This window comes from Trichosurus vulpecula, chromosome 9 (genome assembly GCF_011100635.1).
Source record: "Trichosurus vulpecula isolate mTriVul1 chromosome 9, mTriVul1.pri, whole genome shotgun sequence".
NCBI classification, from domain to species: Eukaryota; Metazoa; Chordata; class Mammalia; order Diprotodontia; family Phalangeridae; genus Trichosurus; species Trichosurus vulpecula.
The window spans coordinates 56,638,263-56,699,210 of record NC_050581.1 but is presented as its reverse complement, the minus strand read 5'-3'; the positions used below and the strand labels follow the sequence as shown (position 1 = coordinate 56,699,210).

The window sequence follows — 60,948 nt, the reverse complement described above, 5'->3', positions numbered from 1 at the left end:
CACAAGTTGTTCTAAACAAAGTTGAATCATAACTAAATCTGTGGTTTGGAAACTATAAATATGCCAGAAGAACTTCAATCCTAACATGAAAGTGAATTAAAAAGAAATTTAATATGATAAATATGGACTGTCACCAGTTTTGATTTATAATGTCCTAAGATAAAAAGTAACCTAAAATTGTATTTTCTCTCCACTGTTCTGAAATTTGATATTAAGGATGAGATAGTAAGGCCCTCACCTTTGAAATCTGTAAATGTGATTACTTAACAAGCACTTCCCATCTCTGTGATATTAGCCTTCATTCAGTAAGAAAGTAGGAGGCAAAGCAGGTTTTCTTCAGTAGAAAGGGTGCTAGCTCTGAGGTTGGAAGACTGGGGTTCAAATCTCACCTCTGATGTTTACTACTCACCATGACCTGTCATTTGACCTCCAAAGCCCTAGTTTCTTCATCCTAAAATGAAGGGGTTGGACTGAATGACTTCCAATACCCCTTCTAGCTCAAGATCTATGATCCTATGATATAAGTTTGAGGAATGGCAGATGATAGTGGTATTAAAAACTAGAGGTCTTTGTGATCTTTAATTCTGATGTTAAAGTAAGTCTTCTTTCTCCAAATAAGTCACTTGTTTCCATCTTTGTCCAAAAGTCCCAGAACCCATGCCTAACCCAAACCATTGTCTTCTACCTTTAAAAATCACATGAGAAGACTATTACTGAAACAACAAGCTAATAAAAAGTGGGCAGTGAGTACTTTCAACAAAGCTCTAAGTACTTATTGGAGTCAAAAGATTTGGTGAGCTTCCAGGCATCAAACCAGTATGTACCTGGGAAAAACAAAACAAGAACCAAGATCTCTCTTCAGTGGAGCAAAGACAACTTTCTTTAAAAAAAATTGGCAACCATTAAACTACACACCAGCCTCCAAAATTCTTATCCTAAATTGACAGTCTTTTAGGACAATTATAATACCTATTCTGGGTATTATAATTGTCCTAAAAGACTGTCAATTTAGGATAAAAATACAAAAGGGGTGTGTGTGTGTGTGTAATCGTTCTCCACGAATGCGTCCCACAGACGGCTGACACTTCAACTTGGGGGGAGGGGAATAAAACTGCGGTTGCGAGGGATCGTAGGGCTCAGGTCAACAAAACTTTACGGAGGAAATGACCCCTGGGTTGAGCCTCGGAAGAAGAGAAGGAATCTGAAACGCTGCGCAGCTCAAGGAACGTGGCTCAGGCACGTGGGGGGCTGGGGGGAGCGCGCAAAGGCTTAGGCCAAAGCCGGGAGGCCACAGGTGGTCGGGCCTGTCGGCTCTTTTGGGAACGGCTGGTTTGGCTGGCATGAGGTTGGCAGAAGTGATGAGGCGGGTAAGAGCGGCGGGGAAGGCGGTGACTGCACACTTGGGGCCGGACTCCAGTGGCGGCTGAGCTCTCCGGAGATGACCCCGCAGGCCCCGCCCGTCCTTTGGGTGACACGGGCATTTACGCGGAGCTTTCACCGCCTCTGCCTTTCTCTCGCATGCGCTGATTTACGTCTCTCTTGTCTCCCCGGGTACAACGTGAGCTCCTCGAGGACACGGACTGTTTGGGGCTTTTTCCTCTTGTCTCCCAGTGCTTTTAACCCTACGTAAAAACGCTTGCTGACCGACGGACTGGGAGCCTTGTAGACACGTCACCCACGCGCAAACTTGCCAAATCCCATTTACTGACTGACATCTCGCGAGATCTACGAGAGGAAGGCGGGGCGAGCCCGAGGCCCGGCTCCACCCCTCCACACCTGAGGTAGTCTACGAGACGCCGGGCCGGGAGGTGATGTCACGTGGGCTCTCCTCATGTGACCGATGGCCACAGTCCAGCATGGCGGCCTCCTTAGGTCGTCAGCTCCCCTCCCTCCTGGCGCTGCTGGGCTGGCTCCTGGCGGCGCCCCCGAGTCTTGGGCTGAGTTCCGGGTGAGTGCCGTTACCCCGGGGGAAAGGGCGGTGCCGGGGTCTTGATTTACCCCTTGGGGACAAATGAACCCGGGGGCTTCGGCCCCGCTTCCGCGTCTGCCGGCTTCTCTCGAGCTCGGTCCCCTCCCACCCCTGCCTCGGGTGTCCTCTCTTCTCCGAGGAGGCTTTGTCCGCGGGCTTCCCGCCACCTCAGGCTCCTCCTGTGACCTCCCCCGGTCCGGAAGCTTTAGGCTAATACTAGCCTGTCCCCGTAGTTGAACGTAAGGATACCTCCCATGCAAGTTCATTTGACAAGTTTGTGAATGTGATGTCAACTCGGACAGCGGTGCGACAGGACAGAGAGGAGCGGCTGCTTCCGTTCCGTACAACAGGGGATAAGCAGGATCCCGGGAGTGCTGGGAGTCTGGTCACCTAGGAGTTTTGCCGACCTCCATCTCAGAGGTCGGGGAGGGGAGGCTTGGGGAGGAGGGGGGGGGGAGGTGGAGGGGGATCAGGATTTGTCCGTCCTTAACCTCATTAATAGCCAAGACCATAGCTCTTGTGCTGTTTTTTACCCATCAGATAGGTAAGCAGGCAGGAGATCCTGCTGTGCCAAATGGTACTCAGAAGTGCCAGTGCTAGAATGGAGCTGCTTGTGATCCTATTCATGGGACTTGTACCTGCCTTCCAAGGAGATATCTGTGCTGAGGAAGGACTGCAGCCTCAAACCTCTTGAAGAAAGGAGAATTGCCTAGAACCTCAAAGAAGAGAATAAGGAAACTCCAAAAGATACAATGGTGACAGCACCACATGGCCTCTTACTTAAACCTTCTGAGAGACTGCTAAAAATTGGTTTAAAGAAATGAAAAGGGAATGTGGTGACACCTAACTACATTCATTTCTGCCTAGGATTCACTCTCCACCCTCCTCTCTATTTAGCAGTAGTAGAACCCTGGAGTGTTTCTCTTAGCCTTGTTGTTTACTGACTTGGAGAATAAAGGGAGCAGCTTGGGATACTGATGTGAAGAAAGGTGGTTCTCTGTGCTGTGATCTTTACTCTCCTCCTCCCTCTCTTCAGTGTGTCCCTTAGGTTAGTACAGTCCAGGTTGCCAGTATGCTTGCACATGTGAGAGCTCATGTCCCTGTGACCCCAAGACTGGCAACAGCAACCTCACCTCCACTGTACAGGACATCCTCTCCCAAGGTACAGCTTTCTTTAGAGAGTTGGAGGGGGAGGGTAATGATGGAGGGAAAGCTGTTCTCCCCATGCTTCTTAACTTTTCTTTGGGGATAGGGGAATATTTCGCAGTTGGCAAGTGTCTTGCACTATCTGTGGTACCTAAAAGGAATGAAGAACACCCCTACTTCACAAAGTAGGTTGGCTTTTATTTACTTTTTAAGATTGGGTCTCCATATCTTGCCAAGGCTGGAGTTACTCAGAGACCTGGGCCCACTCCCATTGTCACAGGAGCTTTGTCTCTCTCCATTTTCAACTTGAGACTGGTTCAACTCTCCATAAGCAATGTGAGGGCCCCCTAGCCTCAGAGGGTCACCATAGTAATGCCAAACTTAGAGTGGGCACTCCATTGGCTTAGAACTCTGAAGCTCCAGAGCTCTGTCAGCCTCAGCCTTCCTGGTAGCTGGGAATATAAATCTGCACCCCACACCTAGAAAGTGGATTGGCTTGTAGAGGTAGCTATTGTGTAGTGGACAGAGCTGGCTTTCATGTCAGCATGACCTAGTTTCAAGTCTGGCCTCTGATACTTACTGGCTCTGTCCCTCTGGGCAGGGCATTTAATCTCTTAGTGCCCCAGGCAAGATGCTGATCTACATTGGTGGAGGGCATCTTCTTACTGTGAATTCCCTATGTAGATGAAATCACAAGTCTGGTTGAAAAAGAGTTTACTTTTATAGAAGCAGTGGATGAGTGGGCACCTTCTCTGCCAATCTCTTGGCCTGGAAATCCAGGGTAGTTGCAGCTGTGCACCACCAGGGTTTCTGAGGAGGGTGGGGAGGAGGGAAAAGGAAGGTTTCATAGGTTGTATGTTTCCACCCATTGCAGGAAAGTAATGGGGAGCTGCATTCCTTAGAGAAGGAGCAACAAGGAGACCCCACCCTCAGCATTAAGGACTCAGAACAATGAGAAGTGCCCTTGTCCATGCTAGAAATTCAGTTCTGCTTGTGGGTTTTTCCAGGGAGAGCTAGTATGGAGGAAACCTTGCTAAGACAGAAAATGAGAACCAGGCAAAGACAACATACCAGGGTTTCACTTGGAAGCCCAGCCCCAGCCCCAGCCCTGGCCCCTCTCCTTGATCAGAGGAGGTGGGATACCTGTGCCTTAGTCTTCTTGCCTGCCCTTTAAGTGCCATGCTGCACCACAGCCCTCAGCCAGAGGAATAGTACACTTCCAGATAAAGCTCTACCTCTCAGGGCAAGGCCTCTGGCCTTTACCCCCTGCCTGTCTGTGTCTGCTTGTCCAGTGAGATACCCATGTCCTCTGTGGGGATATAGCAGTGCCAAAGGGACTTCAGCTATCCTGGGGAAAAGAGCAGCTGGAGAACTACTCTCATCATGATTTGAATCTTGGTGAAATGAAATATAATCCATTCCTAAAGTCCTATCTGTGGATGGAAAGGACAACCAGCCTTTAAGGGCTAGTGGAAAACTTGCAAATCTCAGCCTTCCTATAATTTATTCATTCTTGAATAGGTCACTTTTATACAGACCACTTTTTTATGCTAATTTAAAGTTCTGACCCCTATGGTAACTTGCTTTTTTGAAGATAAAGAGAATGAAATTGGTATTTTTACATGACAAGTTATTTTGTCCTTCCTTTCATTGATTGAATTAATTGAATTATTAATATTTAATAAATTGAGGAATGAAAGGAGCCAATGGGGATATTTTCTTAGTCCTCAATTGCAGAATCTTCAGTTGTTACACTGATGCCTTCAGACAGTATAGACCTTAAGCAAAGACTGATAGACACTTATACCTGTGATGGGGTAGAGTGGGGAGGAGGTTGACAAATCTTATTAATTCCTGCAAAATCTTACATATAGCCCTCACTTCCTTTACAAACACAGGAGTGTATCTCTGATGTCACAATAATAATAGCTAACGTTTACATAGTGCTTTAAAGTTTACAAAGCTCGTTACAAATACTTCATGTTAGCCTCACAACAGCCATAGGAAGTAGATGCTATTATTCCATTTTACAGATGGAAATAATAGAGGCAGACAGAGGTTAAGTGACTTGCCTAGGGTCACACAACTACTAAATGATGAAGAGTGGATTTGAACTCTGGTCTTCCTGACTCTGTCTTATAGAAGAGTAAGTCATGGGTGTTGGAGTTGTTAATAACCTTGGGAATCATTAGTTCAGTCTTTTCATTTTGGGACAGACCTAAGATGGCAGAGTAGAGGCAGGAAGTCACCTAAACTCTCCCAAGTTCCCTTCTAGACAACTGTAGTGCCTCAAATTGAATGCTGGAGTGGCAAAACCAACAAAAGGTTGAGGAGAAACAATTTTCCAGCCCAAGACAATGTAGGACATTGGCAGAAAAAAAGTCTGTCAAACCGGGTAGTAGGTAAGCTTAGAGCACAGCACAGGGCATACTCTAGCAATGTCAGCAGCAAGCTTTGAATGTGGCTGCATGAGAGGTAGCAACTGCTTTGGAAGCTTTGAGCACACAGATGGTAAGTGGGCCGGACAACTGATCAGAAAAAGATTACAGGGGACTCTTTACTGGTGCTGGATTCAGGACCCTGTTGCATTACGTGTACACGCTTCCAGGTTGTATCCCAGGGTGAAGAAAGCACTAGCACTTACAGCTGTGGGGGAGCAGGTGACCTGGTCACAGTTCCTGGACCAACAAGAGTGCCAGGAATTGTGGCTACAGAGGAACAAGGTCTCTTCCTGGCTAGAGACCAGAACACGGGGCCAGGAGGGCAGTGACCACACCTCTGCTTAGATCATAACATCTTGGAAACACTGAAAACTTTTAGACCCCACCCAGACCCTGCTCTGAAAATAGCAGCTTGAAAAACCTGAAACTTGGAACAGTACCTCCTCCACTCCAAGAACAGACCAACTTTAACATAAATACAAAAGCCTAGAAATAGGCTTTTGAAATGAGCAAACAACAAAATGGAGTAAATGAGCACACAACAAAAAAGAACCTAACCATGACAAGTTATTATGGTGACAGGAAAGATCAAGACACAAACTCAGAAGAATACTGTCAAAACCCTACAAGCAAAGCCTCAAAGAAAAATGTGAAATGGACACAAACGCAATTCCTGCAAAAGTTCAAAAGTGGTTTTAAAGATAAAATAAAAGAGATTGAGGGAAAAAATGGGAAAAGTAATGAGAGTGATGCAAGAAGATTATGGAGAAACTCAAAAGCTTGGTAAAATAGGCACACACAAAAAAATATTGAAGATTAATACCTGGAAAAATAGAATTGCCCAAATGGTAAAGGAAGCACAAAAATCCAGTGAAGAGAAGAACTCTTTAAAAATCAGAACTGGCCAAATAGAAAAAGAAGTACAAGCATTCACTGAAAAAAAAAAAAACTCCTTAAAAAGTAGATTTGGCCAAATGGACAAAGAGGTACAAAAGCTCATTGAAGAAAATAATTCCTTAAAAATTAGAATTGGGCAAGTGGAAGCTAATGACTCTATGAGACATCAAGAAACAATAAAACAAAGTAAAACAAATGAAAAAAATAGAAAATGTGAACTATCTCATTGGAAAAAACAACTGACCTGGAAATAGATCAAGGAGAGATAATTTTTAATATTGTTATTTAAAGTTTAGAGTTCCAAATTCTATCCCTGTCTCCCTTCCTGATACAGTAAGCAAACAGGTAAAGGTTGTATATGTGAAATTATGTAAAACATTTCCATATTATTTTGTATAAGAAGACTGGAATAAAAGAAAAAAATGACAGTGAAAAATAACATGCTTCCATCCATATTCAAACAAAATCAGTTCTTCCTCTGGGGTGGATAGTATGCTTCATCATTAGCCCTTTGGCATTGTCTTGGATAATTGTATTGCTGAGAAAAACTTAAAGCATTCACAGTTCTCCAGTGAGCAATATTACTGAGTACAACATCCTGGTTCTGTTCACTATGCATCAGTTCATATAAGTCCAGGTTTTTCTGAAATCATCCTGCATTGTCATTTCTTACAGCACAATATTCCATTTCTATTACAATTGTATACCACAGCTTGTTTAGCTATTTCCCAGTTGATGGGCCACCCTTTGATTTCCAATTCTTGGCCACCACAAAAAGCTGCTATAAATATTTTTGTACAAATAGGTCCTTTTCCCTTTTTTGGATGTCTTTGGGATATAAACCTAGCAGTGGTATTGCTGGCTCAAAGGGTATACACAGTTTTATGGCCCTTTGGGCATAGAAGTAGAAATAATTTAAGAATTACTGAACTACCTGAAAGCCATGATAAAAAATAGCCTAGATATCATACTTTAAGAAATTATAAAGGAAAACTGCTCCAATATCTTAGATCCAGAAGGTAAAATAGAAATAGAAAACATCCACCATTCGCCTCCTAAAAGACATCCCAAAACAAAAACTCCCAGGAATATTATAGTTAAATTCCAACATTCCCAGGTCAAAGAAAAAAAAGTGCTTCAAGCAGCCAGGAAAAAAACCATTCAAATACTGTGGAGCCACAGTGAGGATCACATAAGGTTTAGTATCTTCCATGTTAAAGGAGTGGAGGGCTTGGAATGATACTCTGGAAGGCAAAGGAGCTAGAATCACAACCAAGAACAGCCTACTTAGCAAAACTGCGTCTAATCCATCAGGTGAAAAAATGGATATTTAATGAAATAGAAGACTTTCAAGCATTCTTGATGAAAAGACCAGAGCTAAATAGGAAATTTGACTTTCAAATACAAGACTCAAGAAGCATGAAAAGGTAAGCAAGAGAAATAGGGTTAAACTGTTTACATTCCTATGTGGGAAGAGGAGAACTGAAACTCCTAAGAACTTTGTCATTATTAGGGCATTTAGAAAGAGTGTATATATAGACAGAGGGCATGAGTGTGAGTTGACTATAATAGCATGATAAAAAAAAATGAAGGGTGAAAAAGATGGATGCATTGGGAGAAGGGGGAAGGAGGGGTAGAATGAGGGAAATTTATCTCACTGAAAACGCACTAAAAGAGGAACTTTTATATTGGAGGTGAAGATGGGGGTGGTGGGCAATGCTCAAAACCTATTAATTGGAATTGACTCAAAGAAGGAATAACATAAACTCAGTAGTGTACAGAAATATCTTACTGAACAGGGAAATAGGAGGGGAAGGGAATAAGAGGAGGGTGGGGGCTGATAAAAGGGAGGGTAGATTAAGGGAGGCAGTGGTCAGAAGCAAAAAAGATTTGAGAAGGGACCATAAAAAGGGAGCAAGAAAGGGATAAAGAAAGGGAAAATAGGATGGAGGAAAATATGCAGTTAGTAATTATAACTGAATGTGAATGGGTTGAACTTATCCATAAAATGGAAGTGGATAACAGAATAGATTAAAAATCAAAATCCAACAATGTGTTGTTTACAAGAAATGCACTTGAAACAGACAGTAAAAATAAGGAGCTAGAACAAAATCTAATAGATTTCAGAGCAAAAGCAAGAATAGTACTGATTTAAAAAAATAAGCAGGGAAACCACATTTTGCTAAACAGTACCATAGACAATGAAGTAATACCAATACTAAACATGCACCACGTGGCATAGCACCCACATTCTTAAAGGAAAAGTTAAATGAGTTACAAGAGGAAATAGTAAAACTAATGAGGGACCTCAACTTTCCCCTCTTAGAATTATATAAATCTAACCATATAATAAACAAGAAAGAAGTTAAGGATATGAAGAATTTTAGGCAAGTTAGATATGGCAGACCTCTGGAGAAAATTGAATGGGAATAGAAAGTAATGCACCCTTTTTTCATCTGTACATGGCACCTTCACAAAAATTGACTGTGTATTAGTGCATAAAAACTTAACAACCAAATGAAAAGCAGAAATTTTAAATACATCCTTTTTAGACCATAATGCAACAAAGGTCATGGTAGCAGATTAAAAATTAATTGGAAATGAAATAATCCTAAAAAATGAGTGGGTCAAAGAACAAATCATAGTAACAATAATTTCACTAGAGAGAATGACAACAATGAGACAACATACCAAAATTTATGAGATGCAGCCAAAATATTACTTAGGGGAAAATTTATATCTCTAACTGCTTCCATCAATAAAACAGAGAAAGAGCAGATCAATAGAGTGGGCATTCAACTAAAAAAAAAATTTAAAAAAAGAGAACAAATTAAAAATCCACAATTAAGCACCAAATTGAAATCCTTAAAATCAAAGGAGAGATTAAGAAAATTGAAAGTGATTAAACCACTGAACTAATAAAACTAAGAACTGGTTTTATGAAAAAAAAAGCCCAATAAAATATATAAACTATTGGTTAATTTGATTAAAAAAAAGAACATTAAATCACCAGAGTAAAAATTGAAAAGGATGAATTCATCATTCATGGAGATGAAATTAAAATAGTTATTGGGAACTATTTGCCTAATTATATGCCAACCAATCTAAGTGAAATGGATGAATATTTTCAAAAATATAAATTGCTCAGATTAACAGAAGAGGAAATAGAATACATAAATAACCCTATTTTAGGAAAAGAAATTCAACAAGCCATAAATCAACTCCCTAAGAAAAAATCACCAGGACCAGATGGACTCATAAGTGTATTCTACTAAAAATTTTTAAAAATTAATTCCAATACTATAAAAACTATCTGGAAAAATAGGTGAAGACACGAATATAGCACTGATACCTAAATCAGGAAAAGTGAAAATAGAGAAAGAAAACTGTATACTAAATTCTCTAATGAATATTGATGCAAAAATTTTAAATGAAATACTGTATTAGCAAGGCAATAATCACAATATAGGTAATTGTCAATATGCCTATGTGATTCTGTATCACAAAATATAAGAGACTCTCCACATAGAAGGTAGAAGAAGTAAACAGTTTATTCAGACACCAGAGAATCAGGAACAAGAACAATAAGTCCAATCCATCCAAGCAGCAAATAAATTCCACAACCAGTAAGTCCATTTTATAATAACAGCAAAGGAATCTAAAACGTGACATCACAGCAGGGAGCCAAGCCATCCCACAACCTTTCTGTCCCCTGCTGGGGCCTTGTCACCAACAATTACAGCACCGCACAGCACATCTGCTCCCTCCCTCAGTTCTAAATTTCTATCACTGCATTTCGTGTGGCACACTTTCCTTTTCCTCTCAGTAAGCTCCTCCCATGACATGACATAGGCTTTCTGTGACATAAGCAGGTCACATGGACCTATTAATGGGTGGGAAAGATTTTCAAATCTAAATTGTTATTACAAATACCATCAAAGAGATTACAGGAATATATCACAAAGATTGAATGCAGGGCTGATTTGATATTAGGAATATTATTAGCATAAGTTAGTAGATCAGTAATAACAACAAAAATCATGTGATTATCTCAATAGGTGCAGAAAAAGCTTTCAACAAAATACCGCACCAATTCCTATGAAAAACACTAGAAAGGAGAAGAATAAATGGAGCTTTCCTTAAAATGATAAGTAGTATTTATCTAAAATGATCAGCAAACATTATCTGTAATGGGGATAGGCTAGATATCTCAATAAGGTCAATGAAAGGTAATATCATAAACAAATTGGGGGAGCATGAAATATTTTAACAGTCAGATCTATGGTTAAGAGAAGAATTTATGACCAAACAAGAGATAGCATTATGGGAGGTAAAATGGATAATTTTGATTATTGTTGTTTAGTCATTTTCAGTTGTGTCTTACTCTTCATCATGGCTTCTGGGGTTTCTAGGCAAAATTGCTGGAGTGGTTTGCCATTTCCTTCTCCAGCTCATTTTACAGATGAGGAAACTGAGGCACATAGCGTTAAGTGACTTGCCCAAGGTCACATTTGAACTCAGATCTTCCTGACTCCAAGGCCAGTATTGTATCCATTGTGCCACCTATCTGCCCCATAATTTTGTTTGTGTTAAAGTAAAAAGTTTTTGCACAAAACCAATACTGGTCAAAGCAGATGAACAGGCAGTTTTGGGGAAGAAGAAATCAAAGCAGTAGTGATATGAAAAAATGCTCTAAATCACTATTGATTAGAGAAATGCAAATTAAAACAACTCTGAGGAACCACTTCACACCTGTCAGATTGGCTACTATGACAGCAAAGGAAAATGACAACTGTTGGAGAGGATGTGGAAAAATGGGGAACACTAATATACCGTCAGTCAAGTTGTGAATTATTCCCAAAGGGCTATAAAACTGTTCATACCCTTTGCCCCAGCAATACCCACTACTAGGTCTGTATCTGAAAGAGATTTTAAAAACCTCCAAAAGGACCTATATGTACAAAGCTATTTATAGCAGCAGTTTTCCCCACTTACAGTATTTTTTCCAATTCCATGTAAAGATAGTTTTCAACATTCATTTTTATAAGATTTTGAGTTTCAAATTTTTCTCCCTCTCTCCTTCCCCTCCCCCCTCACCAAGACAGCAATATAGGCTAATCATGTACAATCATGTTAAACATATTTCCACATTAGTCATGTGGTGATAGAAGAATCAGAACAAAAGGGAAAAACCCCAAGAAATAAAAACCAAAAAAAAAAATGAAAATAGTGTGTTTTGATATGCATCCAGATTGTATAGTTCTTTCTCGGGATGTGGATAGCATTTTACATCATGGGTATTTTGGAATTGTCTTGGATCGTTGTATTGCTGAGACTATCATAGTTGGTTATTGAACAATGTTACTATTACTGTATACAATATTCTCCTGGTTCTGCTCATTTCACTCAGCATCAGATCATGTAAGTCTTTCCAGGTTTTTCTGAAATCTGCCTGCTCATCATTTCTTATAACACAATAGTATTTCATTACATTCCTATACCACAACTTGTTCAGCCATTCCCCAATTGATGGGTATCCCCTCGATTGCCAATTCCTTGCCACCCCAAAAAGAGTATGACAATAATTTTTTGTGCTGGCAAAGAATTGGAAATTGAAATGTCCATCAATTGGAGAATAGCTGAACAAGTTGTGGTATATCATTATGATGGAATACTATTGCGTTATAAGAATGAGCAGGATGTTTTCAGGAAAACAGGGGAACACATATCTATTAATGCAAGATGAAGTGAGCAGAACAAGGAGACCATTGTACACAGTAACAGCAATATCGTACAATGATCTACTTTGAATGACTAAGGTATTTTCAGCAACACAATGATATAAGACAATTTCAAAGGACTCATGATGAAAAATGCCATCCCCCTCCAAAGAAAGAACTGATGGAATTGGAATGCAGATCAAAGCATACTTTAAAAATTTTATTTTTCTTGATTTTTTTTGTCTGTGTTTTCTTTTGCAACATGGCTAGTGTGGAAATATATTTTGTATTACTGCACACCTGTAATCTACATAAAATCACTTGCCTCTTAAAGGCAGGGAAAAGGGCAAAAGATAGGGAATTTGGAACTCAGATTTTTAAAAAATGAATGTTAAAATTTTTTTTACATGTAATTGAGGAAAAATAAGAGAGAGAGAGAGAGAGAGAGAGAGAGAGAGGAGGGAGGGAGGGAGGGAGGGAGGGAGGGAGGGAGAGAGAGAGAGAGAGAGAGAGAGAGAGAGAGAGAGAGAGAGAGAGAGAGAGAAATTGGTATTTGAGTAGGAAGTAACTATAAGGAGACAATTACAACTCCTTGAAGTGGTAAAGTATTGGTTCTCAAAGAACAAGTCAGGTAGGGAGGAAAGATGAAATATTTTTGTTACAAGCAGATAAAATGCCATATCAGCAAAGGAATATGAGGCAAGGGAGAGAAGAGACAGTTGCCCAAGGTCTACATAAGCATATATATGTATGTATGTGTGTGTGTGTATACATACATACATATACACACACACACACATATATATTTCCTACTAATAGAATAAAAGCAATATCTCAAAATAATCTTTTTCAAATGGCAGGGGTGAGGGGAAACAGGGATACTGTGATCCCTTCTCCCACAAATTTTGCCAGTACAATGTGCAGTATTTTTAGACAGTTATTTTTGGCATTCAGATTCAGGGAATGAGGAAGGAGTGTGGGGGAGGATGAAGGAAGAAAGAGCACTGGAGAATTTCAAATCCCTTTACAATACAAATCTGCATTAACTAGAGTTTTCAAGAAGAGTGTACATTTGCATGAGAGCCAATCAATCATCTTTCTGTTCACATGAAATCTCCTTTCTCTCTCCTACTGACCAGATGTAAAATAAGTCCTGAAACAAATTGGTCCAGCAGAAGTTTTTGCTTTATCAAGCTGAAACCTGTCACTTGCATGTAAAATACTTAGACTGTTGCCTTGCTGTGTAGTTATTAGTAGTCTCATAAATATGTTCTGATACATACTATTTGTAAAACCATAGATGTAGAGGTGGAAATGAGTGAATGAATGAATGAATGAAGCATTTATTATGCACTTACATTGTCTTTAAGCCCTAGGGATACAAAATAGAACCCCTGCAGGCTCTCTGCCTTTGCATCAGCTACCGCTATGCTTAGAATGCACTCCCTCCCTCTTTACCTCTGCCTTGTATAATTCCGAGGTCAGTTCAGCTATAACTTCCTAAACATGTCTTGTTCTGATCCTCTCGATTTGTAGTGCCCCATTGAAATTACTTTATATGTATTTTATGTTTACTGATCTACTTAGGTTTTCCCTCCCCTTCAGCTCCCCTCACCCCAGAATATAAGCTCTTTAAGGGCAGGTACTGCTTTGTTTTTGTCTAATTACCCTCCCAGTGCCTGGCATATAGGCACTTAAGAAATTAAGGAGTGACCTTAGACATCTTCTAATCCAATTCCTTACCCAGTGAGCACTGACATCTACCTCCTTCCTTCCAACTTTTGCCATTCATAGCCAAAACTCTAACAGTTGCTGAGGCACAGCTTTACTTAACCTCCACTAATTCTGATAAACTGAAATCTTAGAAAGCTCATGCTTAGTGCAACCACAGAAAGAAGAGCCCCCATAGTAGAGAAATCTTCCCGTAGAATTGCAAAAGATAGGAAAAAACTTTGCTCTCACTCCTGGAGAACACATGGAATTTATCCATGATCAGTGAATACATATTCTTATGGGAGAAATAAACATGAACAACAATCTAGATCCCACCAAGCAGATACAATCAGTTGCCCAAGGGTTACTGGGCTCCTTTTTGGCCCTGTGATCCAAGAAACTGCCCTCTGGCTTGCCTGAGATAGGTCCATTTTTCTTACAATGACCACATTCACAAAATCTTTTTAATTCATGGATGTAGAGCCAGAAAAATCTTAGGGTTTATTTAATCCAGCCCCTCCTCATTTTACAGAAGAGTAAGCTTAGACCCAGTGAGATTAAGTGCTATTCTTGAGGCTACACAGGTACTGGAATTTAAGCCAAGTTCTTCAACACCAAATCTAAGTGATTTGTCATAGAGAAGTAGCTGGCTGGACATCTTTATCTTGTAACATAGTGGGAGGGGAGGAAGGGGAAGGATAAGAATGGGGAAAAAATGGATATAATTTAGAAATCAGTACCTAGAAGGATTGTGGAATCATTTATAGAAAGCAGTAAATATGGGGCTGCTAGGTGGTGCAGTGAATACAACACCGGCCCTGGAGTCAAACCCCTGAGTTCAAATCTAGCCTCAGACACTTGACACTTACTAGCTGTGTGACCTTGGGCAAGTCACTTACCCCCAATTGCCTTGCCTTCCCCACTCCAAAAACAACAACCAAAAAAAAACCCCACCACACAGTAAATTTTCTGGAATGACTCAAATATGAAAATTCCTAAAGGAGATGGGATGTATTAGCTTACCTTGAAAAGTCTCTTCCAGCTGTAACTCTCTGGAATCTAGTTCTTAGACATGTTTAGTATTTGCTCTGCCTGCTGAGTACCATGGACAGCACCTGAGCACCTGTTGTGGCTACTGCAGCTGTGTCCATAAGTGACTGTCTAGATTTGCGAGCTTCATCCACAGAAGTTTAGATCTATTTCTACATATCTGCCTTGAATTAAAAACTAGATGCTCCCTTTAGTAACAGGGTTAATACTTGAGTGTTCCATGTGTCACTGTGGAATCTGTATTGTATAATTAGACTCTGGAACTTTTCCAAAGTTCTGAATTATGTGCTAACTCAATATAATCCATATGTAATTATATAATTCAATATAAGTGTCAATTTATTACGGTAGACAAGAGTTTTTATGAAACTGAATTTCCAGAATGCTATAGCATTGGTAGGGACTGAGCTCTGGAAGACTGTCAAATCATATTTGGGCCACTCTCAAGGAACTGTCTGAAGAACCATATTATTAAGGACCCAGTAAGTCAATTGAAGCAACAGGGCCCTTGTTTGTGAGCATTGTGAATAACCAATTCAAATTAGAAATGAGATCAGTCAATAATCAACAAGCATTTATTAAGCTCTTATTATATTCCAGATATTTAAGAGGTTCTGGCAAAGAAAGACTAAAATTGAAACATTTTCTACTCTTATGGAGTTTATATTCTATTTAGAGAATCAAGGGGACTGTGGGAAGGAAGTATTTCTGGGGGCTTCCTCAGTATGTGCTGTGAAAATATATTCTAATTCTGAGCATTGTGGTATTTTATTCCTAGAAAGTCATATATCTATTTGCCATATCTTCATTTGCTCCTAAACTGAGAATAGATGGAAATAGTGGAGCCTGGGAATACCCACCCTCAAAATTTCCTGGCATTGGATGACTAGAATTTACATTTCCAGGAGTGTTATGTTAGGAGGAGATAGGAAGAGGCACTTTGATTGTAAACTCCATGAGACAAGCACTAACCATTCATTGTTTTACCCCATTTTTTCCCCATCATTGTTTTGCATAGTCGTCTGCACATAGGAGATGCCTAATGTTGAGTAAATTAAAAGAAATTAGTTATTTCTAGGGACCAGTCAGGGATATAGTTTGCTAGATATAGATAATACTGTTACTTTTATCCTTCCACTATCTCCGCTGATCCCAATTTTCAGTCACATTGGTTTTGTCTAGCACATCTGCCTATATTGATCCATTGTTCTCCTTGTGAATTTATGTAATCTTAGGACCTAAGGGGAGGCATTACCAAAAGGGCTATGTTTCATTTTCATCCCTTTGAGTTGCTGCTTGCTTGTTGTGAGGCATTACTGAAGCTTGGTGATGGTTGGTGAATGTTCTGCAGAGTGATAAAGGAAGCCACCCAAGGATGCAATTGCCACAGCTGTAGAGTGGGAAGAACACCCATCTGAGAAGAAAGAATGTTGTTAGGCTGCCCATCATATGTGCTTTTCATTGCTGCTGAGGTTGCCACAGTTCCACCCTGACGTCATCACGTATTTGGTCAGCTTTAGGCATAAACTTTTAGTTCATGTGTTAATCCCTTAAAATGATTTACTGGTGTATTTAAACATCTCAAATGATGTCACCTACAGTGTTTTCCTTCTAATAATACTCCTAGGAAAATGTGAGCAAGCCATGACTGTTTCCTTCTGTTGCAGAAGTAAAGACAAAGGAGCTGACTCATGGACGCAGAATGAAGGTTTCCTTGCTTCTCAATCCCTGTCCTGTGTCCTTTCTTTTGTTGTCATCAACCTAAACGAGAGTCTAGTTTTTAAAGAAGCACAGTCCTGAAAGGTTCTGGATTTGCTTCCGTTTGCTAACCCCTCTAACCTTGAAGAACGGTCCCAGAATCACTAGGCTGCCTTAAGAAAATAGCTGCCTCTCACAACTAAACATCTTCATTTCTCTCCAGCCAGTGGGAAGATTTTGTTCTTAATTGGTCATCACTATCTGGCAGGCACTGGCACTGATAAAGAAAAATCTCAAGGCCTTGTGATGGCTTCCTCCTTGCCTGATAAGACTTGCTAAAACCTATAAAATTGTTTGGGTTTCCTTTCTTATCACCACTTGCAGGAGGAGATGCAGATGAGAAGTTAAATGACCAAAAGAGAGAAGGGGAGAATGGAAGGCTTTGGCTAATCACACCCTCGGTAACTGAGAGTAAAATACACACTGACATGGTAGGAGAATACCCAGAAGAAGAGAGGTTCGATCTTGCTCTCTGCTTGCACCTTAACCTTAGGGAGGAATTCTTAAGAAAAGAAAAATAAATGAACCAAGTTCCTTGTAAAATATGGAAAGTAAGAAACTGCATCAACTGTTTCTATCAACTCTGATATCACAACTGTTCTCTTCTTTGCCGCTAGCCCACTTTTTCATTCTAGATCCCCAAATTAACATTTCCTTTTAGTCTTCTAGACCACATGACATGAATGAAGGAAGCCAGGGCTCTTCCCTGGAAATGGTTTTTTTTTCCTGAAGAATGTAATTAAAATGGACATTTTCAGAAGAGCAAATGCAATTTATGCCTATTAAGTTGTCATGTATTTCTGTTAGGAAAATATAGAGTATCTCTGCATAGTATAATGTGTGTGAGGGGAGAGGTGACTAAGTATAGTACCAGGCTCTTCTCACTTGTCTTCTAGGTGCTGGAAAGACATCCTATTAGCTTTTGATGGCTTTACCTGAAAATCCTTTGTCTCTCCTCTTAACTCTTCTCAATGATTGTTGTTGGTCTTTGCCAGCTCTGGGTAATTGTTTTCTGTTGTCATCTGAGGACAGAAAAAAATAGAGAGGAGAATATCAGGTGAAATTCTTTAACATGAATTTTTACAAATATCTCCTGCCTTCCTCCACCCTCATTTCCAACAACTCCATCCTGTTGTAGGAAACTTCTTGAACCTGAAGGTGCTGTTTGTGGGTATTCTCTCCCCTGTCTATTCCAAGTGCTATATAAATGTGAGTTATCATTATGTTTATTCCATCAATTCTAGAGTTCCTGCTCCTTCTCTCATAAGGCCTCCTCTTCCTTCATATTCTCCTTTATTGCCAACTTCTCTTAGACCCTTCTTTCCAGCCCCCAGATCCTTTTTAGGGCCCTGAAGACAAATGATTTCAACTTAGAAACCACATTGTAAAGCCTTAAGCTTAGTTCCTTGCTTTCCTGCAAATGCTGTGCACCACTCCTCTCTTTTTATATTGTGTCTTCTCTGCCCCTTGGAACAAGACCATGAACACTAAGAGCAGTGATAGTACATTCCTAGCATTCAATAAGAGTTTCCTCCATCAAATATTATCAAATGTTTGGGGAAAATAGTTTTTCATCTTCGATAAATCTCCAGTGAGTTGTTGATGTAGTTTCTTCTGAGGGGACATGGCAGATTGCATTTTTCATCTTCTCTAACTCCTCAACTTCCCTACTCCCAAGGCAGTCAACCTTACTCACGAGGTTTCCTAAAGCATCCCTCCTTAGGTTGCTGCCAGGTAAGAATAGCCTGTAGCCATCTAGGCTTGTAGAAATCTGAGTATCCAGAAAGTCCACAGAACATGACTGAGGAAAAGAAAATGAAATTAATTATCTTCTCAACATGCTGGGTGCCTTTGACAGTCTTACCCACCTTTAGTCCCATTGTTACGCCTGCTATGTCCTCAGGGTTCAGTACAAACCTGAGCAGGGTTGAGTATATTGAGCCACTGGAATTCCTGGCTGATAGGGAAGAGTAAGTTGCTATAGAAACAGGGAGTACAACCTAGTTCAATTCTGAGGTTAACATCACCTCCACCACTAAGAGCTTCAATAAATGTTGGATAAAGTCAGAGGCTTTTGGGGAGATAAAAAAATTTTGATGAGATTTGGGCTTTCAAAGTAAAGAACCTCTACCATTTGAGCTTACTTTATCCCTGACCCAAAGATCAGGGACTGATATCCCCCAGTCACTCAAGAGTTCAGACGCACTGTCTGCATTTTAGGGGAGAGGGGAATTGTTGTGGATAAAAGAAATCAGAACTGTTATCAAGAATGTGATGTGATTCTGTGTGTGCATATGTATGTCTGTGTGATAAAACAGGAGGGTTATATACACTTATCTGGAGAATGGAAAGCAGTTCATACTATTTTCCATGAAGAGATCTTGATTGAGAAATGGGAATTCAAATTCTTCAGTTTTCAAGTTCAATGCCATCATGTTAGCACACAAAATATCCATGTAGTATTTGGACTGGAGGAACAGGCCATCTGAGCATCCTTTCTAGAGACCAGAAAAGCAGGGATCATTGAACTTAGTTTTGGTGGCAGGAAGAAGTAGCAATTGTTAAGAGAAAAATGTGTGATTTTGAAACGGACCTCAGACATTGTCAGCATATGTAAAATGAGGGCTTTTGCCAGGATTCTTTCTGCATGAAGTCTTACAACACGTGTAATTGGGACTTTAACTATAGTTCTTTCTAGGACTTACTCTGTTCGTTGTCTTTTGGAACAGCAGGCTCTGAGAGACCAGTAGTCCAAAGACCCAGATGCCATCTACTCACCTACTCATTTCCATTCTTATCAAGTATAAATATTGAGTCCTTCCTATGCCAAGTGAGTTCCTGAATTCTTAAAAGTGTTTTGAAATATTGAACTGAACTCTTCGAGACAACTGTCCCTACTTCCAATTTTGGATCAGAAGCATCTGACAGAGATACAGCCAAGTAGGGGAAGGAAGGCGACATTTTTGGTACCTCCAGTCACAAAAGTAGTGCAGAGAATCTTTCTGACATGTGAAGATACAAATAATTAGGAATTAGATTACAATTTCAATCTGAAATCTGTAGGTGAGTGAGCACAATGTACCTTGGAGATCAGGGGAAAAAGCCATGGGCAACAGGCTGTGTGCCAAAGAAAAACAACCTATTCTTCATGTCTTTGGTTTTGGCTCCAATAAAACATTGTCATATATATGGTGTTGCTGGATGGCCTCCTGGTCAACACTATCTAAATTTGGTGCTATCTATCCTTCTGAAATAATCTCCTAGCCCACAAAATAGTTACTTACCATTTTGGCAAACAGGAAATAGATGAGCTGGTGTGACAGTGCATAGCCAATGGAGCCAGGTTTAGTCATGAGTTCCCTGCAGAGGTCTGTAACAGTGCAAGGCTGCAAGCCCTCCTTCCTGAGAAGCAAGCAATCCCAGGCTATTATTTGAAGAAAACGATAAACGATGTTCAGGGAAACTCTAGGCTTGGCCATGCTGACACAGGTCTTTATTGCCTTTAGGACAATTGGTCTTGAGCTTCAGAAGCATACAGAAATGGGAGAAGCTTCTGTGAGGAGTGTTTGTATATTATCAGTGAGGCAGATGGTAGCACTTTTTCATCCAGGAAAGAAAGTAAAAGGATAATTAAACTCACTTGGTTCCTAGTAAGAGCGTCATGCATGAATCACTTAATTCTTCTGAAAAAATATCTGAGTCGTCAAAATTGGAGTAGATCATGGAGCTGTTTGTGTGACTCCATGAATGAGGGAGATTCCAAAATCCTGGCTGTAGAGTCTCTTCAAATTCTGTCAGAGGGAAATTGACCAGGGAGAGAAAGCAATTTTACATAAACTCTGATACCAGGTTTCCATCCTACCGATGTCCTGGACATACATAACCCATGCCCAAATTTCTTGTGCCTCACAAATGTATGGCTAGGGTCTTGTGACCTTCACCAGCCACTTGAGAACCACAGTTGAAATCATTCAGAAAAGATGTTCTCATCCACAGGAAGAGGCCCCCACTGTCAGTCAAAGAAATATTTGTTAAGTGCCTACTACTGTGAAGCATTGTGTTAAGGATACAAAGAAAGGCAAAAGACAGTCCTGGACCTGGAGACACTCGCAATAAACCCCAAAGAAGGGCATTACTGGCAGATGATATGTAATTTTCTTTAAAGAACAAACAATAAGTGCTTCTAGTCTAGAAAGTGAGGGAGTCTTATAAGATCTAGCCACAATTAGAGAATCTATACAGGATGACATACATGACGTGTCATTTAAGGCTAAGCTTCCGCTGTTTCTCCAAGTAGAGAAGCCTAGAAATGCCAGATGGAGCTTTTTAGAGTCAGAAGGGACTGTGAAAGGAGAAACTCTGCTAATTCATCTCAGTTGAATTCCTGTGTACTTTGTAAGAAGATTGGATGGCAATTTGTCTATTCAACCCCATAGGTTTGTTAGAATCATTCAAGCAAGGGAGATTAGATTAGTTTCCCTAGCAAATAAACCTTCTGAGTTGCACAATATTTACCTTTTAAGTACTTAGAGTCACTGAGCTTGAGGTAAATTGTGGCTCTGGTGATGAGTGGTGACAACTTCTTCACTATCTTCTCCACCCTCAGGCTCAGGGGCTTCAGAGCAGGCTCCTGGCCCCATTTCTCCAAGACACCATTTAGTTGCACTGTGAAGGAACATGACAGGCTTGGGAATCAGGTCTTGCCCCACTGCTGTGCTTTGGTTCTCCTTATTCAGAGAAATGAGTCTGAATCTCATTCCTCTATAGTATTTAGGCAGAGGTTGCTGCCCCTGAAATCCCACTATCCTCATTCTAGTTCTTTCCACTGACAAGGAGGTACCACTTCCCACCCCTTTTATGGATGGAACTGGGATTGGAAGAACTGGGGGACTGGAAGCAAGGTAACTTCAGTCCTTAATTTTCTCTGCTTTGACCCAAGGTAAATCCCTTTCTGAACTCTACCCATTTTCCTCAAGATTAAGTCCCCTTCGCTCTTCACTGAGGGAATGAATGAAGTCAGGAAAGGGAAACATATGTATGGATTTTTGTAATTTGGGGAGGATTGGATCCTTAGAAAGTTGAAGAATAAAATGGCCATAGCAGAAGAGCTCAGCTAAATTCTGCCTGAGGCTACATTTAAAAAAAAATCAAATTGTCTAGGGCCCTTTCACTGATTCCAAACTTCACACAACAAATCCCCTTAATAAAAGGATTTGTTCTGAAAACTTGGACTCAGTCAAAAGTCTGAAGTCAAGGACCTAGAAGGCCACCAGTAGCCTGGAGGCTGCAGGTTCCCAACCCCTGGTCTAGAATAATAGTTGCTGTGTGTCTGAGATGAGTAGGGAAAATGGTGACAGGTATTTTCCAGGGTAACAATTGTGCTTCTAACTCCTCATAATCATTAACATAGTAAAAAAAAAAACACCTACTATCCTCCTACCATTCTCAGTAAGAACTAGAGATGAACACTTTTCCTTTCCTCCTAGGTCCCAATACTGGGGTCATTTTCTTGGTAATCACTTGGGTTTGGAATAATAGGTGAGAAGAACCTGCTGGGAAAAAAAATCACTTTACCTAGTATGGTCCAAAGTCAGACCACATGGACATAAGTAAAGCTGCTTCAAACCCTAGCAACATCATCTCCTAGGACTTTCTGGAACCACAAATTCCAGTTCCAGGAGGGCTGAGCTGGCAGCCAGCATGGAATAGGATTAAGAAGGGTTCCCATTACCTCCAGGGGGAGGATTACTTTTGTAGGTAGAAGCCTAATGGAAATAACCCCAAACCAAGATCTTGAGGCCGAGGTTGTTTTCTGCCTTAAGGATAGTTATCATTTTTCTAAGGGGTTATGACTGGCCCCATACCAGAGCAGGGTTTTCTCTCTGTTTGATTTGGCTTTTCTCCAGGACATTGTCATCAGAATACTTTCCTCTTCCAAAGCTGAACAAACATTTCCTCCATTTTCCCAGAACCTCTAAATGTCTTTGGATATAATGCAGCATGAGCTGAGGTTAGAGTAGAGAAACATTTTGTCCACAGGTGACTGAGAGAACTAATAGAAATGTTTTTATTTAACTCTCTATTAAACAAGAATATTTCCTCTACCTTGTTTGTACAAGGGAAAAAGAAAATGAGTCATAGAGACTGTTTGCTTTGGTTTGGAAAGCTGGACTATAGCATTCTTTAGGGACCTATGCTTCTAAAATTTTTTCTTCAGTGTTTAACATAACTCTTGTGCAAGGCAAGGAAGGATATTCTCCAGGCAGTCAGAGGCCAAATGAGAAAAAAATAAGTACTCTGCCTAAATTACCGAAACATAAAGTTCAGCTTCAGCTAATCTCCTATGCCTAAGGTTAGCAAAGCAGTTGAAAAGTCTAAAAACAATCTTGGCTGCTAGTCATCCTGTGGAAAAGAGGAAGTCACACCACCTTCTAGCACCCAGAATCCTGATACTCCGTCCAGGTTAAGCTCCCTGAATCTCTTCTCCAGGAATGAGGTGGCTTTCTCCAGAGCAGAAAGGATCATCCTTCCCATGGCCACCTTGCTCTCTGAGAGGTCCTGTTGTTGGAGAGAGAGAGGTGACAACAGCAATGGCAGCAGCAGCAGCAGCCGCCCCATTAGGTACATGTCTTGGTCCCCTTCACTCAGCCAAATGTTCACAGCAGCTCCTGTACTGGGTCCCTCACATATTATGTTTCCCTTCCTCTCTTGCTTCTCTCTGGACAAAAGAAGAGAAAGAGAGTTTTCCTGCCATAAATAAGCAGATAAGTGCGTGCCCACAGAAGTGCCACCTCTGCACTCTAGGACAGCTGATTTGATACTGGTCTGGAGTAGGGGGTAACAGGCTATGCAAAAAGTGTGCTGAATATGGCTTTGGCCAGAGTTTAGGAACCCTGGGGTACTCAGTGTGATTAGTTTAACTGGTAGCTGGGGTTAGTAGCTCAGGAATACATTTCTACCAAACTGTTTGGAAATTCTTAGCCATAACATTTAGAGGAGATGGTAGCTGCCCCACAATACTATGGTAAACAGTATTATAAACATTAATCATTCAGAAAGAACATGGGAATTGTTATGGCTTTAGTTCAATCTTAAGATACTGCCAAGGTACATCCTCTCTGTCCTGCAGTAACCTGTGAGAGGAGTCTAAAATCAGGTGAGCGTAGAAGCACTTGGTGTTCTTGTACTTAAAAGGTTTCTATTTATCCAGGACATAAACAGGCCTATTAAAAATAACTTTTGTTATGCCTAAGTTACCAGTACCTCACCTGTAAAATAAGGGAATTAAACTCCATGATTACTAACATCTTTTCTTCAAGCTCTAAAATTCTGGTTCTGAATGGACTGTATGAAGACCAGTGATTTGGGATTGTCTTTTTTGATTTGCTCATTTCTTCTACTTTTCTTCATAGATAATGTCTAATATATCAAGGTCATGCTTTCTGATTATGGCTTCACTTCCTCTTGGCCCAGGGTCTCTAGTGAATCATAAAATTCTTTAGAAAAATGTACCATCTGCAAATTTAATGTTCCTCTGAAAATGTCCTTGACATTTGTCTTCATGTTTTTTACTCTCCTTTGAATAGAGCCTTGAAGGGAAATTAAAGAATTCATTGGATTATGAGCTGCTGCTGAATATTTTGCAGAAGGTAAAAAAACATAGATTTTAATGCCATCTCACTTTGAGACATATTTGGGCAGACTGAGTCTCTGCAAAGATGTGCTGCCACCTGCCATGTCAGCAGTAAGCTTTCTGTAGCCTTTAAAAACTGAAACTTAAAAAGAAGTCATTTGTATCATGCTGTATTGGAGTGTCAGCACAATAGACAGCATTGGATGCTTTGTTTCCATGGATGAAGCGATCAGAATATATAAAAATACACTTGAGCGGAGGGAATTAATGCATTTTGGAAACCATCTGCAACATAAAAAAGATGACAGGTGCTACATATTCTTCCAGCTTTTAAAATTGCTGGCTTAATAGATTTTTAAAATTTACCTAGAAATTTAGGAGACAGGGACTACACGTTGGTGTAAAAGTACAGTGCTTTATTCAAATGTTAGGAGATGTGCCTTGGCCCTACAAACTCTGATTTTTGTCCAGACCTGTGATGGCATTTGTGTAGGATCCTCAGGCATGGAAATTCTCTTCACCTCCTGGCAATCCATCTAGAATTGGTAGTCTCAGAAAATTGCCTGAGCCAAAAAGTTGGTTAAAGGGATGGTTTTTAGAGAAAACTGGAAACCCTTGTATGGACTAATGAAAAGTAAGGTGAGTAAAAGCAAGGGAACGATTTATACTCTAACAACATTTTAGAAATGAACAGTGTGAAAAGACAACTTTGGTTAATGCAGTAATCAACCACGATTCCCAAGGACCAGTAAGGAAGAATGCTGTTCACTTCCTGGTGAGCAGAATGGTGACTCAAAATGAGACACATCTTTGCACGTGGCCAATATGACAATATATATTGTTTGACTATGACTAATTATTACCAGAGTTGTTTTTTTTTTGGCTGGGTGGGGTGGAAGGTTGGAGTGGAGGGGAGGGCAGAGATAGAAAAGAGGGAAGAGAAAACTGCTTGTTTATTGGGAAACAAAAAAGTTGCCTGTGGTACTAAGATTGTGACTTGCACATGTTCACAGAGATAGTATGTTCAGAGGAAGGACTAGAACTCAGATCTTCTTGACCCTGAGGCCCACCCTCTATCCACTATGGCATGCTGCCCCTACACCTTGTAGATATGAGGTATAAATTTGGGCCTGGTATATGAACTCCTATATACAAGGCACCCAGTCACTTTGCCTTTGCTTAACCTATACTTAACAGCTTACCCTTGTTTATGTAGTGAAAGTATAAGTCATGAATAGTATACAGACTTTGCTTTTTATTTTAGCAGCATGTTGTTGTCTTGTATTTGAAGCAAAGATGAGATTAATATTATGAAAAATGCTTTGAAAGGATGGGACAAGAGGAAAAATATGAAAATAATAAAGAGGAAAAGAAAGTGGACCCGGCAATTTCTCTAAGAAAAATAGAGCAAGGCTTTACTTTTGATTTCTACTTGGAATTCTCCCCTAACAGAAGAGACGTTTGTATAAGGTAAAATAAATGAAAAATGATGAAAAGCTTACTGTGAGCCAAGCACTGGAATGGAGACATCCTCTGTTCTCAAGGAGATTATATTCTAATTGGAGAGAGACAACCCATAAAAGGAAGTTCAACTACAAGGCCAGTGGAAAGGCCTAAAAGTCTAACGGGGGCAGGTGGCAAGATTCAGGCATTCATGAGATGCAGTCCGGGGACAGATGGTAAGGCCTGATGGTTTTCTGTCTTTCCAGAAGAAACAGACTTGGTGACTCCCACTTCATCCAAGTGAGGTGAACAGTCAAGCAGGCCAGTTGTGTGAAGCAGGAAGTGAGAAAGAGGGAAGAGGGTAGAAGGAAAGAAAGGGAAAAAGCTTCCCTGGTGGTGGCTCCAAAGGGAAGGATGGAATAGTATCTTGAGCACAGTTGCTTTAAAATGTAACATTGTCTAAAAGTGTAAGCCAGTAGAAAATAGGATACATCCTAACTGCAATTACATTGTATCACATTCTCTGCCAAATAAAATAGTTGACTAAAACTATAATCTCTTAATTGTACCTCCTTGTAGATTTGCTAAACTGCAGATTTGAATCATAGTAATCCAGTGGTTTTTTCATTCATTGGCAGCCCTAAGGAAATCTGGATAGTGCTTTTGGCTCTGGCCAGAGGACAGTCTTTCTGTGGACATTTTGTTAGCCATTTTTCAGCCCTGTCTGACGCTTTGTGACCCCATTTGGTGTTTTCTTGGCAAAGATATTGGAGTGGTTTGCCATTTCCTTTTGCAGCTCATTTTACAGAAGAGGAAATTGAGGCAATATTAAGTGACTTGTCCAGGGTCAAACAGCTAGTAAGTTTCTGGGGCCACATTTGAACTCAGGAAGATGAGTCTTCCTGACTCCAAACCCAGCACTCTATCCACTCCTCCACCCAGCTGCCCATTCTCTGTATATAGAAGTACTTTTCTCAGCATTTCTTTCTCCTGTGAAACAGATATTTCTTGGGATATTACTTTTGAATTTTGAGTGTATCAGGCATGGTTATAGTTATAACCATATATGCCCACCCCCCCATTCTCCTCCAAATCAATAATCAATCTACAAGAATGTATTGAACTCCTACTATACTGTCAGGTACTTTGTTAAACACTGGAAATACAAACACAAAGGTAAAATAGGTGCTGCCCTCCAAATCTACTTATTTTGAACTTATCAAGCTAGTTTGAGGCTGTGCCTCTAAATTAAAGCTTGCAAAACTAAGGAATAATAAAATAGATTAAAAGACTAGTTTCATTAAGAACATCTTGTTTGTTATTTGTCACAGACTGTCCTGCATCCACTGTGTATGAAACATCCACCATCAGTGAAATACACTCGGTGCTTCCTCTCTGAGTTAATTAAGAAGGTAAAGGACTGACAGCTCTCCCTCACAGATAATATCCTGAACCAGGGCAGAGTGTGCTGTGAAGGTGAGTAGAGTTTCTGGGACTCTTCCTGATCTTCCCTGAATGTCCGCTGGATTTTTAGGAAGAGGCCAAGCTTCCTTGTTCACTACCAGCAAGCAAGCTTTGAGACTATGATTCTATGTTGGCCGATGCAGAATCTAGGCTTACAAACATACCTTTCTCTTCCAGCTGTCTGCTTCCAGGATGGGGACTCAGAGACAATAGGCCCACCACAGTTGCGTGGATGGGAGAGTCTGTCAGTCACACCATTCACCATTCTTTACTACCTAACCAAGAAATGATTAATAATTGTCGTTTAATCCTCTTAGCTGAATCCTTGAATTCCTGCTCACTCTTGTCTGTCCACAGCATGAGGCTGCTCACACAGAGCCTTTGGATGAGCTCTGTGAAGCATTAGCTGAAATTCTTTCTGCTGAGGAATCCACCCAGTGCCACCGGAGTTATTTGCTGGTAGGACAGTTTCTCCTCCTTTCCTCACACTTTGACCCAGGAACCAGCTTTACCTTTCCTACATCATTCCCATTCATGTGCACTGTGTCCACATTGGGCCAACAGTTCCTCATATTCGACACTCTATGCCCCAGCTCCATGCCTTTGCATTGGTTCTCCCCCATGTTTGGAAGGCACTCCCTCCTAACCTCCATCTTTTAGAATTTCCTCATTCCCTTCAAGGTATAACTCAAATGACATATGTATATGAAACAGTTCTGATCTTCCCAGTTGCTAGTGCATTTTCCTCTCACAATCCCCCAATTACCTTGTAGTTATTGTATACATAAGTACACGTAGCAAATATCGACATATACAGACACCCACACAACAGACACATACAGTATCTCTGGCTAAACTAAATTCTTAAGGGCAGGAACTGGTTCACTTTTTCTCCATATCCCCAGCACTGTGAACAGTTCCTGCCACAGGGTAAGGAGGCACTAAAGAAAAGCTTTTTACTTGGTAGGCAAAAGTGTCTCATCTCTAGTGCTTCACAAATATTATCTCACAGGACACTAATTACAGAAGGTGTCATTAGTCCATGTCATATACGCGATATGCAGAAAAAACTCATCAGGTTATTCAGTTCCTTTTCCTGAAGAAACAAAGGCTCTATGGCTGAACGTCATGCACAGTCTTAGCCGACAATCCAAATAGTGTACTTGGTGATATATATGGGGCATCACAAAGGTAAGACAATATGAGTGTTCACCTTCAAGTTGTTGAGTTTATAAAAGCCTTAATGGCCAGAGGGACATGTCATGGGTAACTCAGAAGTCAAAGAACGCTCTAACTGGGATTTGTGATGATTTACTGTTCATTTCTTATTTAAAGAAGCAAGTGGTTTTACTTTGTTAAAGAACTTTTCTCTGGGGCAGCTAGGTGGTGCAGTGAGTAGAGCACCAGCCCTGGAGTCAGGAGGACCTGAATTCAAATCCGACCTCAGACACTTGATGCACTTACTAGCTGTGTGACCTTGGGAAAGTCACTTAACCCCAATTGCCCTGCCTTCCCCCCTCCAAAATAAAAAAGAACTTTTCTTTCTCTCCCTCCACCAGCCCTCTGGAAATTCAATCTCACTCTCTGAAAGTACAGCAATCATTTCTCAGAGGACCACAGGCCTGGTCACCTGGGATGCTGCTCTCTACCTTGCAGAATGGGCCATAGAAAACCCAGCAGCCTTCACTAACAGGTAACAGATGGGACAGGAGCTGAAGCAAACGGGGGGGGGAGGGGGGAAGTAGGTTGATACTTGCGAAAATATAAATTTGCATTTGCTGCCTTTCTTTACATCTTACACCAGAACAGTCCTGGAACTTGAAAGTGGAGTTGGTTTTACAGGCCTGGCTATCTGTAAGATGTGCCCTCTCAAAGCATATTATCTTCAGTGACTGCCACAGTCAGGTTCTTCAGCAACTCAAAGGAAATATCCTCCTAAATGGCTTCTTGCTAAAGCCAGATTCCACAGCACCCCTGCAACCTTCAGTCGGCACATTGGTCTCACCCACTGTGATGGCTGTTCAGCTGGACTGGGATCTAGTTACTACAGAACAAATTTCTGTCTTCCAACCACATGTCATCATTGCAGCAGGTATTGACCAGGATAAATCAAGTTAGAGATGAGGAATTCAGCTTGCTCTACCTCCCAGGTTAAGAGAGAAGGGGTACAGTGGAGAAAACTATTATGAACAAGAAAACTTGATTGAATGTTTGGGGAATTACTTTTCATTCCCCAGAGTAAATACAAGAAACTGTTAACACTGGTAACCATGAGTCACTAAATGCATGCTCATTTTAGGTCAAAGTTATTCAGATTCATTTAATGTATGTATGGATCAGGTGAATGATCTCTGGTTTTGCCCAGTAAGAAAATGAACAGTTATATCCCAGATACCAGTTTTGAGGTGAAATTCCCCAGGGCTCCTAGTAGAAAGTCTGACCCTATAACCAGGTTACAGCTGATTAGAGGGATTTTTATTTCATCATTTCAGCAGGGTTGTTTCTTGCTCTGCACCTTGCTTTAAGAGTACTAGCAGTTCACTACTTAGTACATTTAGAAGGCCCTACTGAAAAAAATCTCTGCTGAGATTTTGGGGCATTTTTAGCTCCCGTGCCTCCGTAGCCTGTCTTCCCCTGAGAACATGACAAACATGTTCTCTTCCCTTCCCATCTTCACTTCTTTGGTTTCTCATCATGCCTAAAGAGAAGTGATAGCTCCGATTTAGAAAGTGCTTTCCTCACAACAATCCTATTGGGGTAAATAGTGCACGTATTAACCTCTAAGTTATGGTTTACTCATTGGTCAAATGATGGTCTGACTTGCTCGTGGTCACACAGCTAGTAATTCTTCTAACTCCCAGACCAGTGCTTTTTCTACCTTAACACCCTGCTCCTTAAACAACTTAAATTCATATTGCACTTTGTTTCTAAAACGCTTTGCAGACATCCCTACCTGGGTAACAAGACTTGAAGATAGCTTCAAAGACAAGCACCATTTGAAGAACTATTCATGGAGAAAAGCAGTGTTTGTCACTGATCATATTAGGAGGCCACATTATGCTGGCCTCAATATCCTGTTATTCTCATCTTTTGTTCACATAAGACCTAGTTCATTCATGTCCCTGACCGAAGTCTCTTAAGGGTCTGTCTGCCAACCTAAAATTCTGTGATTCGATTCTTTATTTCTGCTGTATAGGCTGGTTGATTCTCCATTTCATTGTGAGGCTTTCAGCTACCCCAGGGTGTTAGAGTGGCAGTCTACCAAAGGAATAGGTCATCTTCTTTCCTCCCAATCATGAGCTGCAGTCATTCCAGTAAACTGGAACTGAAAAATCATCAGAACAGGATCCTAAAGAAAAGCTGGAAGGGACCTCAGACTGCTTCTTCATTTTTATCTGTGAGGGTCAGAGAGGTTAATGAGTTGTTCCCAAGTTATAGGATGATAAGCAGCAGAGTAGGATTTGAAGCCAGGTCCTAGTATTCCAAACCCAGTGGTCTTTTTAAGTATACCAATCTTAGAAGATAGAAATCCTTAAGCATAACAGTCAGCTTTTGCTTCACTAGGCATCTTTTATATTGGCCAATCACACACACTCACACACACTTAAGGGCACAAGTCATTGCCTATGATCTTTATTTTTGGTAGTGCCTTTTAGCAGTTTGAAAATAAACTTTTCTCCTAGATTATTCCATTTTAATCTGGGTAATTTTCCTTCACCCTAATGAAACATAAAATGAATGTAACTGCTGCATTCTTCCGGCTCTAGCCTTGCTTCCTAACTCAAGAATGCACGTAACACTTCTATTTTTTTAAGTAATAACCTTAAAGAAAATGAAAAATCTGAGTTTCTCATTGTAGATGTGGTATATGATCCAGAGATCATCCTCTCCCTCATTGGAGTGCTGCAAAAGCTCTCTGTTTGGCAGGCAGATCAGAGATCTCCAGAGGTGTACATTGCCTTCACCGTGCGGAACCCAGACACTTACCAGCTGTTCAGAACAGAGCTCAGTAAGTACATTGCTGTGGATGTGAGAATACCTTTAGTCTAGTTACTTTCCTCAAGGAGACAGAGATCTAGGCCTCTACTAAATATATACAAAGTGTAGGTGGAGAAGGTAAAGCAAGTAGGCCAGAAGAGTGGAGAGAAAAAGAATGGTATGGCTCCAGCAACCCACTAATAGAAATTACTATTGATGGCAATTGCTTCTGGCAACAAGAATCAGCTCCCAGGATAGTTGTATCTAGTGTTAAAGCAAGAAATGATTCAGAATCAAATGGGGAAATTTCGTAGGCTTTTGAGTTCTACCTCAGTTTTTTTATTACTGACACAACTAAAATGACTCCTATTCTCCAATAATAAGTTTATTACTTTTATAAAATCCCTAAACCCTTTCCCTTAATTTCTTCCCTCCCTTAAGACTTAAAGCTAAATATAAATTTATTATTCAACAGAATATTCCCCAGACCTCTCTCTACCCTTTTAGTGTATCTGATGGTACAACAGCCAAAAAAAGGATTACTGTTAAGGAACAGAGGTTTTGTAAATTCCTCAGGTTCCATCCTTCAGCTAATAGCAGGAAGCAATTAACACACTTGGGATATTTTTTTTAATCATAACTTACAAGTAATTAAGTATTTCTACTGTCATTGCTGCCATTAGTAAGTGAATATTTGTTTGCATTTCACCAGTGTCATACTAGGAATCAAGTTTAATAAACACTTCTGTGTGCTAGGACCCTCTTCATAAGGTAAAAGGTCTTAAAGAAATAATTAACTGTGAAAATAGAAGCATAATAAATGAATTTGGTAATGGTTTTTTTCTACTGTGGCTTTTAGTTAAAACCCAATACAGTCAGGAAGTGAGTACATTATCCCAAAATTGACATTTCTATTCTTAATCTAAATTAAAGTACATTCTCATCAAAATATTAATACACATTATTATGCAAATAATATATCTTCACTTAATTTTATTCACTGGGAAAAAAAATAATAAAAAAAATCGCTCTAAGGGTCAGCATCTGATGTTCTCACAACTTAAGGAATTTTTGAACAGAAGCGTTAATACATAATATGGATGACAAGAACAAAGCACACAGCTCTTTACTGACAGCCTTTCACTAATGCCTCTCTCTAAATCCATACCCCTAAAGCACCACTGTACTAAGATATTCTCTATTTGTTTCTAGGTAGAGTTGGGATTGGATGGCAGAAACATGCTAGTCACAACCAGAAATTGTTTCCACATGAAAAAGTTCAGTTGGTGATTCTAAGATTATTGGTGTAGATTGTGTAAGTATTTCAAGGCTGCAGTAAAGATGAGATAATTCATTAGGAGAAAGGTCTGGCATAAAACTTGAATCATTGGACCAATTATTTCCTTCTAAGGAAAAAGGAAATGTGAGATGTACTTGTTGCTCTGTGAGCAACTCCCTGTAAATCCAGGAACTAAAAGTGACTGAAAATACAAGTGTTTTACCTGTAAAGATAAAACTATCAGAGTGCTTTTCCCCTCCATTTTAACATTAGCATATTTCATTTCAACCTCCAAGATTTTGACCTCTGAACTTCCCCTCTCTACTACAGCCTCCCACTCTCACTCAGATTGAACTTAACCCTGGGTCCCTCCTTGGCTCTCCTTGTCCGCCTCACAAGCCTTTTCTCAGCCATTTTAAACATGCTCCCACTATTATCCTGGCACCTTTTGGCCTTTCACTCCCCTCCATTGCCACTCTCTAGCCTAGGTAAGTGCCAGTAAGTTATTTCATCATCTGGGTTGTCAAGTGTTACAAGGGACAATCCTAACTGTGCTAACACGTTGCATTTATATTACCTGGTCTCAGCTGAGTCCTGTGTTCATCAGTTGACCTTCCACCATATTCTGTATTCTGGGTAATTCAGACTTATCTAATGTCCCCAAGCACCTAATCTCACCCCTTAACTCTTTGCTCTCTCATGGCCTTCCTACTTTCCTGAGATAGTCAAGGTCATCTGATGTAAGCTACTTCAGCATCCTTCTTTTCTGTCTGAAAAATTTCTTTCTTCCCATCATTTCTTCTCTGACTTCTCAAAGGAAGAATTAGATTTTAGAGTTGAAAGAGACCTTAAAGAGGTCTCTAACCCCTTCATTTTTTAAAAGAAGTTTCCCTCCTATATATGAATATTCTGCTAAGTTCTCTTGCCAGCCTTTTCTTTCTATGCTTGCACCCACAATCATACACAATCATAACTTCAGGTATCACCTCTATGAAGATGACTCCCAAATATCCTCAAGCTTTCTAGAACCAAATTTCTAACTTCCTCCTGGAAAAGAAGTTCAGTCAACAAGTCTAAAACTAAACTTACTATGCCCCAAAGACATCAAAGAAATAACAGCTAGCATTTCTATAGTGCTTTAAAGTTTGCAAAGTCTTCATGTGTTAAAATCTTTGAATTTCATAACAACCCTGTAAGGCAGGTACCATTATCATCATTTTTACAGATGAGGAAACTGAGGCACGAAAACTAAGTGACTGAGGGTCACCTAGCTAAGGGTGGGGTCTGAGGCCAAAATTGAACTCAGGTCTTCCTGTCTCCAAGTCCAGTGATCCATCTATTTTACAGCCCCTAGTTGGCTACCGTATCCAACGTGCTTTAAGGATGGCAAAGCACTTTATATTTTATCATTTGATCATCACAACAATGCTGGAAGGTAGGTGCTATTATTATTATTCCTATTTTATGGATAAGGAAACTGAGGTGGTGTTCAAGTGACTTGTTCAGGGTGACACAGCTAGTAAATGTTTGAGGCTGCATTTGAACTCAGGTCTTCCTGACTCCAGGTCTAGTGCTCTATCTACAAAAATATTTATAGTAACTTTATTTATATTAGCAAAAAACTAGAAAATAAGGGGCTGCCCATCAACTGGGGAACAACTAAATAAACTGTGGTATGTGAATGGAATAGAATTTTATTGCACCATAGAAAGTAGTAAAATGGACATTTCAAGAGAAAATAGGAAAAACCTGTATCAAGTGATACAGACTGAAGTGAGCAGAACTAGATGGCATATGACAGCATTAAAAGAGACACCTTTAAAGACCTGAGAACTCCCATCAATGCAATGACAAACTAGAATTCCAGAGGACCTACCTATGATGAAGCATGCTGCCCCCCTCTAACAACAACACAATAAGGCATAATTTTTTGCAGGAATTTATTTTGCTTGGCTATGTATATGTGTTACGAGGGTTTTTTAAAAATTGATTTTGTCAATATGGGGGTTGGGGATAGGAGAAGGATGAGAGAAAGAGAAAATGCTTGTAAATAAAAACAATTTTTAATAAATAAAACTAAACTTGTGTTGCCCCCCCAAAGTCTATTCTTCTTCCTGTTTTTTTCTCTGTGTATGAACATTCCTGTCTTCTCCAGCTTAAAACATCTCTGTCATCTCTGAAATTATCCTTTCACTTCCCAAAATAACAGTCACCTCCTTTCCACTCCTACTACTCTGGTTCAGGCCCTGCTTCTTTCCTGCTAATCATTGCTTTGCCTTTGGAAAACTTCAAGTGTTACATGAATGTAAGATACTGTTATTTTTCATAGCCTAGTTCAGATATTTCTTCCATGAAGTTTTTCATAATCCCCTCCACAAGAATTAGATCCTCTCTGAATCTCAAGACATTCTTTTATCTCTCCTATATGTCTAATCATTTTCTAATATATTATAGTTCATGGACATGTTTTGTCCCCGAGTAAAACTCCATATCACTTAAGGACAAGAATGTAATTTTTTCAACTTTATCTACAGCACCTTAGCATGGTGTGTTGTTCACAGTAAGTTCTTACTTAAAAGATGTTTACTGATTTAGAGTCTTTGGCCAAACACCTCAGGTGTGAGTAAACAATGGGAACACAGTCCGCTCCCAGCTCTCATCCCAGCGAGGCTGCTTTGATTCCTTAAGGTTTTTTCTGAACTGGTTCAGTTTGTTATCAGGACTGGAAAATTCTGAGAAGAGCATCTACAAAAGAGAAACAAAAGATGAAGGCCCCACTACATTGTGCTTAGCCTCTTCTCCCTCCCCTCATCAGGCAGTAAGCTTTCTTTTACCATTCCCCCCAAGGACACCATTCCCAAATGAGACTAGACAGATGAGGATGAGGCTATGATGCAGTGGGATGGAAGAGTCCAAGCCCAGCAACTCTACCTTCAGCTGATCTGCAAGCTCCTCAGAGTCCATAAACACCAGACCATTTTCTTCATGTTTCACAAGTTCATGTAAACTGCAAAAAAGGATCATGGGAGAACTGAAACCAGCCTTGGAAGAAACAGAGGATCACTGCACCACCCTGTAATGATCTTTTATGTCCAAGGGCAAACCGAATGAGAAAAATGTTTTATTTGTTTGTTACACTGTGGATCTGATAAATAGAGGTAAGAGTCAACCCTCAAAGACAGGCTCAGCCACACTGGTGGTTACACTCCATAGAGGGTATGCTGCCTGTGAAACAGTGACAGGCTCAGACTGCATCTGGAGTTCAGTTCACCTACAGAAGCTCTAAGTCCATGGAAATGCTTCAGGTACTCTACTAGGGAACGTTCACAAACCCTTCCCCCTTGCTTTACAACGTACAAATTCTAAAATCCCTACCACTGGAAGTGTATTGCACAAACTGGTAAGCAGCATCCAAACATATCCACCACCTTCATGGGAAGATCCAAGCCACTGGAGGATTTGTGGAGGCAGACACCAAGGTCTGCTGATCCTGCCAAATTAGGGAAAAAAGAAACAATTTAAAAAGGGTAAACCAGTCTATAAAACAATCCTAAAAGGGCTCTACAGACTAGAACTACTGGTTTTGTAGGGTGACCCCTGGGATATGGGTTAAAGTAGCAAGATCTCCAACCATCTTGCTTAAAAGGACCCCAAAGGGAGTGTTCACAAAAGCCACTAGAAGAACATGCTGATAAGTACAGACTACAGGAAGCTGATATTTACAAAGAAATAAAATAATTCTAAGGATCTCCACTAAAGAGAAAGTTTTTTTTCAAAGGCAGGATAGATTTCTATTTCCATTTCTCTAGGAAAAGCTGCAAATAATTAATTAATAAATAAGTGCCTCACAGATTTGTGCTCAAAAGACAGAATACTTAAGTTTTCTTGGAAGTTAGTGATAAGAGAATCCAGGGCTAAAAAATAGAGCGAGAAGTAAAATCCTATAATGCCAAGCCCAGCCCTTCAGACAAGAATAAAGGAATAGAAGATTCAGAGAGAAGAGAGAACACTCTCTTCTTTATTGGCAGACTACAAAGGGATTTCTGAGAGTGGAGGACAGAGGAGACAGACACCTCAATCTGTGGAGTCTCATATGGTACTTAATGAAGCCTTGTTTTATGCAAATTCAGCATAAAACTGGCTGCGCCCAGCCCTCAGGCACCTCTTCCCAAAACTTTAAAAAAGGGTCTATTTACTGTCACTAAACAAGCTTTTTGCTTGGTGACTCACAAGTCCATAATCTATAAGTGTCATTCCATTTAGAGGACAAGTCTGTTTTCCATAGGCTTCTCTTACCCAGAAGCAAAGGGTAATCTTCAGCTTCCAACCATGGTGTGCAGATCTGAATGTGCTTGAGGCCCATCTGGCTGATGATTTGACTATAATGCTCTTTAAGAGGCCCCTTCCCTTTGGTGAACAGGAAAACACAGTTATTGCTCTTCACTCTCTCTGTTCCTTGCAAATACATCCCAAAACCTGAGCACCCTTCAACCCTCATTTAGCAATCCTACATTGGAAATAAGAGCCCCTCTCACAGAAACTTATTACTTTATGGTACTCAGTCTGGCTTTCTAAGTCAGAATCCTTTCTTGCTCCCATTTATAAATAAAATAAAAAACCCAAAGAACCTTAAGAAATTCAGGAGACTGACTCACTAGTCAAGCCAACTCCTCCCGCCCCCCCCTCCCGCATCTCACTACCATCAGTCAAAAAGCGGGCAGGGTACAGATTGGTCAGGCATCCTACCAAGCAAACAACTAATCCCTTTTAATACCCACAAGATGAACTTTTTGAAATCGAATCCAAAGTAGCTTCCCTGTATGTCTCTTATGAAATTTTAAATATTGCTTGACTGACATTCACCATGCCCAGAGATGAAAACACAAGTAGACACGAGCACCTGTTATCACACAGACTAGAGATGGGAGGTTTGCTCCACCAATGATCCACTGTTCGAACCCTAAAGAATAAAAAAGGATAATCAGGTGTTTGAAGTGAAAAGAGGTGGATGAAACATTAGCCCTCCCAAGAGGAAACCTAAATTCCAGCAAGTAGTCCTGTTACTTCACCCCTTAAGTCGGCTCTTTCTTGAGGAGGAGCAAGAGCTTAGAAAGGAGATGTTAGAGAAACAAACTGGGTTTTGAGGAAACTTTCCCAACAGAGAGCAATGGGGCCTCTCTGTTGATACAAAAGCAAAGAGAATGTGTCAGTAGAAAAAGGGAAGAGTCAAGCTCCAAAGGCAAGAAGCCAAAATGCCAACCCTGGTCACCAGACCTCCTGACCACGACTGATTGGATCACATGCATTAAATCACATTGGATCAGATACACTGAAGGAGAGGAACATAATATTTACTTGATTCTGAGCCTGTGGCTCAAGCTATTTAACTTCGGGGGTTCTAATCTTTAAGGTGATATCATAGGTCCAGTGCCAAGCAGCTCAGTAAGACTGAGAGGGGCAACGTTGTCCACACCTGGCTGGGTCACCCATCCAGTCTTCAACAACCACTACCCAAGAGTAATGTGATGCAAAGGAAACCAAGAATAGCTTTATTCTAATAGTTCTCGACAAAAAGACACCCACGATCACAAAAACACACTTACTTTCTAAAGCTTTCAGCAAGATGGAGAAATCCTCATCTTCTGAAATAAGAAACAAAAACAGCATTTAACCAGTCAGGTCTATTTCTTAATGCTGCTTCCCTTACTTGTGCCTTAGGCAGCAGCCCATGCTGAAGCCCCAAAAGGATACTGCTTTTGTGCTCCTGAATAGAGTATGATGTTCCTCCCCAATCCCAACCCAGTGATCCCAGTAACTATAATATGACTTATGCTCAAGCATAAGTAGCCCCTCCCGCCACTTCCCCTAAAAAAAAAAGCCTCAGTATTACAGGCCCTTAGAGACAATACTATAGTGTCCAGTTCAAAGAGACCTCAAGACCTGTCCAGCTCGTGCTGCTGACCAGCAAAGCTGGCCGCCCATCAAGTTGTGTCACCTTCCCACTCCTAGGATTGAGCTCAGTGAATGCAGATCTCTCAAAGGCTGGGTCCAAGGGTTCTGTGCTAAATAGAGACAGAGATAAGGACATTACCAAATGCTCAGATCCAACCAACATCTCTTTGATGTGGACAGAGTCCTTGAGAAACCAATGTGGTTCACCTCCCTGTACCATTGTAAGCAGAGCAGTTCCCCAGACAGAAGTCCTGGACCAGGCACTCAAGCCAACAAGAGTCTTATTCATCCTTATGAGACCCCCAAGGTGACATACACCAACAGACTTTCTTGTCATCAAAAGCCCCAGAGATAAGGGGGGAGAAATGTCAACACTACTCTTACCCTATCTGAATTCTTTTAAACTGTGACAAAGATTACAGGTTCAAGTGAGAGAACAACCTAACCACTTGGGGTATATAGGAAACATACCTTGCTCTGAATGGGAAGTAGGTGTGGCCCAGTTTCATGAACAGCCGATGTTGTATCTCTAAGGGACTATTTGTAAAAAATGAGGCTGGCTTGTCATAGACGGTCACAGCTCTGCAATAAGATCATTGAGAAGCTTTAGAGAGAAGACCAGGAAGTAGAAACCTGGGAAGGACCAGGGAAATGTAGAGATTAGGAGGAAAGGCTCAGGGCTCAAGAAAATTACATTCCCTTTTCCCTTCCTACTCAGGAGCAGTCAGAGCTCAGAATCTTTCAAAGAAATCTCCAGAGATGTTTCAAGATAAATCGAACCATCTGAGTGGATGAGGAAAGGTTTTACTTACCCTGCTCCTTCTACATACTAATATAGCTAGTAAATATACCCTTGTGCCCGGTGTTTTCAAAATCCTTTGCAAACATTCCTGAGCACATAGTTCCCCATACAGTGAACCTTTCCCCTTCTCCTTCCAATCCTAATTGTCCAATCCAAGGGCCTTGCATACCTTATATTCCAGTTCTTTGCCAGATCTTCTCTCATCGCATTGGTCACACACAAGTTCAGATCTGAAAGGCGGCCACAGAGCTTTTCATACCTGGGAAAGATACATTTGTCACATTCCTATACCAGGGCCCAGTCCATCACTACCACGTTTGCTTATGGTCAGTCAGTGACTAAATATTCAAGCTTTGTAATTAACCATCTCAGGGAACCAGGAATTGAATGCCAAGAGTAGCCTTATCCAGGTCACTTGTGGGAAGCAGTCCAGGTCTGTGCAGATACTGTCCTGGGGCTCTACTCGAGTGGATTTTTTGGTTCCTCATCTAACCCTCCCTCAAAGCAAAAAACAAGCTGCCATGCCTCTCTGCACTAATGCTCCTTCCCCAGTCATCCTCCAGCTGTGTCATGTTTATCACCTTTCATCCAAATCCAATCCCCAGATCCTACTGCCCCCCTCACCACTTAGCCAGCTGTACAAGAGGGTGGGCAAAGCCATGTGTCAGACCCATCATAGTATAGCCGTAATTGTGCCAATCAATAACCAGCTTGCTCCCACGGAGACAACACACAACCCAGCACACAGCAATGCTGGGCAGGCCAGGTGGATTCTGTGAAAGAGACAAAGTCAAATCAAAAGCAAGAAATTTTGAAGTGCAGGACTTGGACATAACTCAAACCCAATTTAAATTGATCCCATAACCAAGAAACAGGCTACCCTAATAACAGCCACTGTGACTGAACAGAAAAATTCCCCAAATCTCTTAGTGTTGAACTTTATGGAGAAGATGCATGGGACTATGATTAATAGTCCCAGAGTTCATACTCCTAACCACCTATAGTCTTCCAGGGAGCGAACAAACTTGCCAAGATGGCAGGACAGAAATAACAGAAAAAAGAGCACCTAGAGCTAAGAGATTTACCGGGAGCACATGAGAATTACTATGTACCCCAACCCCCACTAGGAAGGTGTCACTTTCACACTCATGGGCTTATATATCTGTGTTGGCAATCAAAACGGGCTCTTAGCACTTAGTTCAACCAAGTGCCTTTGAAGAGTTTGGCCTTTATTTCCTTGATTAAATTAGGAGTCCTTGGCAACCTCCTTGCCTCAAGGGAAAGCCTAGCTTACATGGGTTTGAGTGACATGTTTGTGACATCAGAGGCTTTTAGGCCACGTGGGTTTAGGTCGCCTCTTTGTAACGATTTCAGGTCACATGGGTTGAGTCGCATGTGTGACTTGCCGTTGACCCTGAAAAGGATATAAAACCAGGGGTTGGCTTTCCTTTTTCAGAGCTCTGAACCACAGCAGGCACATGACTCTGGGCCAGCCCTTGTTATGAGCTTCCGGGCTGGACTTAGATCTTGGTAACTATGAATTGTATTTGGGCTGTCTGTCGATGTAATTTGTATTTGCTCTGAAGTTCAGGGTGCTGGCTTTTTCCCCTGAACTAAGTGAATATTTGTATGCTGAATTAAAGTAAGCTTGTTAACCCCTTAACGTTGCTTTCCTTAGTAAAGCAGATCAAAAGAACCTGGGCTTTTGCAGCGTTCTGTGAGCTGGTGGTTGTTGATTTTACACCCCCACAGCAGCTGCTAGCCGGATTGTTGATACAATATCCAACACCCAGAAGGAAGCACAATCCTTAATTGTTAAGAAATCCCACTGATAATGTTGCAACACCAAAGGACTGACAAAGTGAAAACAGGAAGAAAACAAAAGGCTGCCACACAGCTATAATCCCTCGACACCCAAATCATCATTGGTAAATGCTGTAAAGTGACTTTTCATATGAGGAACTGAGTAACACCTACCTGGAGTAAAATATAACCCACTCGAGGAGTCTTTAAAAGCAAGGCATACAGAAGATGCACTGCCTGGATGACAACTTTTATCACATACTGAAAGGTACGGGGAGCAACTGAAAGTCAAAGAACAGTTGTAGGAATCAAATGTAATTGGTTCTCCCAGCATTTTTACTCTACTTCCTGTCTCAAAAAGGACAACTAAAAAAATGAACAAATCTTACCTGGGATTCGATTAACTTCAGGCATGTGCAAAATATGAATTTTCTCATTGCTTAGGAGTTCATCATGAGGTTTGGAGCCTGAAAACAGAGATCACAGTCAAGTTCAATGAGGACAGTGTGCAGCTAGCTCCCACACCCCTATCTCCAGGCTCAACCTAAGCCCAATACTCCCCTAAACTTCAGGACAGCATTTCTAACTGCCTTTCTGCCCTCCACCTGCATGGGCTACCAACATCTCCAATTCAACATGTGCAAATCCAAATTCATCATCTTGCCTCCAAAGCCAGCCCTTCCGTCTGATTCCCCAATTCAGTGGCTAGCACTACTGTTCTTCTAGTGACTCAAGCTTAAAATTCAGTCATTCTTTACTCCTCAGACTTCCTCCTCTGTCCTTCACTGTTAAATTCTTTAATCCTCTCTTTAGACTATCTCCTGCAACTATCCTTCCTTTCCATTTCTACTGCTTTCACCCCAGTTCAGAGCCTTATGAAGTCTTTCCCACCTATATCTGTATATACACAGTAGTCCAAAAGATACAGAGACTGCAGGGCCAATATTATCTACTGGTTTTGCTCCATTTGACTGAATACAGCAAAAGGCTCTCATTCAACAAGGAGTCGCTCATGCACAAGTTAAAATCATGCAAGATTCCTTGAAAGATGCCATAGTAGAAATACCTATGTTAAGTAACCCTTTGATTAAAGTTTTTAAAAGCCTAAAGTATGAAGATACATATTCAATAAAGATATTTGTTACTGTCATGGAGAATGTCCAATCAAACAACAAGTAATTATGGAGACCTACTACGTACCCAACACTGGGGATACTAAGACAAAAATGAAGTCCCTGCCCTCCAAGAGCTTATAGCCCTGAATCCAAATAGAACTGGGTTTTGTTCAGCACTTCAGAGATAACTAAATGAAATAAAATGATCGCTCAAAAGAATTCAGCCCAACTATACATGAAGAAAAGAAAAAGTCCGACTACTGTCCCAACTCTGATCTGAAGTTAGATGGACACCCCACAGAATTGGTCCATTAGTCCATATATCTTGAAAAAAACATTGCATGCAGATGGACAAGGAACTAGACCCAGAACTGAGCAGGAAAAAGAGAATTAATCAAGCAAGAACAAACTGCATTGAGGAAATTGTTCATTGTCTTTAATGACCCTGAACTTCTCTCTGAAAAAAGGTCTTTCTTATTAACATCAATATTATTCCAGTAACCCAATATGGCCATAAGCCATGGTGAGTCACTCATCTCCTTGAAAGTTATGTTGCAGGTGAAGGCAATGAAAGAGGCACATGGTGGGTTTGAGTAGGCTGCAACATATTATCAAGGAAGAAATGTCCAGCAGAAGCAGTGTTGATGATATCATCAGAGAGATGTAAGTCAGAAAAAGAAGGTGGACCAGTAATATACTGAAAACAAGCAAAGGACAGACCACGTGCTGGGAATTACTTTGTACAGATTTCATACTTAATTTTCTATGTACAAGTTGTTCCCTCCCCGTCTTGCCAAAGAAAATGCAAGATCCTTAAGGGTTGAGATCTCTCAATTTCCATGGCCTATTCCTCCCACTCCACTTCAGCTACACCCAGGGACGGTCGTACCTTTGAGCTTGTCATCACTCACAGGTGTTGTACTTTCAAGATCTTGAACTCTTGAAATTCCTTTTGATCATAATCTTTTATCATCCCATCTTACCCTCTGCCTTAGACCCCTAACCTTGTTCTTCATCCTCATCATGACCTCTATTCCCTCCATCCTCAGTTCTTTCCCAGGTCATCACTTCCAAACTGGCTGCACTCTCCTCCCTTCCCTATACTCATTCCTTGGTGAACCAGTTCTACACTATACTATACACTAAGGTCCCTGGGCCCCTTGTCCTATTACGTATCAGGACTCCCAAACCTCAACCTCAGATTATTCCTACCATCTTTGTTCCTTTCACATGCTACTGAATGGAACTAGGGAAAATCATGAAACCATACTGACTGGGTCTACTATGATTTTATGTTATATAATCCCATCTGGACCCTCATTATGCAAGGCAATCCTTTTATACCTCCCAAATCGAGTGCTACTTCACTCATCATAGTAGCTATTCCAAACCTGTTATCCTTCCTCAAGCTTCCTACTGCCGCCCTCTGAGCTGAGGACCTTGCCTTAGACTTCACTGAAAAAACGGAGGCCATTCATTTAGAGTTCCCCCTTCTTCCCTAGGCGGCATCCGGAAATCCTCACTCACACTTACCTCCACATAATCACCTGTACAACCTCTCTTGGATTCATTCTCCTCTCTCTATTCACTCAGACACCATCATGGTGCAATTCCACATCACCTAACATCTACGTTATTGTAACAGTCCTCTGGTTGGTTTCTGTGCCTCAAGTCTCTTCCTACTCCAATCTATTCTCCACTCAGCTGCTAAAGTCCTCTTCCTAAAGAAGAGGTCTGACCATCACACACACACACACACACATATGCCTCCACACAGCCAATAAGCTCCAGTGGTTCTCTATGACTTCTAGGATTAAACATAAAATTGTCTCTTTGGCTTTTTAAAGGTCTGGCCCCTTCTTACCATTCCAGTTTTCTTACATTTTACTCCTTCCACATATTCTACAATCTAAGGACACTGGCCTTCTTGCTGTTCCTTGAGCTGATCCTCTATCTTTAGACTCCATGCCTCATGCCTGGAATGTTCTTCCCTCCTCACATCTGCCTTCAAGGCTTCCTTCCTGACTCAGCTCAAATCCCACCTACTGTGGGGTGCCTCACTCACTCCTCCCCATTGCCAGTGCCTTCCCTCTCCTATTTACACTGTGCATATCTTATATGTACAATTTTTCATATGTTTTCTCCCCCACCAGAATGTGAGCTGCTTGAGGGCAGGGTCTGTGTTTTTGCCTGGGTATCCCCAGTACTGCCACACTTAGTAAATTCTTGTTTTCATATTCCCAGTATCTACCACAGTGACTGGCATGTAGCAGGGGGTTAATAAATAATCAGGGACGGGAACTGGACATGTGATTTTATTAGGATACAGAGAGCTCCCAGATGAGGAAGTTCCCTCTACCAATGCAGGTATGCAAGTTTTCAGCAACTTACAGTGTCCTAGTTGCCTAAAGCACTGAGAAGTCGGAGTCACACAGCAGCCTGTTTAAAAAGTGGACCTTGAAAAAAACAAAACCAAGTCTTCCTGGCTTCAAGGCCAGCTCTCTATCCACTACGCCATGCTGCCCCATGTTATTTACACCAGGTTCAGAGATCTAGAGAAAGGTCCCCAGAACATTAGGCTGAGCCCTTGCTGAGGATGCACAGAAAATGTGATTAAGTAAAACAAGATGAGAAGGCATAGAGGGGGCTGTAATTTGCACTGATGGAGGAAGGACCCAACTTGATGAGATCACAAATGCACTAAACTCTAGAAGAAATATCCTGGTATTCCAAGAGCTCCCCAGTCTGGTACTAACTGAGCTTTCCAGTCTTCCCCAGCTACCTACCCTTCACATACGATAGGACAAGCCAAATTTGATCTACTCACTCTTTCATTCTACTTCTGCCTGGAACCTTTGTACAGTTTCCAATGTCTATAACAGATTCCAACCTCACTCCACCCCTTACTACATTTCCACCTATTAACACTCTTCACCTCCTCCAAAACCCAGCACAACCGCTACCTGCCCCACAAAGATTTCCCTATTGACCTGCCCCGCCCCCAGCAATGAACCCCGTATCCTGGGATCCCCAATGTACTCTTTCTGACTAGTCTGACTCGTATTATCGTTATCTGTGTGCCTAGTTCATTTCTCCACTGGACTGTAAGCTCTTTAAGGGCAGAGGCTGTAAATGCTAGGGCTGAAATAAACACATTCAATGGTGGTCGCTGCGTGTGCAAGGAGGCTGAGAAGCCAGCGCAGACCCCTTTCACGGAAGTCACCATCCCCGATAAGCAGCATCTGCTTCTAAGTGAAGGAGAGAAGACCAAAGAAAGGGCAAGGCCTCTGCCCTCCCGGAGCGCCACGCTGACAGAACAGCGCCAATTACACGAAACACGTAAATGAAAACTCGCGGGTGGATGACTGGGGATGTAGGTGGGAGGGGTGGCTGCTTGGAGGTCGAGTCTGAAGTAGGCCTTGGAACTAAAGAACTTCTTGACCTCAGAGCCTCAAGACGGGGCAAGCAGGAAAAACCCCCAGGGTTTTATCCACATCCGGCCACCCGGGAACCCGAGCGCTCACCACGGTATCCCAGCAGGGTCACATCGAAGCCGCGCCGGGCCAGGGACAGCGCGTGGTACTGCATCCGGGGACTGCGGCCCACGTCCCCGACCACCACTACGCATACGCTCCGGACCCGAGGCCCCCGCCGCGCCCGCCATAAGAGCAGCAGGGACCCCAATACCAGGGCTAGCAGAATGAGAGCCAAGATGGAGGCCGCCATCTTGGCGGACCCAGGAAGTCACGTGCCCCGTCACGTGCTGTTGTTCCTGCTCTGGACCGCGGAGGGGTAGGGCCAGGAGGGGGACGACGTGCGCAGGCGCAGACCTCGGGGTGGGGGTGCTGTATTCCTAGAGAAGACCAAGAGCTAAGGCTGGCGAAAAGGGGCGGGGCCTTCGAGGAGACTTAGTGGGATCCGGACCTGGCGCCAGGGCGAAGGAGCTTGCAGGCTTGCAGCGTGGCCTCTGGGGTTGTGTAACCTAGTGGTGCTGAAGTCGGTTCGCCAAGCACAGCCTTTCACGAGATCTCCGCCAGGGTCCCACTCCCCCCACCCTCAATCCCCACACTCTGGGGGCTCCTGGCCGGGAGCTTTCCGATTAAAAGGAATTGTTGTCGGATCGCAGGAACGAAGGAAAATAGATCTAGAGCTGGAAGGGGCTTTAGAGCTCATCGAGTGCAACTCGAAACACACAGAAAAATGAAGCGACTTGCCCAGGGTCTCACAGCTAGCAAGGTGTGAGTCTGCATTTGAACCCAGGTTTCCCTGCCTAGCTGTCCTGATCAAGACAAAGCTCCCATCTCAGCCTCTGAGCGCTAGAGCTCCAGGCCTGACTCTCACAGCCTCACTGCTCATCGTCACCCCGAAATCTGCTCTTAGACCAGGTGACTTGACTCTGCCATTTAGTCACCGTGTGGCTAGTTTAGTGACATTGGGGCAGTCACTAAACATCTCTAGAGCCCAGTTTCCATTAGCTGTAAAAATGGTGCATTAAAACATGCAGATGACTTCTAAAGTCCCAGCTCGAGGTCAACAACCCTATGATCCCTTCTCCCCATCCTTCTCAATCTAGACTCTGCTAGTTCAACTCCCACCAGTCATCTAATGTCTAACTCCTCATCTCCTGGTCCTTTCCCTGCTCATCCTTTGCCAAACCCTAGCTCTGGGTTACTCCCACTATCCGCCTCCTTTTCTCCGACTCGAATTTTGCTGAATGGTGTTTAAAGAAATAATTTAGCCAAGCTGAATATGTATTTTACACATTAATGTTAATCTAATCCCACCTGGACCCTCATTGCAACAGCACAACCCTTACACTCCTTCCTAATTGATTCCCTATTCAGAGATGTGCTGGTATATGTTTAACACCTGGCTCTCCAAAAACAAAACTTTAATTGGGTTTATTAACATTTTCTCCATACTTAAATCAAGACCAGTGATATCAAACACAAATAGCCTTCGGGTCACTAAACTGCATATTAGGATCCCTGCCCGGCTGTATATGGACTCAGAAAACCACTTAGCAATGTTATCTACGCTCTGTTGGATTTTTATTTATGTTGGTAAATATTTCCCAATTACATTTTAATGTGGTTCAGGCTACGCTGGGGAGTGTGGTGGGCAGAACATCAACCTTTAGCTTCCTGTTTGACCTCTCTGGTGTAGACAATCAACAACACAATAAATCAAACCCTGATTTGTAGTTAGCCAATTTCTAAGGTACAATTCCAGCTGACAATGAAAATTTAACAATCAGTTCAAATGAGCTGGTATAAGCAGGTTCCAACACACCCCTGCTCCTATCCTACTCCCAACAATAGCTATTCTAAATCTTTTACTTCCTCAAGCGTCCCACCCCTTCTCTTCCATCCACCTCCTCAGGTAGAGGACCTCACCTCTTATTTTTCTGAGGAAGTTTGAGACCTTGGGCTCCCTTTTCTCCCCTTCTCTTCATCTCACAATTCGTTGACATCACCCCTCACTGGATATTCCTTTCCTCCAGCCTCTGATAATGCCAAGACCAGCCCCTCTGCTTATGGCCTAGATTCCATCCCTTCCCATCTTCTCCAGGAGATTGTATTCTCAAAGTCTCTAATTTTCAAATTCTCCCTATTTACTGGTTCCTTCTCCACTTAGCCCAAGTCCACCCATTCTTAAAAGAAATGCACTAGACCCTACCATCTCTTTCAAACTCCATTTCTCAGCAAAAGTCTTAGCTTCCATTTCCTTTCCTCTCATTCACTCCTCAACCCTTTGCAATCTGGCTTCTGTCCTCATTTACTTAACTGAAACTGATCTCCAAAGTTATCAGTGATTTCTTAATTAACAAATCTGACTGTCTTTTCTTGGTTCTCATTGGCCCCTCTGCTGCATTTTACACCGTTAACCAACATTCTCCTTCCTAATTAACTTTCCTCCATAGTTTTTCATAACCCTGCTCTCTCCTGGTTTTCTTCCCACCTGTCTGATTACTTCTTGGATTCCTTTCCTGAATAATTATCCAGATCATACCCCCCCCCAGTTATGAATATACCCCCCAAGTCTTCAACTTGGGTTCTAATTTCTCTCAAGTCTCTTCCTTCTCCAAATTGCCAAAGCAATTTTGCTTAAATTCAGATCTGACTGTCATTCCCCTACTCAACAAACTCTCATGACTTTCCATTTACGTATAGGATAAAACATAAGTTACTCCATTTGGCTTTTAAAGTCCTTCACAACTTGGCCCCAAACTCTTTTTCCAACCTTATTATACAATACTCTGTGTTGGAACTCTACGGTCTAGTTACACTGATGGGGTATAGGATTTACACTGGACCCCAAGAAGAACCCCAAAGCCCCTCAACCAAGTCTCTAGCATTTGCCTGAGGCACCCGGTCCATCCCAGTATAATCCTTTTAACTGCCCTTTTGTGGTGGTCCTCATTGTCTGCACCTGGCCCCACCACTCCTTATTTCCAACTAGACCCCTTCTCTGTTACCTCCCAGTTACCCCAAGCTATTGGCCACTCCTTGACCACATTCAGATCTTCCTACAGTCTTTCTGTATATGTATCCTTTTTGCCCCCGTTAAATTGTGCAGATTCCTTAAAAATCTGGCCTGCTTGCATTAGCGATACAAATGCTCAGATTCTTAAAATCTGGCCAATAGCAGACTCACGAGGAATCTCGCCCACTCCAACTGGTGTTTAAATAAACCTTGTCTTCGACTTAAAAAAGGCCTTTTGCCCTTGAATATCAGGGTTCCCAGCACCCCTATGTGGGAAACAAAAGAAGGAATTTAGTTTCCACAGAATTAAAAGTACTCCCAGCTTTAAGTGATAACAGAATGAAAGTCAAAGGTGACTGGTTCTAATCAGAGCATTGACCTAGCAGAACCAGGCCTCTGATCAGGTAACAGGTTAGAAGCTTTCACTCATGCTTAACAAGCTATTTGATGGAGGCATGAAGTGGGCAGTTCAGGAGGTTGCGTCTAGCCAACGGAGAGCAAGGGAGGAAATTCGAATTGGAAACAGCATAAAAAAATGTCGCATTTGTCTGAGCAAGCATACTCTCCAAACAGGAGGTACCCATTCACTAGGAATGTAGAGTGATTGGCTAAAATAAAATGAGAACTTTCCTGGCTTCACAACAAGTTTTGTTCTTTCTAGACTAAGCACATTCCTCACACCTAGACCACGACAAAACTAGAATTATATCTGCTCCTCACACATGGCATTCCATCTTTTGTCTTAAGCATTGGCCATCTCCTATGCATGTAATGTGCTTCCTTCTCTCCTCCAACCCAGAATCCTTAACGTCCTTCAAGCCATAGTGAAGACACACCTCAAACACAACGCCTTCCTAATTTGCCTAAATGCTAATTGTATTCTTCATAGGTTCAAAAGACTTTCTTACAGAGCCTATAGTTACTCTTTTATATAAAAGAGTATATGTTTATGTATGTTTTTATATAACAGAGTATATATTTTATATATGCCATCTCTCATGATAGAAAGTAAACTAGTTCATGTCAGGAATGTTGGGTTTTTAAAAAATTTTTTGGGTTGGTTGTTTTTGGATGGCTTTTTTTGGTATATACAGCCCCAGCAACTAGCCCAGTGCCTGGCACAAAGTAAGTGCTTAACAAATGCTTGTTGGTTGGTTGACTGACTTTAAGAATCCCAATGGATTGTTTCTGTATCCAGAAATATTCTATTAGGAAGTTTTTATATGCATTTATTAAGCACCTACTATGTGCCAAGCACTTTGCAAGTATTATTTGATCCTCACAACAAGTTAGTGGGGTAGCTTCTATCATTATCCCCATTTTACAGATGAAGAAACTGAGGCATATGGTAGTTAAGTAACTTGCCTGGAGTTATCCAGTTATCCAGCTAATAAGTGTCTGAGGTAGGATTTGAACTTGGGTTTTCCTGACTCTAGGCCCAGTGCTTTATCCACTGTGCCAGCTAGCTGCCTCTAAAATTCAGCATGTCCACATGACAATTTGAAAATACACATTAAAAAATGTCATGCCTCTTCATGGAAAATAGCATGAGCTGCTTTCTATTCTACAGATGAGTGTACATCCTCCTCCTCTTTTGGGATACTCACACAATTCAAGAATATACAGAGAAGAGGAATGAGAAGCAACACAGATAGCCATCATACCTCATATGAGGTAGCCCTAACTAAATTTTCTCGGTAATACCATTGACAAACTGTAACTAAACCCCACTACACATCTGTTTGGCAAATCATTCATTTATAACATTATTCTTATGGAACATTCTTTAAAGTAATTTCTCTTAACATCGTGTTTTTGCAGAGTGAATTAAAGTCTTTAGGTGGTGGTAGGTCGATACTCACTGCTGAACATGAGAAATAGGTTCAGCATCAGGTGTCTAGTCCAGACAATGAATTTGTTTTTAGCACTATTATGACAATGATAATCATCATCGACTCTTATTGCATACCAAGAGTGGAATAAAACTTTCACAAATATCAAATTAGAGACTTGTCCCAACTTGTGTTTATTTACCAAGACAATGGCCATCCTGGTGTCAGGGAAGCTAGAGAGGTTAAACTGGTTGAACCAGTTCAAGCTTATCATGTCAGTTCAAGGATCAGGTCTTGGCCAAGTGTCCAGGTCTACTGATCTGCATAATTTGTATATGTTAAAGAGGGAAGGTAGGGAAATAAAGAATGTAGGTTAATCCTAACTCAGACAAGGAAGATAGAACTAACTAACTTCACTTTTGCTTCTGTAGCCTTACTATCTTACCTATGTAAACTGTATAACTTAAGAAAAGTATGTAGAAAAGTAAAGAATGTAAACTAACCCTAACTCAAACAGGGGTGGAGGAACTGGTTACCCCCACTCCTGATTCTGTATCAGTGGGAATGTTCCTAGCGAGTACTGTACCTGCTCTCTCTTGAGGAACGTAATAAATTCCTTCCTCTGCGCACTCTGGTCCTGAGTTCTTGGGGTGAGAATGGGCAAATCACATGGATCTTCCTAAGTTTACGTTACCAGGAAAGCAATGAGTTGTGGAAGCACGTCTCAGGCTTACTTTCTGACCCTGCCTAAGGAAGTCCTGTGATCCCCACAGACTAAGAGATCATCATGTGGTTCTGCCTCAGGGTTTGGCCCTGCCCAGGAAACCCTGTGATCCCCACAACTGTATTTCTCACAGACTCCTCTTAGAGGTCATAGGAGTTAACAAAGTAAACTAAATCTAAGACTACATGTTAAAAAAAACCCATTTAAGTTAGTAGCAACAGAAGAAATGGTATGGGATAGGAGGATTCAGAAGGAGCAAGACAATTTTCACTCTATCCATTTCTAGATGAATCTAGACCAGGTATATTCTCTTCACTTCCTTAAAATAGGAAAACAACTTTGATTCCCTCAAATCTTCCTAAGGGGGTTGTTAACATGAATAAAACAGCACGAGTGACAGTTTGAGACTCCTTCTAAATAAATGTAACAAATTATCACATCAGGTTAGATTTCCATGCCTAAGCCCTTAAGCAGCATTGAAAAGCAAACCTAGTTGTCTGGCCTAACAAAAGTCTTTCTCCAAAAATGGATATTCTTTCCATATTACAGCTATGGCAGTCACAGCCTTGGGTGACTTCCTTTGTCACCTTTCAAAACAGTCATCAACCATTATCAGGCCCTAATGAGGTCAGGGAACAATATGATGAGATTTGGGGGTGCTTGAGACCCTAAAATACCAATACGCCAGGTCCTGCTTGAATGAATTCGACTCAAGCGTTCTTACAGTCAAAGAAAAACAAAGTTTATTAAAGATTCCCCATATTGGGTAGAGTCATAAGAAATCTCATCATTTGTGATGCTTGTTTTCACAATCTACTGAGCTAGATTGAATCTGAGTGTCTTCATGGAGGCAAGATGGATCTTATATACAGAAAGGTTGTGGGAGGGATCCAGGAGTAGTTCTGTGGGGATGAGAGGAGGGGTTTAGGGAGGGTCTTGAGGAGGAGTCTAAGGGGGATCTTGATGGGACTGGGGTGAGGTCAGACTCCAGGAACCAAGAGAATGGGATTAAGGTTAAGAAGTAGCTGAAAGCTACCTGGAGATAACAGACCACTTAAGGTTTGGCTAGTTTAAGGGTAACAGATTTGGGCATAGATATTTTGATAGGATCAGGGGTGGGAAGTAGCCGACCATGGAGAGCTAGGCTAGGTTAAGAGTAACCTAGAGATTTGGGCCTAGAGATAATGAAGGGCTTATGGCCTCAGGCAAATGCCTCATCAAGTGGGAAGATTCATAGAGAGTTCAAGGGGTCTCCTGGAGCCTGTACCCCATCAGCCCCATTAAGGTTTCACAGTGACCAAAAGGCAACTAAAAATGGGTAATTATAAACCTGCTGAAAATGGAACACAACTCTAAGTTACATATACTCCTCAAGAAAGAGATTAGAAAAAGAGAGGCAACAGTCTTGTAGGTGGACCTGAAAGTTTAGTTAAAAGAGGCAAACAGGCTAGGTGATAAATTCATATTGTTTTATTTCTGTAAAGCTAGCAGAATACATGCATGCACGGAGGCAGATAAAATCTGACTGTCTGGGTCGCTCAGTTCCTGCACCCCCTTCTCCTGGGCCAGTGAGAAGTATCTATGGGACCTCCGCTGAGACTTGACTCTATGGTGAGGATGAGGCAGAGGAGCAAGATGACTGCATTAGCACCAGCAGAAGTACAAAAATAAAGAATAAGAAAACTTATTTTGTAAAATGATTCTTTAATCAAGTGTAATATTTTGATGCTTGTTGGCATTAAACGCTTTGTGTTCGCACTATGCCAGCAGTGACTATAGATCATAGCCAAAGATTTTGTGAAGTTTGGGCTTGCAACCTTGATGCCGTGGACACTGAGTTTCCAGATGTGGTTGCAAGACCCATTGGAGAATTCAGAAGTAATGCTGTCTGTCTATTAGTACCAACTATTGAGATGTAATGTAGACTTGCTAAAGATAATTCAGCTTGGATTAACATTTATGAATGAGCAAGGAGAATACCCTCCAGGAACTTCAACACGGCAGTTCAACTTCGAGTTTAATTTAACGGAGGATGTGCATGCCCAGGACTCCATAGAGCTCCTAACAACCTCTGGAATCCAGTTCAAAAAGCATGAGGAAGAAGGGATTGAGTCACAGGATTTTGTAGAACTTTTCATGACATTGGGCATCATGCTGTGTGAGGATGTCAAGTGGCTTTCATTTCACAGTGGTTATGACTTTGCTATTTAGTCAAAATCCCAACCAACTCTAACTTGCCTGAAGAAGAGCTAGACTTCTTTGAGATCCTCTGACTGGTCTTTCCTATCATCTATGATGTTAAGTACCTCATGAAGAGCTGCAAGAACCTCAAGGGTGGCCAGCAGGAAGTGGCTGAGCAGCTGGAGTTGGAGCGGATAGGACCACAGCACCAGGCAGGATCCGATTGGTTACTGACAGGAATGGCCCTTTTCAAAATGAGGGAGATGTTCTTTGAACATCACATCGATGATGCCAAGTATTGTGGGCACTTGTATTGCCTTGGTTTGGACTCCTCCTATGTGCAGAATGCTACAGGGAATGCATATGAAGAGGAGGCCAGCAAGCAGTCATGAAATGAGACAGATGGACAACAGGCTTTGGTGTTTGGAGCTACACATGGGCTTGTATATGGGTTTTATCCCTTGGACAGTAGACAATAAGGCTTTTTCTTTTTTTACCCTGACTTCTCAAACTGTTTTCTTTTGTCTTTCAGTACTAATTATGGCCATTCCTTCCATAGATCCTGATAAGTAGAAGAGTCTTCAGGTTAAATTTGGCTGTAGAATTAATCCACCTGTTTGTTAGTAAGCATGTGTGGCCAAGGGGAACATCCGTATTATACTCAATCTTTTGGCAAACATATCTAGTTGGTCTTAGTTTGTACCCCATACCTGGATTAACAATCACTGACTGTAACTTATTGCCCTGTTTCATTTCTGTCCCTTCCAGTAGGCAAGTGCTTTAGCTACTTGAGATTGTGGACCATCAATTTTGCACTTTAGAGAGTGACTCAGATCCACCGTTTTAGTAGAAGTTCAAGCTTTCCTTGCTGTTAGCCTGAAAGTGGATCATTTTCCAGTTTTACATAGCACTCTGTTGTTTTGGACCCATGGAACGGAGTCTATTTACTGTGCTGCAAATTGTTGACTTGGCAAAGTTCTTTGGAAAGGGAAAGAGGGGCTGCAGAAGGGTTGAGCCCCTGCTTGCTGTCCCTGGGGCTTTGGAGCCCCACTCACCAGTCCTGGCGGGTTTAGGATCAGTCTCAGAATGGGCTTTGGGACTGAAGAAGTGCTTCGAGGCAGCTTTCTGCCTGTGTGCCAGAGCTGCCAGCACCCCTGTGGTGCTGGCACGCCTTTGCTTAGGTCCTTTTACCCTCCCCTCAGCTGTCCCTCGCCCCTCCCCCGTGATAGAGTCATTTTTACCAAGCCCTTGTTTTGGCCACTCCACAGTAAGTCCAAAGAGAGCGAGTCACCTTAGGTATGTCTTATACCAAATTAAATTAGAAGAGGCGAGATTATGCTTTTATAGTTGCTACTAAGACAAAAATAATTAAGAGATTTCTTGTAAAACAACAAAACGACAAGACAGGTTAGAATGAATAAAGTCACCTGAGGAGTGTAATGCTTGTTTATTTTGTGTGTATATCTTTGCTACGTATTTTCTATATATTGACAGAATAACTGTGAAATACTTTCTTAGCCATGTAGACAGGAGCATGTGAGCAAGCTAGAGCATGTGAAGGAAGACTTTGGTAATGGGTAACTTAAATGTTACTCAGAAATGATGATGGACAGCAAGTCATGGTGTGTGTGTGTGTATGTGTGTGTGTTGTGTGTGTGTGTGTTACCTGCACTTATTTCAAGTTGTATTAGCTGTTTGCCAGATTGGCTTGTTCCCTTGTACTTTAAGATTCTTTTCTTGTTGAGTTAGGATGCTGTAACTGAGTGGTCCGTCTCCAGAAAAGTTACTTGCGAAACAGAAAGTATTACTTGTTTTTAAAGCTTTTGTAAATAAAGGCTTCAAAAAATGTTTTCTTACAAAAAAATCTGACTGTCTGATAAAAGGAATGAGAAGGCTTAAATACATTTTAGAACAATCCCAACTCAGGATCTCTATGTCACTCAAATTTATGATCTCCATATATGTTTAACCATAGTATGAGAAAGGAATTTTCTTAATTGACTAGGTGGTAAATACAATAAGGTAAGACAGTTGACAAAGTTTCAATTAAAATTTCGACCCAGTATATCTGTGTTTTCTTTACCATTAACATGCCATAACATAGTATATGTTCATAAAATATTAAGATAAGAAAAGTCCCACTATTCAAGATAGTGTCTTGGGTTAAGGGCCTTATCCTTAATGGCCATAAACAGGAAGAATGCTCTTAGTCAGCTCCATCTGGCCTTGTTGACACAGGAAGAGGCATTCTCTGAGTTCATTCAGAGAACAAAGAAGGGATATCTGTTAGGCTGAGGTGCTTCTTCTGGTTGATTAGTTCAGGCTCTGGCCCTTATTGAGGTTCAAATGATATTAATGATTATCATTGGATATATGGTATAGCAAAGCTAGGAAAAGGACCATAATAACAGTACTAACTATATCCAGCAAAATTATTGCTGTGACTGGTCCCTCCAAATAACCAAATTTATTTGAATTCAACAAACATCATTCACTTTGTATGTGCAATGAATTGTGCCAGATGCTGGGGATACAAATACAAAGAATGAAACAAGCTATACTCAAAAAGAATTTATGTTCTAATTAAGGAGAAAACAAATATGCAAATACATAGTGTAAACTGAACAAATACATAAAAATAGAAGGTAATTTGGGAGGAAGGTTCTACTATTTGAGGGGCATCAGGACAGGTTTCATAAAGAAGATGGTGCTTGAGCTATGTCTTACTTGAGTTTCAAGTAAGAAGAGAGCATTCCAAGCAAGTAGGTGGGTCAATACAAAGATATGGAGACTAGATATGGAGTGTTCTGTGTAAGGAACAGAGGGAAGGTCATCTTAGCTAGATCTCAAAGTACAGGAGAGAGTAATATCTAATGAGGCTGGAAAGACAGGTTGGAGTGAGGCTGTGTAGAGCTATAAAAGCAAAACAGTGGATAAATAAGAAGTGTTCTCTTGCCTCATAGAGGTTACATTTAAAGTAGCTGTTCCCAAAATAACACTCAGGGAAAGGTAAATTCTGCTCACTCCATTCTGGAAAATGATGACGCGGTGTATTTCAGATTCCATAACTCCCATCTACCACGTGCAGAGGGCCAGCTCTGAGAAAGTCCATTCTGGGATATAGATACAGGCCAGGTTTTCCCTGGGGCCTGTTCTTGCCCTTGGGCTGATGACTCGGCAAGTGGGCTCTCCATACCACCCCTGGGCATACATGTGCTTTTTAGGATGAAGGCTCTCCAAGCCTCCTTGGTATACACATGCTCTCTCTAATACCCCCACAGCATACACATGCTAAACACTACCTGTGGGCTATTAACACAATATTGTTTATGGCAAAAGGGAACAAAAGCACAAGGAAGTCATGCATTATAACAAATGTCTTGCATGTAGATTTGTTGATCCTGCTTGCCTAAAAGGTATATAAGCCCTGTCCCTCAGTTAAATAAGTGGAGCTGTTCTTTACTCTCTCGCCTGGCCCATGTTTTCTTTTCACTCTCTGCAGCATTCTTTTCACTCTCTGGTAGCCATGGCCGCTGGCGGCAAGTGGCGGCAACCATGTTGTTGTTTAGTAATTTTTCTGTCATGTTCAACTCTTCCTGGCTCCATTTGGGGTTTTCTTGGCAAAGTTAGTGGGGTGGTTTTCCACTTCCTTCTTCAGCTCATTATATATAAAGATAAGGAAACTGAGGCAACCAAGGTTAAGCAGCTTAACCAAGGTCACGCAGCTATTAAGTGTCTAAGGCCAGATTTGAACTCAGGAAGAAGAGTCTCCAGGCCCAGCCCAGTACTCTATCCATTGCACCACTTAGCCCCTCTACCATCAACTAGGAGAAATGGAAGATAGAGCAAATAAGTATTTTTGTACCTTTAGGAATAGGATGCCACTGTTGTCAGAATTAAAGTATAACATTCCCTGCACTTGTTTACTAGGTTAACAGACAAGATAATTTCCTTCTCCCAATTGATCTTATAATATAGAATTATAGAATTTAACTATAGAATTTAAGCTCCTTGAAAGTTGGAAATGTTTCATTTTTGGTTTTTGTATCCCTGTCACAACAAAGCACCTAATACATAGGAACTTAATAAATGCTTATTGATTGATTTAATTTCTAATTATAATTATTCAAAACACTCACAAATAAGGAATCAATTGCCTCAAATAATTGAGTCTGGATTATGTATTCTTCACAATGGGTTCTGCTAATGATCTCTTGTGAAGAGCAAAGTATGATCAGATAGTCTTCCTTAGCTAAGCCTCTCTACCATAACAATTTGTATAATCATCTTTATGGACAATTTTGTAGACCCAATTGTTTACACTATTAAGTTTAGATTTGCATTGAATTAAGAGTGCAAGTCAGGAAAAGGTCTATGCTTTCTAAATCTTATTGCACAATATAAATTGCATATTGATAGTGAAAGTCAGTCTTAATAGATGTGTTTAGGTATCAGTTATTCTGCTCTATCCAGTGTGGGGAATTTAAGCTTCTTTGTCACAGTTTGGGATTAGCACTTTTACTAAATAAACTATCTCTAGTGCTAAATTTAAGTCCAGATATATGCAACTATATCTGAATTCCTTTGACTGAAATTCTCAAACTTACAAACTACCTGTGAACATTGCTACAGGAGCCAAAGCATGTGCTCATATGCTGTCCAAGGTACTAATCAGCATGATAGGTGTTTGAGAACTAGACTCCTAAGCCGATACACCTCAAGAATCATTAAGCTTGATGGCTAATAGAGACTTCTAAGTTCAGGAAATTAATTTTCTTTCCTCCAAGTATGCTCATCTTTAAACTGTCCCATATGATAAGAAGTTATTCCATACATAATGATATCTACTGCCAGTTATGTTGCAAGATGGGAAACTAGTTATTATTTTATGACAACTAGTTATCATATGACAGAGCATTTAAATTTGGAGTCAAAGGACCTGGACTTAACTTCTACTGCATGTTTGACTTAAGGGATATCATTTAGTCTTCTAGGACTCAGTTCACTCTTCTGTGAAATAAGGAAGCTGGACTAAGTAATCTCTGAGGTTCTTTCAAGCTATAAATCCTTTGAGTTAAAAAGATTTTGTGAATGTGGTCATCATGGGAAAAGTAGACTTCTCTTAAGAAAACCACAGGGTAGAGTTTCTTGGGATAGTAAGGACCAAAAATTGAGTCCAGTGACCTTTGAAGTCTGATATTGTTTGCCTGACAAAATTTGGTCTGTTGCTAATGTTGACCACTGCCATGAGGTACCTACTCACTAGAAATATCCTGGAATTGGATAAACCACATATGTTCACCATGAGAGCAAAATTTTCCTGTTTTCATTAGCAACTGTAATGGAAAAGTCATAGGATCATAACATCATAGATTTAGAGCTGAGGACTCTAGAAGTCATTGAATTTGCCATACTCGTTTTACAGATGAAGAAATGGGGGCCCAAAAATGTTGTGTGACTTGCATTCATTTAATTTAATTTAAGGTTGTCTTTTCCTTCTGTAGCTGTTTTGAATACAAGGCTTTTGGGAAGTAAGGCTTCATCAGCTTCAGTAGAGGCCAAGCAACATTACAATAGGAGTTTTAGATGAGATTGCCAAAGTGGGAAGCAAATATAAAGTGGATGTCAGGATGAATTGAGTAGGGGATTAGATTACTTCCAAACTCATTAATTCATTCAATAAGCAATTATTAAGCACATAGTATATGCCAATCACTATGCTAGGCACTGAAGATACAAAGAAAAAACTGAAACCATCCCTTCAATCAATGAGAGAGTTGGGGTGGGGGAAAGATAACATGTTCACAAATAAGTAAATACAAAATGTGGGCAAAGTTATTTTCAGCAGTGAAGGACAGGAGCAACTGAGGGTATGAGGATAAGCCTTGTGTAAGAGGTAGAATTTGGGCTAAGCCTTGGGAGAAATTTCAAATTCTACAAGACAGATGAGTAAAGAATGTATTCCAAGCATGTGAGACAGTCTATGCAAAGGCAAAGAGACAAGAAATGATCCCTTTCCAACTCTAAAATTCAGTGGGTTTATGAATTATGTGTATAAGAGACAAGATATGTGTGTTTATGTGGCTGAATTACTGCACAGTAAAAGGAATTTGTCAAATCACTTTATATTCAATTTACAGGTTTGAACATGATAAAGCAAAGACTGCTCTGATACACAGATATGCTTCATGGCTTATTTTACTTCTAGTCAGTAGGATAAATGGCAATTGTCATACTGTGAGAATTAAGATGCCACCAAAAAAAAAGATCACTGACTTGTTCTCTTGAAAATATAGATTATAGCTGAGGCTTCCGCCCTGCCCCCAAGGTACTGGAATTCTCCAATGTTCTTTTCCTCTCTATTCTCACACTATACCTATCTTTATCCCCTGAATCTGAGCTCAACAATGACTGATGAAACAATGCTTGTATTGGAATATAGGGGACCACGGTGCAATTGCACACTACATCTCCTGATAGGACTTTAGGAATAGATGAGTATTTGCTTTACTTCCATCATGACTCAGCTCATGGTGAGTTTAATTCTCCAGATGCTGTCTTCCCTAGGATTGCTGAAGTCCCTCTGGCACTGCTACATCCCACAAAGGACTTGTGTATCTCATTGGACAAGGCAGAGGAGAAGAAGACAGAGGTCCTGTCCAGAGAGGTAAAGTCTTTCCTGGGAGTGCATTATTGCTCTGGTTAAGGGTTGGGCACAGCCCAGCAAAGTAGGAGACCAAGCCACAGCTGGGCTGTGACTTGTATCATTGGAAAGAGCACCCAAATTGATAAAAATCACAGAACAATTTGAACTCCTAAAAAAAAAGTATTGTGGCATTCAAAGTCCTCCACAATCCAATACCACAGCTACCTTCCTAGTCTTTTCTCAAGCTGTTCCTCCTTATTCTAGCCAAATTGGACCACTCATTATTCCATGTTTTGGTTTTACCTTGTGACTTGGTAGAGATTTCCATGCCTATAGAAATTCTGCCCCACTTCACTTGACCCCCTACTCCATTTCTACCTATTAACCTACTTTGCCTTCTCCAAAACCCAGTTCAGGTACTACTCAGAATAGTCTTTGCTTTCATAATTTCCCTCATTTTACTGCCCCCTCCAGCCTCCACCCCTTATAACTTAGCCCTCTGTTTTAACAATCTGGCTAGCAGCTTCCGTGGGGGCGTAAGATCCTCCCACAGCCTGCACCCAGGAGGCTGCCGGCATGCTGGGAAAGCACAGGTTCTTTTTATCTGCTTAAACAAGGAAAGCATGGTGAAGGGGTTGACCAGCTTACTTTAATCCAGCATTCAGTTAGTTCAGGGGAGCATACAGGCAACATTCATGTAGTTCGGGGGAAAAACCAGCACCCCAAACTTCAGAACAAAATACAAACAAATTACAAGCATCAACAGACAGACCAAATACAGATTCATTCACTTACTTCAAGGGGAAAAGCTAGCACCCTCAAGTTCAGAACATTCATTTAGTTCGGGGGAAAACAAAACCAGCATCCCGAACTTCAGAACAAAATAGAAACAAATTACAAATATCAACAGACAGAC

At 41.2% G+C, this 60,948-nt stretch overlaps 2 protein-coding genes, 1 long non-coding RNA gene and 2 pseudogenes across 3 annotated transcripts; 3 read left to right on the top strand and 2 right to left on the bottom strand.

Moving 5' to 3' along the window:
* Positions 1–1,845: 1,845 nt before the first annotated feature.
* LOC118831746 lies at positions 1,846–2,941 on the top strand. Its single transcript, XR_005009151.1, has 2 exons — positions 1,846–1,948; positions 2,510–2,941. It is a non-coding gene; the product is annotated as an uncharacterized LOC118831746 (long non-coding RNA).
* A 13,308-nt stretch (positions 2,942–16,249) lies between these two features.
* Positions 16,250–23,321, bottom strand: LOC118832012 (UPF0764 protein C16orf89 homolog). Its single transcript, XM_036739492.1, has 8 exons — positions 23,123–23,321; positions 21,210–21,359; positions 20,335–20,485; positions 19,979–20,096; positions 19,057–19,192; positions 18,391–18,495; positions 17,630–17,716; positions 16,250–16,350 (listed from the first exon to the last, which is right to left on the bottom strand). Exons 1-8 carry the CDS (start codon positions 23,319–23,321, stop codon positions 16,250–16,252), a joined length of 1,047 nt encoding a protein of 348 aa, XP_036595387.1.
* A 4,237-nt stretch (positions 23,322–27,558) lies between these two features.
* LOC118832113 lies at positions 27,559–33,321 on the top strand (annotated as a pseudogene).
* An 811-nt stretch (positions 33,322–34,132) lies between these two features.
* Positions 34,133–45,942, bottom strand: ALG1 (ALG1 chitobiosyldiphosphodolichol beta-mannosyltransferase). Its single transcript, XM_036739367.1, has 13 exons — positions 45,688–45,942; positions 41,438–41,515; positions 41,223–41,329; positions 39,870–40,018; positions 39,415–39,504; positions 38,915–39,025; positions 38,432–38,553; positions 38,095–38,133; positions 37,392–37,451; positions 36,788–36,898; positions 35,867–35,981; positions 35,423–35,498; positions 34,133–35,236 (listed from the first exon to the last, which is right to left on the bottom strand). The coding sequence occupies exons 1-13, from the start codon at positions 45,887–45,889 to the stop codon at positions 35,105–35,107; spliced, it is 1,392 nt and encodes a 463-aa protein (XP_036595262.1). The 5' UTR covers positions 45,890–45,942; the 3' UTR covers positions 34,133–35,104.
* A 7,023-nt stretch (positions 45,943–52,965) lies between these two features.
* On the top strand, positions 52,966–53,778 carry LOC118831781 (annotated as a pseudogene).
* Positions 53,779–60,948: the final 7,170 nt, after the last annotated feature.

Coding starts and splice junctions, on each gene's coding strand:
- LOC118832012 (XM_036739492.1), bottom strand. CDS start 23,321: ATGTACCTAATGGGGCGGCTGCTGCTGCTGCTGCCATTGCTGTTGTCA. Junction 21,360..23,122: donor AGGATTCTGGGTGCTAGAAG/GTGGTGTGACTT, acceptor GTTCCTTCACAG/TGCAACTAAATGGTGTCTTG. Junction 18,496..19,056: donor AGATCTCTTCATGGAAAATA/GTATGAACTGCT, acceptor TCTTTTCCTCAG/TCATGTTCTGTGGACTTTCT.
- ALG1 (XM_036739367.1), bottom strand. CDS start 45,889: ATGGCGGCCTCCATCTTGGCTCTCATTCTGCTAGCCCTGGTATTGGGG. Junction 36,899..37,391: donor TCTAGTCTGTGTGATAACAG/GTGCTCGTGTCT, acceptor TGTTCACCAAAG/GGAAGGGGCCTCTTAAAGAG. Junction 35,982..36,787: donor AGATTACCCTTTGCTTCTGG/GTAAGAGAAGCC, acceptor CTAATTTGGCAG/GATCAGCAGACCTTGGTGTC.